This window comes from Calonectris borealis, chromosome 10, assembly GCF_964195595.1.
Source record: "Calonectris borealis chromosome 10, bCalBor7.hap1.2, whole genome shotgun sequence".
NCBI lineage: Eukaryota > Metazoa > Chordata > Aves > Procellariiformes > Procellariidae > Calonectris > Calonectris borealis.
This window is the reverse complement of record NC_134321.1, coordinates 23868084-23929031: the sequence shown is the minus strand read 5'-3', so window position 1 is coordinate 23929031 and position 60948 is coordinate 23868084. Positions and strand designations below refer to the sequence as shown.

The following is a 60948-nucleotide window of genomic DNA, read 5'->3' as shown; positions in this document are numbered from 1 at the left end:
ATCTCGGTTACAGAGCCTTCTTCACCTCCTTCCAGCACCTTCCACGCAACACAACTCGCAGGACACAAAGGTTACGGGAAAAGGAGAAGGTCTAGAGATAAGAACAGCGACAGGCTGCTGGTGAAACAACAGGGATTACAAATTATTTTCTAAATGTACCGGTGACTAGAAAACTCTCACTGCGCTACAATCGGACTGAACATTCAAGCAGACATTTTGTCTTCAATTCCTAGCGTAGTACCCCCCATTATTCCTCGTGCTTTCTCTGGGAAAGTCTTGAATCAGAAAGATGGGGGGAAAGTAACTCTCCTAGCTACTGGACTGAAGCCTGCTGGCTGCGCTCCTAGTTCCTAGCTAGTTGAGAGAGGTTTGCTAAACATAAGAAAATGTTTGTACGTCTGAGACCTGAATGCCAAATCTTCATTCCCATGGAGTAGGAATATCCCAAGGAAGCAGAGCACAGTACCGACCAGCTGTGCCCCAACCAAAGTTGCAGTCATGTCCACAGATCGCTATGGCTGGGCTGGAGATAACAAAAGATGGAACATAATTGCTATGACAACCAGGTATTAACACCCCAAAAGGGCAACGTCTGATCAGCGTGTGTGTGTGCACATGCGCCCTTATCCACCTGTTGATGATTATGCTTGTCCAGTTACCTTGATTTCTTTCAGTCATCAGTCTATTAACTCTCATATATAATATATACACGATATAGTTAACGGTGGATGAGAAATGTCTTCTGTGGTTTCTATATGCCTGTCTAAAAGCAGCGAGCCAAATGCTACTGTCCTGATAAATACACAAGCCTTACTGACAGCAAGGGGTTATGCCTGTCAGAGGCTTCCAACACCGGACACGGAAGCCTTGAATATATTTCAGTACCCGGCAGAAAGCAGTTACTTGAATGTTCCTCGAACAGACGCCATGTTAGCTTTCGACATCGTTGAGTTATTCCCTTCTCCAAAAAGTGCATTTTAAAGATGATAATGATAACAAAAGGAATATCGCTAACAAGGCGTAGGCTGACTTTTTGAAGAAGCTTTCAGCACAAGGTAATGAAAATGTGAATTGAAATGAGTGAACAAAAACAAAAGACACAATTCTAATAAAACAATTTACCACCACAAGGAACTTCCCTTGTGTTGAGATGCAAAACTCTTCTAATTAGAGTAGCAGATGCTGGATTGTTTCAACATCTCTGAGCGTTAATCTCCCAAGAGCGTACGTCCATCGAGACCAATTGAACCGAGGTGTTCCAGCAGAAAGGAGAACGTCCTGGTGGGTGGGATCAGAGATGCAGGAGATCTGTCAGCATCTCGGAGAAGGGAACTGCCGCTGCCACGGAGAGGTTATGACAGATTCTGGGGCCTGTTCTAGAAGTCCGGTGGCAGCGGAGAGGGGCTGCTCTGGCAGCTGTCAAGAAAGGGTCTTCCTCATGTGGTGAACCACCACCATGGAAACCTTGAGACAGACACTCTCATGCCCCGTGTGTCTGGAGCTGTTCACGCCCCCCGTCCTGGTCCTGTCCGGCGCACACAACTTCTGTAAGCAGTGCCTGGAGGAGATCCTGCTACAGCAAAACTGTCACCACATCAACGGGTTTTTCCACTGCCCCCTGTGCAGGAGGGTAAGGAGGAGTGATCCTACGTTCCCTGTGGAAGCTGGGCAGATGCCACATCTCGTAGTTAGGAGGCTTTTGTTTTAATTTGAAGGGGCAGGTATGCCCCGTCTCTTCACTGGAGGACAACAGCTCTCACAAGGAGTAACATGCCACGTCGTATTTGTAGTGAACGGAAGAGGTTATTTGCAATCACTCCCATGTTTTTAGTAGTGTGGCATCTGCATTTCTGGTCCCTGAACACACTGCTGCTGCACTGCAACCTGGCCTCACAATCCTTGGATTCCTGGAGGAGGAAAAATGTGCAAGTGCTAAACGCTCTCTTCTTTAAATTAGGTATTTTCTAGGACTCTGACTAAACAAGATATTTGCTTACCATTGTTTCCCATTTGGACAGGTTGCAGGTTTATTACGTAAGTGAATCAGCAGATTTTCTTGATATTTGGAACATACTTATTTTAATATCCATATTTTACAGACTTTTGGAAATGTCAAGTCCACTGTGAAGGCTTTTCTTAGGGATAGATTCTGCCACCAAATGCTAATACGTAGCATTTTAAAACCTTCTCATAGTCTTTATGGAGGCAAAACCTTAATTCAGTGAAAACTGAAGACATCTATATTCCCTGTCTAGCATGCAAGTAAATTTACTGACTTCAGGGAGTAAAAGGTTCAGGACTGGATTCTCGTAATGCCTTCATGACATGCCTCTGAATATTTAAAAAAAAATACACTTTTTACCTGTTACAGAAACTGTAAGATCTCTCTACTTGATTTGCTAAATTCTGATTTCAGACTAAACAATGCAATTCCCGTTTGTTTAGAATAAACTTCCTACACTCAGAGGCAAAGTATGGGCGAGTGATGCTCACGAGCCTTCAAGTTACAAAATACACGTTTGAGTGAACTGGCTGCCTAGGTACTTCTGCACTATTTCACCACGGTTCAAATCTTATCAATGTAAATATCAACTAAATAAAAATGACATATTTTTTCTACATTACACCACATTATCAGAGAAACAAAGCGTTCCTGTACCACTCAAACTATTTTACTATTTTTTTCCTTTGTAGGTCATTTATTCGAGGGGCAGAGGAATTGTCGGCCTGCTACGAAATAGTTTAGTTGAAAGTATACTGGAGAAATTTAAATATGAGCTTGAAAAAATGTGTACTCAGGAGAAAAGACAGTTGACCCAAATCTGTGAAGAACAAGGAGAAAACATGAATTTGGTATGAATTTTTATCTATCCCTTTTCATTTTAGTAATCTGCACACTTTCTATCCTGTAAGTGCTAAGTCCCTGCTAAGTCCAAAATGTTTTGGAAATCCTAGTGGATGATCAGTACTTCACAAAGTCCTTACATATAGCAAAGTTCTTATAATAACAAATTATATAATATTAAGATACAGAAATTTATTCCAAAATTAAAATAAAAATGAGATAATACTGAATATTGGTAAGGATTTCTTACCCAGAATATTTTTGTCCATCCCACTAATAGGGGATTTTCTGCAGCCACTAGCAAGCAGCTTCATAAACTTCAAAAGAACTGTAACCTTTTTAAAAGTCATGCTCAGCCTTTTAGACTAACGGCAGAACTAAAACTATCCTTACTGAACCTGACCAAGTGGTGTAAGATAAGTATCTTCTTTGCCTTTTCTAAGTACTGTGCTAAAACGACTAAAAAGGACCAGTGTCCCTCCCTTATTCATACTGAATACCCCATTTCCCAAGAATCCACTGATGAAGCTAGCTGCAAAAGGCACAGAAGCACGGCTAGAGGTAAGCACATGAGTAGTCCCACTGAAACCAATCCTCTGAGAGGTCCAAGCTCCCATTCCTCAAGGAGTTCAATCATTCTATTGCCATTCCTACACCAGCACTTACTAGAGAAAGTGACACCGTAAATAATCATAAATAGCTCAAAGGCACAAAAAACCCCTTCGTTCGTTCTATGGACGGGAAGACCCAGTGCCACAGATGGTGACTAGTCATCACTTTTTAGACACATTGTGGATGCATATTGCCCATTTGTCTTTGAAAACTGCATCTCCTCTTTGAATTGTCCCACTGGCTCCCCATTTCACTGCACCTCACTCAAGCCCCTCATTCACACCCTCCGAATTTTTTGTAGGCAAAACTACGTCTGCCTTCTGGTCTGCTCTTCAGTCTTACAATGCCATTTCAGTATCTCCTCCTGTTCCACTAGTGAAGCCATTGCTCATTGCGTCCCACGCAGATGCGTGCCTTCATCATTCAGGCACGAAAAGCATCTCCTGAACTAAGCTGTAAATCAGAGTTCTCTCCATTCTGTAAATCATCTCGGTTTGTGTATGCGTGTGTGACTGTTCTAACATGGAAACAAAATTACAAATATCGGAAAAAAGATGTATTTATCCTTCCTGCAGATATCACTTACCTCCATCATTCATAAGTGTTCTGGGTAAGGACCGTATCTTCACCTGCAGTTGTGCATCAGTTTCCACTCTCCCCCATCACCAGTGGGGTATCTAGCACTACGTATCACCAAGATGCAAAATACATAATCCTGTGTGTGCTGTAAGGTCCAATAACATGGTTTATTGAATGTCAAACTTCCCTATACCATCTGATGTCAAAATTCACATGACATACAGGAAAGGGAGTCCACTTCTTTTTTTCTCAGCAGCTAAAAGGCACGTGGTTTGGCAAAATTTGTGTCATGTACTGCAAATGCCAACAGAACAAACACAGCATAAGAGCAATTTTGGTTTGGAAGACACACACTGCAGCTTCCCCAGCAATACTCAGTTTTGGCACTTCTAACGGTGTCTAACAACAGACAGACCAACAAATTACTTGGATTATTTTGCTTATACATAGATACTAACTCTCCTTGTGTATTTTTTCTCCCTCAGGTGTGTCTGACTGACGATGAGCCAATATGTGCAATCTGTAAACTCTTTGGAAAACAGGAGGACCACAATGTTGCAAAAATACCAGAAGCTTACAATGCAAGGAAAAAAGCATTTATAAAAAAATTACACTTAGTTCATAAGAAATCTGAAGAAGCTAGGAAGGTACAAGTGACTCATTTGAGATGATACTAACAAAATCACATGAACCCTGGATGTTTGATAGAAGATTAGCGAGCTGCATTTTGATTCCAATAGTAGGCAGTCAATTTGTAGATTTTCAAGAGGGGCTTAGGAAGATAAAATGGCTTAGCAGGAAGAGAATAAGAACGTATTTTAATCCTTACTTAGATTGTATTGTAGCCCTGGCCAAACTGGCTCTTCGTCTTTTGTTCACCGAGGTATAACGTGAGTTTTGAATACCAAAACTTTTCTCACATCTTCAAAATTTGTTAATGTTCATTAAGTAGATGAAGAAACATACTAAGATATGTTACTGGATGTGGGCTTGCAGATTTTAACTGCTGTTCTCTGCAAAGAACGTGCAGCACGTGCAATCTGCCATCCCAAATACTTGTCGTAACACGTGTACAGAGCACAAGTATGCCTGTAGAATACCTTACGACCAATGTCTTTACTAGGTAAGTGGGCTTGCAAGGGGGCACTTAAGAGCTGGTGGAAAAAGCTGGCACCTCACTACTCTTTTATCTCCATCCAGAGGTTTCTTGTGTTCGAATAGTTCCTAAGTCTCAAAGTAGACATGCAGAGATCACCCGGAGACGCTCATGTCCTGGTCAGTGCAGTTAACACTCTACTGCGCTCCCACCTCGCTGATCCGCGAGGATCCCATTTTCCCAGAAGTGCTGCTGTCTCTCATGTGACTCCGCTGACGCACTAACCTTGGCAAAGCTGCAGCCGAGCTTTACTCCCAGCTCCCCCAGTGAAAGGGTTACGGAACTACCAGTAGCCTTTTCATTCTCAGTACAGGAAGAGCAGATAGGCTATATCTCGCCTGAAAAAACCGTGCAAACCCACACAATTTATACAGTTTCTCTCAGTGAGCTGACTGCTAGTCCCCTCCTCTGCCCGCCTTGGTGCTACCTCCACAAAGGCTTGAGCACAGTGCACGGTTGCCAAAGCTTCCTAAAGAAAACAAACCACATTCCCCAGAAAAGACGTTTTAAGAGATCCATTTTGCAAAGCACCCTGCAGTTCAGGTAGCTTGCTAACCCAGAGACAAAATAGCAAAACGTTTCAAAATGCATTTACGATTATTTCTATTTTCAATTGGCTTCAAGCACTAACGGCTGCCAAAATTGTAAAGAGTAAGAGCCTATAATGTATATCTACATATCATACTTTTTGAAAGTTAAAAGTGCATTTACCTATTCTGAACACTACTGGAGACGTGGTTATGATGCAGTACATAACTTTTCATTAATTTATTTCACACAGGAAACTGAAAAGCTGATCAATGAGCTAACAGCTGGTGCTACAGACACCAAGGTAATGATTGACGCAGTTGGAACTGGTTTCCTGGAGGACATATGCTACCGAATGGCTGAACTGCAAGCCAAGCTACACCATGACTACTCGACAAAACTGGAGAAACTGCAGGTAATTGCAAACGAGGCCGAAGCTTCGGGACAGCTTTATCAGCAAATGGAAACCCTCCTGGAACAGCACGAAAATTCTGTACAATTTCTACAGGAGGACAAAAAATTCAAGGAAAAGATAGAAAAAGTGCTAGAAGGAAAAGCCTCGTATCAGGACCCACCAAAGCATAAAATTTCCATCAACAGTATTCTGAAGAGCTCATCAGAGAATTAGTATCAAGGATTATCTCCCTACTGCATGCGAGGAGATGCTTTCAAGTACCATTGACATACCGAGACATGTCAATCAGAATGTCCTGCCTTTGCTTTTTCAGATGACAGTCCTGATCAGCACTTCTGCAAAGAAGTACTGCAACAATTTGAGAAGTCAAATGACATCAAGCAAGATAATTTTGAAAATGCAGCCCCCCCCGCACTGCAGCAATAATGCGAACGCTAGCATTAGTGAAAATTTACGGATTTGCTGACAACTTCTGTAAGCAGTGCCTGGAGGAGATCCTGCTACAGCAAAACTGTCACCACATCAACGGGTTTTTCCACTGCCCCCTGTGCAGGAAGGTAAGGAGGAGTGATCCTATGTTCCCTGTGGAAGCTGGGCAGATGCCACATCTCGTAGTTAGGAGGCTTTTGTTTTAATTTGAAGGGGCAGGTATGCCCCGTCTCTTCGCTGGAGGACAACAGCTCTCACAAGGAGTAACACGCCACGTCGTATTTGTAGTGAACGGAACACAGCTGGACTCTTAGGAGTGCTTCAGGCAGCCTTTCAACAGGCTGTTCAAGCAGTGGGGTGGCCACCACTTTGCTACTCCCAAGGCAGTAAAAGCCTCGCTCAGGGAGCCTCTTGAGAGGAGGCTCAGCACCCAGATGGGGAGATACTTTGCAGCACCTCAGTTGGTGATGGCCCATCAGTTAGGGCCCATCAAGGGCCCATTAATTAGCGAGGACCTTTGTTTGGCCTCCAGTACATTTGCTTGTCAGGCTTGTGTCCCTGGAGATGCTCCTGGTGGCTTCCCTCTTTTCCTGGGTATCCCATGTGAGGAGGTCCACGGCCAGAGGATCCCGCTGCAGTAAACGTTCCCTCACCCCATGGGCCCTCACCAGTCCGTGCGACGGGCCGGGTCGGGCTCCCGTCACTGCCGCCCGCACCGTGTGTCCGTCAGGTTGGTGTCGCTGCCTGTTGCTGGCCATGGCCGTGGGCTCCCCCAGCCCCGCAGGGCCCCACCGCTGGTCGGAGGAGCCCCGTGCCCGGTTCCTGCGGGCCGACACCGTGGGCACCCCCGGCTGTGCCGGGCGCGGAGCTCAGGCAGGGCTGGTGTCCCTCGGGGTGTGCTGTAGGTACCACCCGGACGCTTGTGCCACAGCTCTGTCCCTCTTTATTTTGAGAAACAGCTGATCCCGAAGCTGCCGGTGGGGGTTCTGTCGGCGCAACTCCAACCCCTGCCCCGGCGGAGCCACCTCCAGCCCTTGCTGGAGGGCCTGGCCAGGGGGCTCGGGAGGCGCGGGGCCGTTTCGGTTGGGGCCGTGCCTGGAGGGAACTGGGCTGGTTCCAGCGCTGCAGGGCAGGTGGGGGCAGGCTGGGGGGTGGCGGGGGCTGATTTGGCTGGGCCTGGGGGGGACTGGACTGGTTCCAGTGTTGCAGGGCGGCCGGGGACGGGCTCGGGGGACGCGGGGGTTGTGGGGAGGGCGGGCGCGCCATTTTTTTCAGGCACGAACGGCAGCTCCTGGTGTTGGGTACCGCTCTCAGGGGTGCCGGGGCTGCTGGTCCGGCTGTCCGGGCGCGAGGGGTAGCCGCCGGTTTCCCGCTGGGCTCCCTCGGCTGCAGAGAGGCACCTGTGGAGAGAGGAGGCTGCTGAGGCCCTCGGCTGCAGGTGGGGGACAGGGACTCTCCTCCCAGCACGGCCCGGCGCTGGCAAGGCTCACCACCACGGGCTGAGCTGCTGGCACACCGTGGCCAGGGGCACCCTGCACCCCCTGGCAGCGCCGAGCAGGGGGACTCCTGCGGGCAGGCTCACTGCTCAGGAGCGGGCGCTAGTGCGCGTCTGGCTTTCCGGGCAACCTCATTCCCCGCTCTTCCTCGTCCTGACCTGGCTTTGCCTGTGCCCGTCACTTGTCCAGGCAGGGCCAGTTTGAGCTAACGCTGGCTCCAGTCAGAGCGGGCTCCCGAGAAGCAGGCCCAGGAATTAAGAGGCCAATCAAAGCATCTGACAGCAGCAGAAACCTCAGCAGAGTTTTCTGGCCAGCCACTAACTCGCCACTCCACAGCAGCCTGACTAGAAATGCTTCGTGGCTACGAGCAGCCATCGAAGGAAGCAGTGGGGGGGAAATCAAAGACTCACTGTTTTCTCTTCCTCCACCGATGGATGATGACACAGCACGACAATATCATAAGTGCCATGGAGATCACGGCTGCTGCTATGCCTATCACCCAGCTCTTTCGCCCATCTTGGGGACCGAAACCGCTTGCGGGCCTCTGGGGATGGTAGTCCCTTGTGGTTGTCTCGCCGACCGGAGGAGCAGTTGCATCTGGAGGAGCAATTCGGGACGTTAGTCCGTCCTGTGCACCTCTGGTAAGCTTGCAGCACGTCTGACATGGCCAGGAAGTTCTCTGTTTCCCCGCAGCGCTGGTGCCTGCAGGCACGCTCCCACCCTTTGGGACAGCTTGTCCCTCCGAACAAAAGTCAGGCAGCCAGAAGGGGAGCACGGCGGGGAGCGCAGCTGCTGGACCCGTCGCTCCCTCGAGGGACACGGACAAAAACCACCCCAGTGGCAGGGAGTGCCACCCCCAACTCTCCCTCCCCCCCCGGCCAGCTCCCACACCCCGAGGGGACGGAGTGGGGCCCTCTCAGGAGACACCTGAGCCTTGCTCTCCCCTTCTGCCTTTTCTGCAGCACGGGCACCGCTTGCAGGTGCTCCCAGGTTTCGGGACGTGTCTCCCACTTAGGGACCCCAGCAAGACTGCTCAGTACCTGAATCTGCTCGAAAAAATTTCTGTATGTGGCTGTGGTGGTCTTCTCCGGACTTTGAGAGCACTGCCAAAAGGAGAGAGGACAGGAGAAGCCTCAGCACGGCTCAGGCACAGAGGATGCGGGAGGACGGGGAGGTTCCCTCTAAGCCCCTGCTGGATCGGGGAGTCAGGGCATGGCTCTGGACCTCAGCTGACGGGAGGGATCCCGCTCTGTGCTGCTCTTGTGCCTTGGGCCTCGAGGGACTCAGGGCGAGCTCTGGGATGCAGCTACAGCGGGAGGTGCATTCGTGCCAGAGTCACATTTCCCCTCATCTGCGGAACGTGGTCCAGATGCCTCGAACCCAAAACACTTTCAGCTTTGGCTGCTGACATGACATGCAAGAGCGGGCACTGGGGGAAGAGCCTGCTGACACACACTGATCCTGCTGGGTGACACCGCCTGACCACGGGACAGCACTTACCTGCCGTGCCGGTGGCTTGCATCGCCTCCGTTTCTTCGGCAGAGACTGGCAGTGAGCCACTGCTTCCTTCCGGAAACGCCTCTGTCTGCACAGCCTCTCGGTCCATCTCTTGAGAAAGCAAGCGGGACAGTTGGATCAGATCGAACCGTTCCCCATCAGGGAGACGGCATCTTCAGGAGGCAATACTTCCCAAAGACTTGGTAAGGTTTAGAAAAAACGCCTGGGCTTTTGGGGCTGCGCCTGGTCACCACTCCAAACAACAGCCTCGCCTGACCTGCTGGGAGACCAGGAAACTGCACGCGACCTTCTGGTTTGCAATGCACGCAGTGCATTTTTGGCCAACTGCAAGGTGATGCTAAATGCCTCCCCTCAAAGAGGAGGGGAAGAAGCTGCAGCCAGGCCAGCCGGGGAAACAGCCCTGCTGAGAAGGGCTCCTCCGCAAGGCCCTCGTGCCCTTCCCTGTAAGCACCAGCAACAGTCACATTCGTCCCATCCCAGCTCTCGGTCTGCAGACGGGAAATCGAGCACAAGCCAAAAAGCCTGCCGAATCAGCATCTCCGCCCGCCTGCCAGCACTAGGAGAGGGCAGCCAGCGCTGCCTGGGACCTCGCTCCCGCCTGGAACTGGCCCAGTGGGCAAGCAGTGCTGCGCGTGAGGTGAACACAAGTTCAGCACACGCCAGGCCCTCAAATGTGCCTACCGACATCTGCACAAACCAGCTCTGAGCCGTACTGGTGAAACTGGGCAGCAGCTGCCCCTGGCACTCGGCGTGAACCACAACTGGCAGCAGAGGCCCTGCACCGTCTCTGTGGCTCGCCAGTGCCTGCAAGGCACGAACCCCAGCGTCGCTGCTGCGAGGCTCTGATCGATCCCTTCCTGCTGCGCAGGCTACAGCGTGTCCAGACGTGGATCTAAAACCTGCGGTTGCCGAGTCTCACGGCTAAGGCAGAGTGAAATATACCCACCGTGTGCTCTCTCCAGTTCCTCCAGAATATTGCTTAGGACTTCAGATGGCTCCGGGAACTTTTTTCCTCCTTCAGCGTGGTACTGTGCTCTTGGAGGACCTTAACAGAAAGTGTTTGGCTCAATTTCACAGGAATAAAATACGGAAAACCAGTGCACAGCCTGTGAGGTCAGTAAAGACAGACTACTCACCCCTACGACGCAAGCCGGGCTGTAACGCAGGATCCGGCTGAGGAGCCGGAGGAGTCCTCCCGATGGGCCCATCTGTAACTAAACACCAGAGAAGCTTCTGTCACCTATTGTGATGCACATCGGCAGAACTGAATCGCAGAAGCGGTACGGGCATCACGCAAGGAGCGGGCACACACGCAGAGGCGCCCGGCTGGCAGCTCTCAAAGGGAGGAAAAAGCCAGGACGTACCCACGCCATCTCCCGGAGGCTCGGCCCTGGAACCCAGGCGGGAAGCTGGACCACCTTCGCCTGCGGGCACGTCTGCAAAGAAGCGCAGGACAGAACAGCTCCCGTGACATGGCTCAAGATGCTTCTTCAGCTCGGAGTGGCAGTGAGTGCAATCCAAAGACGGGATTACGCCACGGCACTCGTCTCTCCCTTCCGCCCAGGAGCATGGTGCAAAGAGTTACCGCCTGCCTGCAGTGGCACCATGCTGGGACGAAACGAAGCACGCGCGGAGCTGCCGGGAGAAAGGACTCCCCGGAGCTCACACCAGCTCTAAACTCAGCCCCAACGAGCCCGCTGGCTTGGCAGCCAGCACCGGGAGCAGCTCAGGCTCCGAGGGGCCAGCAAAGACAGCTTCGCAAGGCAAAGCGCCCCGAGGCACGTCACTGAGCCCGATCTGTTCCCTCTCTGCTCTTCTCCATATCTGCGCATCGGCCACAGAAGGAGCAACTTGCATTTCACACGGAAAGAAGGTTAAAAGTTAAATGCTCCCTTCTCCCACTTACTTGTGGGATTGCTCTCGGGCTTGAGGACAGTAACAGGCCAAGAAGTCCTGAGAGGATCTTAAGGAAAATTGCACGTGAATAAGCTCTTCCCACATTGTCAATGTTTTTCTTTCAAGGAAAGGGACATTGAGAACTTACCTCCAGGATGCCCCAAGGGCTCCAAACCAGCATCCAGCCAAGAAGCTGGAAAACCATCGCCACCACCCTCATCTAGAAGCAAGCACAGATGAGAAACGTTTCCATTGCGTGTTGGGACCCACTTCTGCCTTAGTGACCTGCAGGCACTGGAATGGGTCAGGTAACAACGTGGGAGCCAGAGGTAGGTGGAGATTGCCAAAGCTGCAGAGGGGCCCGGTGACCCCTTGCCTGGCTCCTTGCAGCTCTCCAAACTCCTTCCAGGCCATGTGCAACAGCCCTCGAGGAGCAGATGGACCAACATAGGGTCCCTCGGGGCTTTCTTACCGGGAGAGCTGTCGCACACAGAGGAAGCCCTCGCTAAAGCGCTGGAGGGAAAACCCACCATCCACGCTTCTCGGGGAGAAGAGCCTGCTGGCCCGTGACAGGCTGCACCAGCGCCGCCCGCTTACCTGCTCCCCGCGTTTGCCACGGAGCGGCCCCAGCAGCCCTGGCATGCAGGGCCACCAGGAGGAGGAGGACGAGGAGAAGGCGGCGGACAGGGGCCATGGACCCCTTGCTTGCACCACACTGCTGCTGCTGCTGCTGCTGCTGCTGCTGCTGCTGCTGCAGTCGGGGCCGGGGGCTGAGCAGTCGGTGCTTATGGCCGGCGCGGCATCACGGGGCTCTGTGACCTCACAGCCCCGCTGTGACCTCACGGCCGGGCCGCGGCTGCTTGGGGACGGCTCTCGAGGCGCTCGTGGAGAGCCGCTGGAGCACAGCCGGGGGGCTGCCCTCCCGGGGAGGGGAGCACGTCCCGTCGGGCAGCTCCGTCCAAGGGCTGGGACACAGTCCCACACGGGGCTGAGCCCACAGCTCTGCCCTGTTTCTGGGCACTGTCACAGGGCAGCGAGGGGCTCACAGTGCCCCAGACCAACAGGAAACCACAGCCAAGGGATTTCTGAGATCCTCGGGTCTGTTAGCAACAACTCGTGAGGCTGAAGAGTGATTTCAGTCTCGAGACAAGTGTAAGACGCCCTCCTGTAGGCAGCTTCCAGGCTGGAGCCCAGTTTGGCGCCTTGATGAACCCCAGGGCTAACGAGTCTCTTTTGTTTTATGGGAAAGATGAAGCCTTTACTTTTCTGTTTCTTCTTCACGTGAAATTTAAGGGAATACTTTGCGTCAGGGAACTCAAAGAGCAAAGTCAATCAATAAAGCAGAAAAAATATTGTCTTAAATTATTTGACGTTCAAAAGGAAACCTCGAGAAGGCACACGGTGGGTATACGCTGCCTGACCAACGTAGTGGCCTTCTGTGATGGAGTGACTACATCAGTGGACAAGGGAAGAGCTATGGGTGTCATCTATCTGGACTTCTGCAGGGCCTTAGACGCGGTCCCCCACAACCTCCTTCTCTCTAAATTGGAGAGTTACGGATCTGATGGATGGACTGTCCGTTGGGTGAGGAATTGGCTGGATTCAGGAGAGAGGTGAACCAAGATCCAGGGCTCCAGCCGTTAAAGCCGTCCTTCGGCTGCATCACCTGGAAAAGGTCTCCAGTCTGTTCCGAGACCTCTTTCATGTTCTTTTGTGCTTCTACTGTGGTGCTGGTTGCGTTGAGTATGTATGGTGAGGCAGCATTCTCCATTGGTGAGATTTAACATTCTACATACCCCCTGCTCTTTTAACAATAACATAGCTGAAGCTAATCGATTTTGCAGAATTATCGATCTTTTTGCTGACTTCAGACATCTTTTGATCAAAGTACTTGGATTATAACTTGGATTATTATGCAGTTAAAGTAATAAGAAAACCACTTTTCGGTACATTATCGCATTTACACTCAAGATGAATAAATTGAGGCCAGTTCATGTAAAATGCCTGCACAATGCCCATAGCAAATCACAACCAAAATGAGGATGGAGCCGAGGTGTCCTGTGCCCGCGGCCTAAGCAGCCAGCGATCCTCCTTCAACCCTGGCTGCATGGCAGCCCCGCTGATCACCAAGAAAAGGGCTCTACTGAGAGTAAACAAACTTACTCTGTATCAACAAACTGATTTAGAGTGCAAAAGATTTAAGGGAATGTCTACACAGTAACATGAAACCAAAAAAGCATTCAGTGTTGGCAGTGACACCGGCTGACTGCAATACGTGTTGAACACAAGACCGTACTTCCCACGCAGGGTTTCCACGCACTCCTGGTGATACTCCTGTTTCCACTCGGGCGCATCCCATCTCGGTTACAGAGCCTTCTTCACCTCCTTCCAGCACCTTCCACGCAACACAACTCGCAGGACACAAAGGTTACGGGAAAAGGAGAAGGACTAGAGATAAGAACAGCGACAGGCTGCTGGTGAAACAACAGGGATTACAAATTATTTTCTAAATGTACCGGTGACTAGAAAACTCTCACTGCGCTACAATCGGACTGAACATTCAAGCAGACACTTTGTCTTCAATTCCTAGCGTAGTACCCCCCATTATTCCTCGTGCTTTCTCTGGGAAAGTCTTGAATCAGAAAGATGGGGGGAAAGTAACTCTCCTAGCTACTGGACTGAAGCCTGCTGGCTGCGCTCCTAGTTCCTAGCTAGTTGAGAGAGGTTTGCTAAACATAAGAAAATGTTTGTACGTCTGAGACCTGAATGCCAAATCTTCATTCCCATGGAGTAGGAATATCCCAAGGAAGCAGAGCACAGTACCGACCAGCTGTGCCCCAACCAAAGTTGCAGTCATGTCCACAGATCGCTATGGCTGGGCTGGAGATAACAAAAGATGGAACATAATTGCTATGACAACCAGGTATTAACACCCCAAACGGGCAACGTCTGATCAGCGTGTGTGTGTGCACATGCGCCCTTATCCACCTGTTGATGATTATGCTTGTCCAGTTACCTTGATTTCTTTCAGTCATCAGTCTATTAACTCTCATATATAATATATACACGACATAGTTAACGGTGGATGAGAAATGTCTTCTGTGGTTTCTATATGCCTGTCTAAAAGCAGCGAGCCAAATGCTACTGTCCTGATAAATACACAAGCCTTACTGACAGCAAGGGGTTATGCCTGTCAGAGGCTTCCAACACCGGACACGGAAGCCTTGAATATATTTCAGTACCCGGCAGAAAGCAGTTACTTGAATGTTCCTCGAACAGACGCCATGTTAGCTTTCGACATCGTTGAGTTATTCCCTTCTCCAAAAAGTGCATTTTAAAGATGATAATGATAACAAAAGGAATATCGCTAACAAGGCGTAGGCTGACTTTTTGAAGAAGCTTTCAGCACAAGGTAATGAAAATGTGAATTGAAATGAGTGAACAAAAACAAAAGACACAATTCTAATAAAACAATTTACCACCACAAGGAACTTCCCTTGTGTTGAGATGCAAAACTCTTCTAATTAGAGTAGCAGATGCTGGATTGTTTCAACATCTCTGAGCGTTAATCTCCCAAGAGCGTACGTCCATCGAGACCAATTGAACCGAGGTGTTCCAGCAGAAAGGAGAACGTCCTGGTGGGTGGGATCAGAGATGCAGGAGATCTGTCAGCATCTCGGAGAAGGGAACTGCCGCTGCCACGGAGAGGTTATGACAGATTCTGGGGCCTGTTCTAGAAGTCCGGTGGCAGCAGAGAGGGGCTGCTCTGGCAGCTGTCAAGAAAGGGTCTTCCTCATGTGGTGAACCACCACCATGGAAACCTTGAGACAGACACTCTCATGCCCCGTGTGTCTGGAGCTGTTCACGCCCCCCGTCCTGGTCCTGTCCGGCGCACACAACTTCTGTAAGCAGTGCCTGGAGGAGATCCTGCTACAGCAAAACTGTCACCACATCAACGGGTTTTTCCACTGCCCCCTGTGCAGGAGGGTAAGGAGGAGTGATCCTACGTTCCCTGTGGAAGCTGGGCAGATGCCACATCTCGTAGTTAGGAGGCTTTTGTTTTAATTTGAAGGGGCAGGTATGCCCCGTCTCTTCACTGGAGGACAACAGCTCTCACAAGGAGTAACACGCCACGTCGTATTTGTAGTGAACGGAACACAGCTGGACTCTTAGGAGTGCTTCAGGCAGCCTTTCAACAGGCTGTTCAAGCAGTGGGGTGGCCACCACTTTGCTACTCCCAAGGCAGTAAAAGCCTCGCTCAGGGAGCCTCTTGAGAGGAGGCTCAGCACCCAGATGGGGAGATACTTTGCAGCACCTCAGTTGGTGATGGCCCATCAGTTAGGGCCCATCAAGGGCCCATTAATTAGCGAGGACCTTTGTTTGGCCTCCAGTACATTTGCTTGTCAGGCTTGTGTCCCTGGAGATGCTCCTGGTGGCTTCCCTCTTTTCCTGGGTATCCCATGTGAGGAGGTCCACGGCCAGAGGATCCCGCTGCAGTCCCTTCCACAGAACCGCCGCGCCACGCCGGTTGCCCGCTCTGGCCGGTAGCGCTGCCCAGGCTTTTTATCGGTGCGGGGGTGGCCCGCCGAGACCCGCCGCTCAGGCCGCGGGCCGGGCCGGCCCCGGAGCGGCTCCCTCTCAGCGACCGGCCTCTCGGTCCCGTTACACCGCGGTTAAACCTCGCGCCGTTGCCCTGGCAACGCCCAGGCCTCCCCGGCGTCTCTCGCGAGAGCTGTCGGCGCCCAGCCGGTCCCTCCGCTGCCCCGGCGTTTCCCGCCTCAGGAGACCCCGCCCTGCGCCGGGACCAGCCGCGCTCTACGCTGCGGGCCGGGCAGGCTCCTACCCGGGATCTCTGGTCCCTATAAGAGAAGGTCAAAAGGCTCCGGGAGGTGCCGGGAGGAGTCTCGAGTGGGTCCCGGAGGAGACAGCTTCCTCCAAGAGAGAAAAATCATCTCGGGCAGCCTTCTCGGAGGAGCCGGGGCCGGGTCGGGCTCCTGTCACTGCCGCCCGCACCGTGTGTCCGTCAGGATGGTGTCGCTGCCTGTTGCTGGCCATGGCCGTGGGCGCCCCCAGCCCCGCGGGGCCCCGCCGCGGTCGGAGGAGCCCCGTGCCCGGCTCCTGCGGGCCGACACCGTGGGCACCCCCGGCTGCGCCCGGGCGCGGAGCTCAGCCAGGGCTGGTGCCCCTCGGGGTGTGCTGTAGGTACCACCCGGACGCTTGTGCCGCAGCTCTGTCCCTCTTTATTTGGAGAAACGGCTGACCCCCCGGTGGGGGTTCTGTTGGCGCACCCCCAACCCCTGCCCCGGCGGGGCCGCCTATCAGCCCTTGCCGGAGGGCCTGGCCAGGGGGCTCGGGGGGCGCGGGGGCCGTTTCGGTTGGGGCCGCGCCTGGGGGGGACTGGGCTGGTGCCAGCGCTGCAGGGCAGGTGGGGGCAGGCTGGGGGGGGGCGGGGGCCGTTTTGGTTGGGGCTGCACCTGGAGGGGACTGGGCTGGTGCCAGCGCTGCAGGGCAGGTGGGGGCAGGCTGGGGGGTGGCGGCGGCTGATTTGGCTGTGTCTGGGGGCGACTCGACTGGTTCCAGCGTTTCAGAGCGGCCGGGGACGGGCTCGGGGGGCGCGGAGGCCGTGGGGAGGGCGGGCGCGGCGGTTTTCCAGACGGGAACGGCAGCTCCTGGTGTTGGGTCCCGCTCTCAGGGGTGCCGGGGCGGCTGGTCCGGCTGTCCGGGCGCGAGGGGTAGCCGCCGGTTTCCCGCTGGGCTCCCTCGGCTGCAGAGAGGCGCCTGTGGAGAGAGGAGGCTGCTGAGGCCCTCGGCTGCAGGTGGGGGACAGGGACTCTCCTCCCAGCACGGCCCGGCGCTGGCAAGGCTCACCACCACGGGCTGAGCTGCTGGCACACCGTGGCCAGGGGCACCCTGCACCCCCTGGCAGCGCCGAGCAGGGGGACTCCTGCGGGCAGGCTCACTGCTCAGGAGCGGGCGCTAGTGCGCGTCTGGCTTTCCGGGCAACCTCATTCCCCGCTCTTCCTCGTCCTGACCTGGCTTTGCCTGTGCCCGTCACTTGTCCAGGCAGGGCCAGTTTGAGCTAACGCTGGCTCCAGTCAGAGCGGGCTCCCGAGAAGCAGGCCCAGGAATTAAGAGGCCAATCAAAGCATCTGACAGCAGAGTTTTCTGGCCAGCCACTAACTCGCCACTCCATGGCAGCCTGACTAGAAATGCTTCGTGGCTACGAGCAGCCATCGAAGGAAGCAGTGGGGAGAAATCAAAGACTCACTGTTTTCTCTTCCTCCGCCGTTGGATGACGACACAGCACAACAGTATCATAAGTGGCAGGGAAATCACAGTTGCTGCTGTGCCTATCATACAGCGCCTTCGCACATCTTGGGGACAGAAACAACTTGCGGGCCTCTGGGGATGGTAGTCCCTTGTGGTTGTCTCGCCGACCGGAGGAGCAGTTGCATCTGGAGGAGCAATTCGGGACGTTAGTCCGTCCTGTGCACCTCTGGTAAGCTTGCAGCACGTCTGACATGGCCAGGAAGTTCTCTGTTTCCCCCCAGCGCTGGTGCCTGCAGGCACGCTCCCACCCTTTGGGACAGCTTGTCCCACCGAACAAAGGTCAGGCAGCCAGAAGGGGAGCACGGCGGGGAGCGCAGCTGCTGGACCCGTCGCTCCCTCGAGGGACACGGACAAAAACCACCCCAGTGGCAGGGAGTGCCACCCCCAACTCTTCCTCCCCCCCGGCCAGCTCCCACACCCCGAGGGGACGGAGTGGGGCCCTCTCAGGAGACACCTGAGCCTTGCTCTCCCCTTCTGCCTTTTCTGCAGCACGGGCACCGCTTGCAGGTGCTCCCAGGCTTCGGGACGTGTCTCCCACTTAGGGACCCCAGCAAGACTGCTCAGTACCTGAATCCGCTCGAAAAAATTTGTGTATGTGGCTGTGGTGGTCTCCTCCGGACTTTGAGAGCACTGCCAAAAGGAGAGAGGACAGGAGAAGCCTCAGCACGGCTCAGGCACAGAGGATGCAGGAGGACGGGGAGGTTCCCTCTAAGCCCCTGCCCGATCGGGGAGTCAGGGCATGGCTCTGGACCTCAGCTGACGGGAGGGATCCCGCTCTGTGCTGCTCTTGTGCCTTGGGCCTCGAGGGACTCAGGGTGAGCTCTGGGATGCAGCTACAGCGGGAGGTGCATTCGTGCCAGAGTCACATTTCCCCTCATCTGCGGAACGTGGTCCAGATGCCTCGAACCCAAAACACTTTCAGCTTTGGCTGCTGACATGACATGCAAGAGCGGGCACTGGGGGAAGAGCCTGCTGACACACACTGATCCTGCTGGGTGACACCGCCTGACCACGGGACAGCACTTACCTGCCGTGCCGGTGGCTTGCATCGCCTCCGTTTCTTCGGCAGAGACTGGCAGTGAGCCACTGCTTCCTTCCGGAAACGCCTCTGCCTGCACAGCCTCTCGGTCCATCTCTTGAGAAAGCAAGCGGGACAGTTGGATCAGATCGAACCGTTCCCCATCAGGGAGACGGCATCTTCAGGAGGCAATACTTCCCAAAGACTTGGTAAGGTTTAGAAAAAACGCCTGGGCTTTTGGGGCTGCGCCTGGTCACCACTCCAAACAACAGCCTCGCCTGACCTGCTGGGAGACCAGGAAACTGCACGCGACCTTCTGGTTTGCAATGCACGCAGTGCATTTTTGGCCAACTGCAAGGTGATGCTAAATGCCTCCCCTCAAAGAGGAGGGGAAGAAGCTGCAGCCAGGCCAGCCGGGGAAACAGCCCTGCTGAGAAGGGCTCCTCCGCAAGGCCCTCGTGCCCTTCCCTGTAAGCACCAGCAACAGTCACATTCGTCCCATCCCAGCTCTCGGTCTGCAGACGGGAAATCGAGCACAAGCCAAAAAGCCTGCCGAATCAGCATCTCCGCCCGCCTGCCAGCACTAGGAGAGGGCAGCCAGCGCTGCCTGGGACCTCGCTCCCGCCTGGAACTGGCCCAGTGGGCAAGCAGTGCTGCGCGTGAGGTGAACACAAGTTCAGCACACGCCAGGCCCTCAAATCTGCCTACCGACGTCTGCACAAACCAGCTCTGAGCCGTACTGGTGAAACTGGGCAGCAGCTGCCCCTGGCACTCGGCGTGAACCACAACTGGCAGCAGAGGCCCTGCACCGTCTCTGTGGCTCGCCAGTGCCTGCAAGGCACGAACCCCAGCGTCGCTGCTGCGAGGCTCTGATCGATCCCTTCCCGCTGCGCAGGCTACAGCGTGTCCAGATGTGGATCTAAAACCTGCGGTTGCCGAGTCTCACGGCTAAGGCAGAGTGAAATATACCCACCGTGTGCTCTCTCCAGTTCCGCCAGAATATTGCTTAGGACTTCAGATGGCTCCGGGAACTTTTTTCCTCCTTCAGCGTGGTACTGTGCTATTGAAGGACCTTAACAGAAAGTGTTTGGCTCAATTTCACATGAATAAAATACGGAAAACCAGTGCACAGCCTGTGAGGTCAGTAAAGACAGACTACTCACCCCTGCGACGCCAGCCGGGCTGTAACGCAGCATCCGGCTGAGGAGCCGGAGGAGTCCTCCCGGCAGGTATGCCCCGTCTCTTCGCTGGAGGACAACAGCTCTCACAAGGAGTAACACGCCACGTCGTATTTGTAGTGAACGGAAGAGGTTATTTGCAATCACTCCCATGTTTTTAGTAGTGTGGCATCTGCATTTCTGGTCCCTGAACACACTGCTGCTGCACTGCAACCTGGCCTCACAATCCTTGGATTCCTGGAGGAGGAAAAATGTGCAAGTGCTAAACGCTCTCTTCTTTAAATTAGGTATTTTCTAGGACTCTGACTAAACAAGATATTTGCTTACCATTGTTTCCCATTTGGACAGGTTGCAGGTTTATTACGTAAGTGAATCAGCAGATTTTCTTGATATTTGGAACATACTTATTTTAATATCCATATTTTACAGACTTTTGGAAATGTCAAGTCCACTGTGAAGGCTTTTCTTAGGGATAGATTCTGCCACCAAATGCTAATACGTAGCATTTTAAAACCTTCTCATAGTCTTTATGGAGGCAAAACCTTAATTCAGTGAAAACTGAAGACATCTATATTCCCTGTCTAGCATGCAAGTAAATTTACTGACTTCAGGGAGTAAAAGGTTCAGGACTGGATTCTCGTAATGCCTTCATGACATGCCTCTGAATATTTAAAAAAAAATACACTTTTTACCTGTTACAGAAACTATAAGATCTCTCTACTTGATTTGCTAAATTCTGATTTCAGACTAAACAATGCAATTCCCGTTTGTTTAGAATAAACTTCCTACACTCAGAGGCAAAGTATGGGCGAGTGATGCTCACGAGCCTTCAAGTTACAAAATACACGTTTGAGTGAACTGGCTGCCTAGGTACTTCTGCACTATTTCACCACGGTTCAAATCTTATCAATGTAAATATCAACTAAATAAAAATGACATATTTTTTCTACATTACACCACATTATCAGAGAAACAAAGCGTTCCTGTACCACTCAAACTATTTTACTATTTTTTTCCTTTGTAGGTCATTTATTCGAGGGGCAGAGGAATTGTCGGCCTGCTACGAAATAGTTTAGTTGAAAGTATACTGGAGAAATTTAAATATGAGCTTGAAAAAATGTGTACTCAGGAGAAAAGACAGTTGACCCAAATCTGTGAAGAACAAGGAGAAAACATGAATTTGGTATGAATTTTTATCTATCCCTTTTCATTTTAGTAATCTGCACACTTTCTATCCTGTAAGTGCTAAGTCCCTGCTAAGTCCAAAATGTTTTTTGGAAATCCTAGTGGATGATCAGTACTTCACAAAGTCCTTACATATAGCAAAGTTCTTATAATAACAAATTATATAATATTAAGATACAGAAATTTATTCCAAAATTAAAATAAAAATGAGATAATACTGAATATTGGTAAGGATTTCTTACCCAGAATATTTTTGTCCATCCCACTAATAGGGGATTTTCTGCAGCCACTAGCAAGCAGCTTCATAAACTTCAAAAGAACTGTAACCTTTTTAAAAGTCATGCTCAGCCTTTTAGACTAACGGCAGAACTAAAACTATCCTTACTGAACCTGACCAAGTGGTGTAAGATAAGTATCTTCTTTGCCTTTTCTAAGTACTGTGCTAAAACGACTAAAAAGGACCAGTGTCCCTCCCTTATTCATACTGAATACCCCATTTCCCAAGAATCCACTGATGAAGCTAGCTGCAAAAGGCACAGAAGCACGGCTAGAGGTAAGCACATGAGTAGTCCCACTGAAACCAATCCTCTGAGAGGTCCAAGCTCCCATTCCTCAAGGAGTTCAATCATTCTATTGCCATTCCTACACCAGCACTTACTAGAGAAAGTGACACCGTAAATAATCATAAATAGCTCAAAGGCACAAAAAACCCCTTCGTTCGTTCTATGGACGGGAAGACCCAGTGCCACAGATGGTGACTAGTCATCACTTTTTAGACACATTGTGGATGCATATTGCCCATTTGTCTTTGAAAACTGCATCTCCTCTTTGAATTGTCCCACTGGCTCCCCATTTCACTGCACCTCACTCAAGCCCCTCATTCACACCCTCCGAATTTTTTGTAGGCAAAACTACGTCTGCCTTCTGGTCTGCTCTTCAGTCTTACAATGCCATTTCAGTATCTCCTCCTGTTCCACTAGTGAAGCCATTGCTCATTGCGTCCCACGCAGATGCGTGCCTTCATCATTCAGGCACGAAAAGCATCTCCTGAACTAAGCTGTAAATCAGAGTTCTCTCCATTCTGTAAATCATCTCGGTTTGTGTATGCGTGTGTGACTGTTCTAACATGGAAACAAAATTACAAATATCGGAAAAAAGATGTATTTATCCTTCCTGCAGATATCACTTACCTCCATCATTCATAAGTGTTCTGGGTAAGGACCGTATCTTCACCTGCAGTTGTGCATCAGTTTCCACTCTCCCCCATCACCAGTGGGGTATCTAGCACTACGTATCACCAAGATGCAAAATACATAATCCTGTGTGTGCTGTAAGGTCCAATAACATGGTTTATTGAATGTCAAACTTCCCTATACCATCTGATGTCAAAATTCACATGACATACAGGAAAGGGAGTCCACTTCTTTTTTTCTCAGCAGCTAAAAGGCACGTGGTTTGGCAAAATTTGTGTCATGTACTGCAAATGCCAACAGAACAAACACAGCATAAGAGCAATTTTGGTTTGGAAGACACACACTGCAGCTTCCCCAGCAATACTCAGTTTTGGCACTTCTAACGGTGTCTAACAACAGACAGACCAACAAATTACTTGGATTATTTTGCTTATACATAGATACTAACTCTCCTTGTGTATTTTTTCTCCCTCAGGTGTGTCTGACTGACGATGAGCCAATATGTGCAATCTGTAAACTCTTTGGAAAACAGGAGGACCACAATGTTGCAAAAATACCAGAAGCTTACAATGCAAGGAAAAAAGCATTTATAAAAAAATTACACTTAGTTCATAAGAAATCTGAAGAAGCTAGGAAGGTACAAGTGACTCATTTGAGATGATACTAACAAAATCACATGAACCCTGGATGTTTGATAGAAGATTAGCGAGCTGCATTTTGATTCCAATAGTAGGCAGTCAATTTGTAGATTTTCAAGAGGGGCTTAGGAAGATAAAATGGCTTAGCAGGAAGAGAATAAGAACGTATTTTAATCCTTACTTAGATTGTATTGTAGCCCTGGCCAAACTGGCTCTTCGTCTTTTGTTCACCGAGGTATAACGTGAGTTTTGAATACCAAAACTTTTCTCACATCTTCAAAATTTGTTAATGTTCATTAAGTAGATGAAGAAACATACTAAGATATGTTACTGGATGTGGGCTTGCAGATTTTAACTGCTGTTCTCTGCAAAGAACGTGCAGCACGTGCAATCTGCCATCCCAAATACTTGTCGTAACACGTGTACAGAGCACAAGTATGCCTGTAGAATACCTTACGACCAATGTCTTTACTAGGTAAGTGGGCTTGCAAGGGGGCACTTAAGAGCTGGTGGAAAAAGCTGGCACCTCACTACTCTTTTATCTCCATCCAGAGGTTTCTTGTGTTCGAATAGTTCCTAAGTCTCAAAGTAGACATGCAGAGATCACCCGGAGACGCTCATGTCCTGGTCAGTGCAGTTAACACTCTACTGCGCTCCCGCCTCGCTGATCCGCGAGGATCCCATTTTCCCAGAAGTGCTGCTGTCTCTCATGTGACTCCGCTGACGCACTAACCTTGGCAAAGCTGCAGCCGAGCTTTACTCCCAGCTCCCCCAGTGAAAGGGTTACGGAACTACCAGTAGCCTTTTCATTCTCAGTACAGGAAGAGCAGATAGGCTATATCTCGCCTGAAAAAACCGTGCAAACCCACACAATTTATACAGTTTCTCTCAGTGAGCTGACTGCTAGTCCCCTCCTCTGCCCGCCTTGGTGCTACCTCCACAAAGGCTTGAGCACAGTGCACGGTTGCCAAAGCTTCCTAAAGAAAACAAACCACATTCCCCAGAAAAGACGTTTTAAGAGATCCATTTTGCAAAGCACCCTGCAGTTCAGGTAGCTTGCTAACCCAGAGACAAAATAGCAAAACGTTTCAAAATGCATTTACGATTATTTCTATTTTCAATTGGCTTCAAGCACTAACGGCTGCCAAAATTGTAAAGAGTAAGAGCCTATAATGTATATCTACATATCATACTTTTTGAAAGTTAAAAGTGCATTTACCTATTCTGAACACTACTGGAGACGTGGTTATGATGCAGTACATAACTTTTCATTAATTTATTTCACACAGGAAACTGAAAAGCTGATCAATGAGCTAACAGCTGGTGCTACAGACACCAAGGTAATGATTGACGCAGTTGGAACGGGTTTGCTGAAGGACATATGCTACCGAATGGCTGAACTGCAAGCCAAGCTACACCATGACTACTCGACAAAACTGGAGAAACTGCAGGTAATTGCAAACGAGGCCGAAGCTTCGGGACAGCTTTATCAGCAAATGGAAACCCTCCTGGAACAGCACGAAAATTCTGTACAATTTCTACAGGAGGACAAAAAATTCAAGGAAAAGATAGAAAAAGTGCTAGAAGGAAAAGCCTCGTATCAGGACCCACCAAAGCATAAAATTTCCATCAACAGTATTCTGAAGAGCTCATCAGAGAATTAGTATCAAGGATTATCTCCCTACTGCATGCGAGGAGATGCTTTCAAGTACCATTGACATACCGAGACATGTCAATCAGAATGTCCTGCCTTTGCTTTTTCAGATGACAGTCCTGATCAGCACTTCTGCAAAGAAGTACTGCAACAATTTGAGAAGTCAAATGACATCAAGCAAGATAATTTTGAAAATGCAGCCCCCCCCGCACTGCAGCAATAATGCGAACGCTAGCATTAGTGAAAATTTACGGATTTGCTGACAACTTCTGTAAGCAGTGCCTGGAGGAGATCCTGCTACAGCAAAACTGTCACCACATCAACGGGTTTTTCCACTGCCCCCTGTGCAGGAAGGTAAGGAGGAGTGATCCTATGTTCCCTGTGGAAGCTGGGCAGATGCCACATCTCGTAGTTAGGAGGCTTTTGTTTTAATTTGAAGGGGCAGGTATGCCCCGTCTCTTCGCTGGAGGACAACAGCTCTCACAAGGAGTAACACGCCACGTCGTATTTGTAGTGAACGGAACACAGCTGGACTCTTAGGAGTGCTTCAGGCAGCCTTTCAACAGGCTGTTCAAGCAGTGGGGTGGCCACCACTTTGCTACTCCCAAGGCAGTAAAAGCCTCGCTCAGGGAGCCTCTTGAGAGGAGGCTCAGCACCCAGATGGGGAGATACTTTGCAGCACCTCAGTTGGTGATGGCCCATCAGTTAGGGCCCATCAAGGGCCCATTAATTAGCGAGGACCTTTGTTTGGCCTCCAGTACATTTGCTTGTCAGGCTTGTGTCCCTGGAGATGCTCCTGGTGGCTTCCCTCTTTTCCTGGGTATCCCATGTGAGGAGGTCCACGGCCAGAGGATCCCGCTGCAGTCCTTTCCACAGAACCGCCGCGCCACGCCGGTTGCCCGCTCTGGCCGGTAGCGCTGCCCAGGCTTTTTATCGGTGCGGGGGTGGCCCGCCGAGACCCGCCGCTCAGGCCGCGGGCCGGGCCGGCCCCGGAGCGGCTCCCTCTCAGCGACCGGCCTCTCGGTCCCGTTACACCGCGGTTAAACCTCGCGCCGTTGCCCTGGCAACGCCCAGGCCTCCCCGGCGTCTCTCGCGAGAGCTGTCGGCGCCCAGCCGGTCCCTCCGCTGCCCCGGCGTTTCCCGCCTCAGGAGACCCCGCCCTGCGCCGGGACCAGCCGCGCTCTACGCTGCGGGCCGGGCAGGCTCCTACCCGGGATCTCTGGTCCCTATAAGAGAAGGTCAAAAGGCTCCGGGAGGTGCCGGGAGGAGTCTCGAGTGGGTCCCGGAGGAGACAGCTTCCTCCAAGAGAGAAAAATCATCTCGGGCAGCCTTCTCGGAGGAGCCGGGGCCGGGTCGGGCTCCTGTCACTGCCGCCCGCACCGTGTGTCCGTCAGGATGGTGTCGCTGCCTGTTGCTGGCCATGGCCGTGGGCGCCCCCAGCCCCGCGGGGCCCCGCCGCGGTCGGAGGAGCCCCGTGCCCGGCTCCTGCGGGCCGACACCGTGGGCACCCCCGGCTGCGCCCGGGCGCGGAGCTCAGCCAGGGCTGGTGCCCCTCGGGGTGTGCTGTAGGTACCACCCGGACGCTTGTGCCGCAGCTCTGTCCCTCTTTATTTGGAGAAACGGCTGACCCCCCGGTGGGGGTTCTGTTGGCGCACCCCCAACCCCTGCCCCGGCGGGGCCGCCTATCAGCCCTTGCCGGAGGGCCTGGCCAGGGGGCTCGGGGGGCGCGGGGGCCGTTTCGGTTGGGGCCGCGCCTGGGGGGGACTGGGCTGGTGCCAGCGCTGCAGGGCAGGTGGGGGCAGGCTGGGGGGGGGCGGGGGCCGTTTTGGTTGGGGCTGCACCTGGAGGGGACTGGGCTGGTGCCAGCGCTGCAGGGCAGGTGGGGGCAGGCTGGGGGGTGGCGGCGGCTGATTTGGCTGTGTCTGGGGGCGACTCGACTGGTTCCAGCGTTTCAGAGCGGCCGGGGACGGGCTCGGGGGGCGCGGAGGCCGTGGGGAGGGCGGGCGCGGCGGTTTTCCAGACGGGAACGGCAGCTCCTGGTGTTGGGTCCCGCTCTCAGGGGTGCCGGGGCGGCTGGTCCGGCTGTCCGGGCGCGAGGGGTAGCCGCCGGTTTCCCGCTGGGCTCCCTCGGCTGCAGAGAGGCGCCTGTGGAGAGAGGAGGCTGCTGAGGCCCTCGGCTGCAGGTGGGGGACAGGGACTCTCCTCCCAGCACGGCCCGGCGCTGGCAAGGCTCACCACCACGGGCTGAGCTGCTGGCACACCGTGGCCAGGGGCACCCTGCACCCCCTGGCAGCGCCGAGCAGGGGGACTCCTGCGGGCAGGCTCACTGCTCAGGAGCGGGCGCTAGTGCGCGTCTGGCTTTCCGGGCAACCTCATTCCCCGCTCTTCCTCGTCCTGACCTGGCTTTGCCTGTGCCCGTCACTTGTCCAGGCAGGGCCAGTTTGAGCTAACGCTGGCTCCAGTCAGAGCGGGCTCCCGAGAAGCAGGCCCAGGAATTAAGAGGCCAATCAAAGCATCTGACAGCAGAGTTTTCTGGCCAGCCACTAACTCGCCACTCCATGGCAGCCTGACTAGAAATGCTTCGTGGCTACGAGCAGCCATCGAAGGAAGCAGTGGGGAGAAATCAAAGACTCACTGTTTTCTCTTCCTCCGCCGTTGGATGACGACACAGCACAACAGTATCATAAGTGGCAGGGAAATCACAGTTGCTGCTGTGCCTATCATACAGCGCCTTCGCACATCTTGGGGACAGAAACAACTTGCGGGCCTCTGGGGATGGTAGTCCCTTGTGGTTGTCTCGCCGATCGGAGGAGCAGTTGCATCTGGAGGAGCAATTCGGGACGTTAGTCCGTCCTGTGCACCTCTGGTAAGCTTGCAGCACGTCTGACATGGCCAGGAAGTTCTCTGTTTCCCCCCAGCGCTGGTGCCTGCAGGCACGCTCCCACCCTTTGGGACAGCTTGTCCCACCGAACAAAGGTCAGGCAGCCAGAAGGGGAGCACGGTGGGGAGCGCAGCTGCTGGACCCGTCGCTCCCTCGAGGGACACGGACAAAAACCACCCCAGTGGCAGGGAGTGCCACCCCCAACTCTTCCTCCCCCCCGGCCAGCTCCCACACCCCGAGGGGACGGAGTGGGGCCCTCTCAGGAGACACCTGAGCCTTGCTCTCCCCTTCTGCCTTTTCTGCAGCACGGGCACCGCTTGCAGGTGCTCCCAGGCTTCGGGACGTGTCTCCCACTTAGGGACCCCAGCAAGACTGCTCAGTACCTGAATCCGCTCGAAAAAATTTGTGTATGTGGCTGTGGTGGTCTTCTCCGGACTTTGAGAGCACTGCCAAAAGGAGAGAGGACAGGAGAAGCCTCAGCACGGCTCAGGCACAGAGGATGCAGGAGGACGGGGAGGTTCCCTCTAAGCCCCTGCTGGATCGGGGAGTCAGGGCATGGCTCTGGACCTCAGCTGACGGGAGGGATCCCGCTCTGTGCTGCTCTTGTGCCTTGGGCCTCGAGGGACTCAGGGCGAGCTCTGGGATGCAGCTACAGCGGGAGGTGCATTCGTGCCAGAGTCACATTTCCCCTCATCTGCGGAACGTGGTCCAGATGCCTCGAACCCAAAACACTTTCAGCTTTGGCTGCTGACATGACATGCAAGAGCGGGCACTGGGGGAAGAGCCTGCTGACACACACTGATCCTGCTGGGTGACACCGCCTGACCACGGGACAGCACTTACCTGCCGTGCCGGTGGCTTGCATCGCCTCCGTTTCTTCGGCAGAGACTGGCAGTGAGCCACTGCTTCCTTCCGGAAACGCCTCTGCCTGCACAGCCTCTCGGTCCATCTCTTGAGAAAGCAAGCGGGACAGTTGGATCAGATCGAACCGTTCCCCATCAGGGAGACGGCATCTTCAGGAGGCAATACTTCCCAAAGACTTGGTAAGGTTTAGAAAAAACGCCTGGGCTTTTGGGGCTGCGCCTGGTCACCACTCCAAACAACAGCCTCGCCTGACCTGCTGGGAGACCAGGAAACTGCACGCGACCTTCTGGTTTGCAATGCACGCAGTGCATTTTTGGCCAACTGCAAGGTGATGCTAAATGCCTCCCCTCAAAGAGGAGGGGAAGAAGCTGCAGCCAGGCCAGCCGGGGAAACAGCCCTGCTGAGAAGGGCTCCTCCGCAAGGCCCTCGTGCCCTTCCCTGTAAGCACCAGCAACAGTCACATTCGTCCCATCCCAGCTCTCGGTCTGCAGACGGGAAATCGAGCACAAGCCAAAAAGCCTGCCGAATCAGCATCTCCGCCCGCCTGCCAGCACTAGGAGAGGGCAGCCAGCGCTGCCTGGGACCTCGCTCCCGCCTGGAACTGGCCCAGTGGGCAAGCAGTGCTGCGCGTGAGGTGAACACAAGTTCAGCACACGCCAGGCCCTCAAATCTGCCTACCGACGTCTGCACAAACCAGCTCTGAGCCGTACTGGTGAAACTGGGCAGCAGCTGCCCCTGGCACTCGGCGTGAACCACAACTGGCAGCAGAGGCCCTGCACCGTCTCTGTGGCTCGCCAGTGCCTGCAAGGCACGAACCCCAGCGTCGCTGCTGCGAGGCTCTGATCGATCCCTTCCCGCTGCGCAGGCTACAGCGTGTCCAGATGTGGATCTAAAACCTGCGGTTGCCGAGTCTCACGGCTAAGGCAGAGTGAAATATACCCACCGTGTGCTCTCTCCAGTTCCGCCAGAATATTGCTTAGGACTTCAGATGGCTCCGGGAACTTTTTTCCTCCTTCAGCGTGGTACTGTGCTATTGAAGGACCTTAACAGAAAGTGTTTGGCTCAATTTCACATGAATAAAATACGGAAAACCAGTGCACAGCCTGTGAGGTCAGTAAAGACAGACTACTCACCCCTGCGACGCCAGCCGGGCTGTAACGCAGCATCCGGCTGAGGAGCCGGAGGAGTCCTCCCGGCAGGTATGCCCCGTCTCTTCGCTGGAGGACAACAGCTCTCACAAGGAGTAACACGCCACGTCGTATTTGTAGTGAACGGAAGAGGTTATTTGCAATCACTCCCATGTTTTTAGTAGTGTGGCATCTGCATTTCTGGTCCCTGAACACACTGCTGCTGCACTGCAACCTGGCCTCACAATCCTTGGATTCCTGGAGGAGGAAAAATGTGCAAGTGCTAAACGCTCTCTTCTTTAAATTAGGTATTTTCTAGGACTCTGACTAAACAAGATATTTGCTTACCATTGTTTCCCATTTGGACAGGTTGCAGGTTTATTACGTAAGTGAATCAGCAGATTTTCTTGATATTTGGAACATACTTATTTTAATATCCATATTTTACAGACTTTTGGAAATGTCAAGTCCACTGTGAAGGCTTTTCTTAGGGATAGATTCTGCCACCAAATGCTAATACGTAGCATTTTAAAACCTTCTCATAGTCTTTATGGAGGCAAAACCTTAATTCAGTGAAAACTGAAGACATCTATATTCCCTGTCTAGCATGCAAGTAAATTTACTGACTTCAGGGAGTAAAAGGTTCAGGACTGGATTCTCGTAATGCCTTCATGACATGCCTCTGAATATTTAAAAAAAAATACACTTTTTACCTGTTACAGAAACTATAAGATCTCTCTACTTGATTTGCTAAATTCTGATTTCAGACTAAACAATGCAATTCCCGTTTGTTTAGAATAAACTTCCTACACTCAGAGGCAAAGTATGGGCGAGTGATGCTCACGAGCCTTCAAGTTACAAAATACACGTTTGAGTGAACTGGCTGCCTAGGTACTTCTGCACTATTTCACCACGGTTCAAATCTTATCAATGTAAATATCAACTAAATAAAAATGACATATTTTTTCTACATTACACCACATTATCAGAGAAACAAAGCGTTCCTGTACCACTCAAACTATTTTACTATTTTTTTCCTTTGTAGGTCATTTATTCGAGGGGCAGAGGAATTGTCGGCCTGCTACGAAATAGTTTAGTTGAAAGTATACTGGAGAAATTTAAATATGAGCTTGAAAAAATGTGTACTCAGGAGAAAAGACAGTTGACCCAAATCTGTGAAGAACAAGAAGAAAACATGAATTTGGTATGAATTTTTATCTATCCCTTTTCATTTTAGTAATCTGCACACTTTCTATCCTGTAAGTGCTAAGTCCCTGCTAAGTCCAAAATGTTTTTTGGAAATCCTAGTGGATGATCAGTACTTCACAAAGTCCTTACATATAGCAAAGTTCTTATAATAACAAATTATATAATATTAAGATACAGAAATTTATTCCAAAATTAAAATAAAAATGAGATAATACTGAATATTGGTAAGGATTTCTTACCCAGAATATTTTTGTCCATCCCACTAATAGGGGATTTTCTGCAGCCACTAGCAAGCAGCTTCATAAACTTCAAAAGAACTGTAACCTTTTTAAAAGTCATGCTCAGCCTTTTAGACTAACGGCAGAACTAAAACTATCCTTACTGAACCTGACCAAGTGGTGTAAGATAAGTATCTTCTTTGCCTTTTCTAAGTACTGTGCTAAAACGACTAAAAAGGACCAGTGTCCCTCCCTTATTCATACTGAATACCCCATTTCCCAAGAATCCACTGATGAAGCTAGCTGCAAAAGGCACAGAAGCACGGCTAGAGGTAAGCACATGAGTAGTCCCACTGAAACCAATCCTCTGAGAGGTCCAAGCTCCCATTCCTCAAGGAGTTCAATCATTCTATTGCCATTCCTACACCAGCACTTACTAGAGAAAGTGACACCGTAAATAATCATAAATAGCTCAAAGGCACAAAAAACCCCTTCGTTCGTTCTATGGACGGGAAGACCCAGTGCCACAGATGGTGACTAGTCATCACTTTTTAGACACATTGTGGATGCATATTGCCCATTTGTCTTTGAAAACTGCATCTCCTCTTTGAATTGTCCCACTGGCTCCCCATTTCACTGCACCTCACTCAAGCCCCTCATTCACACCCTCCGAATTTTTTGTAGGCAAAACTACGTCTGCCTTCTGGTCTGCTCTTCAGTCTTACAATGCCATTTCAGTATCTCCTCCTGTTCCACTAGTGAAGCCATTGCTCATTGCGTCCCACGCAGATGCGTGCCTTCATCATTCAGGCACGAAAAGCATCTCCTGAACTAAGCTGTAAATCAGAGTTCTCTCCATTCTGTAAATCATCTCGGTTTGTGTATGCGTGTGTGACTGTTCTAACATGGAAACAAAATTACAAATATCGGAAAAAAGATGTATTTATCCTTCCTGCAGATATCACTTACCTCCATCATTCATAAGTGTTCTGGGTAAGGACCGTATCTTCACCTGCAGTTGTGCATCAGTTTCCACTCTCCCCCATCACCAGTGGGGTATCTAGCACTACGTATCACCAAGATGCAAAATACATAATCCTGTGTGTGCTGTAAGGTCCAATAACATGGTTTATTGAATGTCAAACTTCCCTATACCATCTGATGTCAAAATTCACATGACATACAGGAAAGGGAGTCCACTTCTTTTTTTCTCAGCAGCTAAAAGGCACGTGGTTTGGCAAAATTTGTGTCATGTACTGCAAATGCCAACAGAACAAACACAGCATAAGAGCAATTTTGGTTTGGAAGACACACACTGCAGCTTCCCCAGCAATACTCAGTTTTGGCACTTCTAACGGTGTCTAACAACAGACAGACCAACAAATTACTTGGATTATTTTGCTTATACATAGATACTAACTCTCCTTGTGTATTTTTTCTCCCTCAGGTGTGTCTGACTGACGATGAGCCAATATGTGCAATCTGTAAACTCTTTGGAAAACAGGAGGACCACAATGTTGCAAAAATACCAGAAGCTTACAATGCAAGGAAAAAAGCATTTATAAAAAAATTACACTTAGTTCATAAGAAATCTGAAGAAGCTAGGAAGGTACAAGTGACTCATTTGAGATGATACTAACAAAATCACATGAACCCTGGATGTTTGATAGAAGATTAGCGAGCTGCATTTTGATTCCAATAGTAGGCAGTCAATTTGTAGATTTTCAAGAGGGGCTTAGGAAGATAAAATGGCTTAGCAGGAAGAGAATAAGAACGTATTTTAATCCTTACTTAGATTGTATTGTAGCCCTGGCCAAACTGGCTCTTCGTCTTTTGTTCACCGAGGTATAACGTGAGTTTTGAATACCAAAACTTTTCTCACATCTTCAAAATTTGTTAATGTTCATTAAGTAGATGAAGAAACATACTAAGATATGTTACTGGATGTGGGCTTGCAGATTTTAACTGCTGTTCTCTGCAAAGAACGTGCAGCACGTGCAATCTGCCATCCCAAATACTTGTCGTAACACGTGTACAGAGCACAAGTATGCCTGTAGAATACCTTACGACCAATGTCTTTACTAGGTAAGTGGGCTTGCAAGGGGGCACTTAAGAGCTGGTGGAAAAAGCTGGCACCTCACTACTCTTTTATCTCCATCCAGAGGTTTCTTGTGTTCGAATAGTTCCTAAGTCTCAAAGTAGACATGCAGAGATCACCCGGAGACGCTCATGTCCTGGTCAGTGCAGTTAACACTCTACTGCGCTCCCGCCTCGCTGATCCGCGAGGATCCCATTTTCCCAGAAGTGCTGCTGTCTCTCATGTGACTCCGCTGACGCACTAACCTTGGCAAAGCTGCAGCCGAGCTTTACTCCCAGCTCCCCCAGTGAAAGGGTTACGGAACTACCAGTAGCCTTTTCATTCTCAGTACAGGAAGAGCAGATAGGCTATATCTCGCCTGAAAAAACCGTGCAAACCCACACAATTTATACAGTTTCTCTCAGTGAGCTGACTGCTAGTCCCCTCCTCTGCCCGCCTTGGTGCTACCTCCACAAAGGCTTGAGCACAGTGCACGGTTGCCAAAGCTTCCTAAAGAAAACAAACCACATTCCCCAGAAAAGACGTTTTAAGAGATCCATTTTGCAAAGCACCCTGCAGTTCAGGTAGCTTGCTAACCCAGAGACAAAATAGCAAAACGTTTCAAAATGCATTTACGATTATTTCTATTTTCAATTGGCTTCAAGCACTAACGGCTGCCAAAATTGTAAAGAGTAAGAGCCTATAATGTATATCTACATATCATACTTTTTGAAAGTTAAAAGTGCATTTACCTATTCTGAACACTACTGGAGACGTGGTTATGATGCAGTACATAACTTTTCATTAATTTATTTCACACAGGAAACTGAAAAGCTGATCAATGAGCTAACAGCTGGTGCTACAGACACCAAGGTAATGATTGACGCAGTTGGAACGGGTTTGCTGAAGGACATATGCTACCGAATGGCTGAACTGCAAGCCAAGCTACACCATGACTACTCGACAAAACTGGAGAAACTGCAGGTAATTGCAAACGAGGCCGAAGCTTCGGGACAGCTTTATCAGCAAATGGAAACCCTCCTGGAACAGCACGAAAATTCTGTACAATTTCTACAGGAGGACAAAAAATTCAAGGAAAAGATAGAAAAAGTGCTAGAAGGAAAAGCCTCGTATCAGGACCCACCAAAGCATAAAATTTCCATCAACAGTATTCTGAAGAGCTCATCAGAGAATTAGTATCAAGGATTATCTCCCTACTGCATGCGAGGAGATGCTTTCAAGTACCATTGACATACCGAGACATGTCAATCAGAATGTCCTGCCTTTGCTTTTTCAGATGACAGTCCTGATCAGCACTTCTGCAAAGAAGTACTGCAACAATTTGAGAAGTCAAATGACATCAAGCAAGATAATTTTGAAAATGCAGCCCCCCCCGCACTGCAGCAATAATGCGAACGCTAGCATTAGTGAAAATTTACGGATTTGCTGACAACTTCTGTAAGCAGTGCCTGGAGGAGATCCTGCTACAGCAAAACTGTCACCACATCAACGGGTTTTTCCACTGCCCCCTGTGCAGGAAGGTAAGGAGGAGTGATCCTATGTTCCCTGTGGAAGCTGGGCAGATGCCACATCTCGTAGTTAGGAGGCTTTTGTTTTAATTTGAAGGGGCAGGTATGCCCCGTCTCTTCGCTGGAGGACAACAGCTCTCACAAGGAGTAACACGCCACGTCGTATTTGTAGTGAACGGAACACAGCTGGACTCTTAGGAGTGCTTCAGGCAGCCTTTCAACAGGCTGTTCAAGCAGTGGGGTGGCCACCACTTTGCTACTCCCAAGGCAGTAAAAGCCTCGCTCAGGGAGCCTCTTGAGAGGAGGCTCAGCACCCAGATGGGGAGATACTTTGCAGCACCTCAGTTGGTGATGGCCCATCAGTTAGGGCCCATCAAGGGCCCATTAATTAGCGAGGACCTTTGTTTGGCCTCCAGTACATTTGCTTGTCAGGCTTGTGTCCCTGGAGATGCTCCTGGTGGCTTCCCTCTTTTCCTGGGTATCCCGTGTGAGGAGGTCCACGGCCAGAGGATCCCGCTGCAGTCCTTTCCACAGAACCGCCGCGCCACGCCGGTTGCCCGCTCTGGCCGGTAGCGCTGCCCAGGCTTTTTATCGGTGCGGGGGTGGCCCGCCGAGACCCGCCGCTCAGGCCGCGGGCCGGGCCGGCCCCGGAGCGGCTCCCTCTCAGCGACCGGCCTCTCGGTCCCGTTACACCGCGGTTAAACCTCGCGCCGTTGCCCTGGCAACGCCCAGGCCTCCCCGGCGTCTCTCGCGAGAGCTGTCGGCGCCCAGCCGGTCCCTCCGCTGCCCCGGCGTTTCCCGCCTCAGGAGACCCCGCCCTGCGCCGGGACCAGCCGCGCTCTACGCTGCGGGCCGGGCAGGCTCCTACCCGGGATCTCTGGTCCCTATAAGAGAAGGTCAAAAGGCTCCGGGAGGTGCCGGGAGGAGTCTCGAGTGGGTCCCGGAGGAGACAGCTTCCTCCAAGAGAGAAAAATCATCTCGGGCAGCCTTCTCGGAGGAGCCGGGGCCGGGTCGGGCTCCTGTCACTGCCGCCCGCACCGTGTGTCCGTCAGGATGGTGTCGCTGCCTGTTGCTGGCCATGGCCGTGGGCGCCCCCAGCCCCGCGGGGCCCCGCCGCGGTCGGAGGAGCCCCGTGCCCGGCTCCTGCGGGCCGACACCGTGGGCACCCCCGGCTGCGCCCGGGCGCGGAGCTCAGCCAGGGCTGGTGCCCCTCGGGGTGTGCTGTAGGTACCACCCGGACGCTTGTGCCGCAGCTCTGTCCCTCTTTATTTGGAGAAACGGCTGACCCCCCGGTGGGGGTTCTGTTGGCGCACCCCCAACCCCTGCCCCGGCGGGGCCGCCTATCAGCCCTTGCCGGAGGGCCTGGCCAGGGGGCTCGGGGGGCGCGGGGGCCGTTTCGGTTGGGGCCGCGCCTGGGGGGGACTGGGCTGGTGCCAGCGCTGCAGGGCAGGTGGGGGCAGGCTGGGGGGGGGCGGGGGCCGTTTTGGTTGGGGCTGCACCTGGAGGGGACTGGGCTGGTGCCAGCGCTGCAGGGCAGGTGGGGGCAGGCTGGGGGGTGGCGGCGGCTGATTTGGCTGTGTCTGGGGGCGACTCGACTGGTTCCAGCGTTTCAGAGCGGCCGGGGACGGGCTCGGGGGGCGCGGAGGCCGTGGGGAGGGCGGGCGCGGCGGTTTTCCAGACGGGAACGGCAGCTCCTGGTGTTGGGTCCCGCTCTCAGGGGTGCCGGGGCGGCTGGTCCGGCTGTCCGGGCGCGAGGGGTAGCCGCCGGTTTCCCGCTGGGCTCCCTCGGCTGCAGAGAGGCGCCTGTGGAGAGAGGAGGCTGCTGAGGCCCTCGGCTGCAGGTGGGGGACAGGGACTCTCCTCCCAGCACGGCCCGGCGCTGGCAAGGCTCACCACCACGGGCTGAGCTGCTGGCACACCGTGGCCAGGGGCACCCTGCACCCCCTGGCAGCGCCGAGCAGGGGGACTCCTGCGGGCAGGCTCACTGCTCAGGAGCGGGCGCTAGTGCGCGTCTGGCTTTCCGGGCAACCTCATTCCCCGCTCTTCCTCGTCCTGACCTGGCTTTGCCTGTGCCCGTCACTTGTCCAGGCAGGGCCAGTTTGAGCTAACGCTGGCTCCAGTCAGAGCGGGCTCCCGAGAAGCAGGCCCAGGAATTAAGAGGCCAATCAAAGCATCTGACAGCAGAGTTTTCTGGCCAGCCACTAACTCGCCACTCCATGGCAGCCTGACTAGAAATGCTTCGTGGCTACGAGCAGCCATCGAAGGAAGCAGTGGGGAGAAATCAAAGACTCACTGTTTTCTCTTCCTCCGCCGTTGGATGACGACACAGCACAACAGTATCATAAGTGGCAGGGAAATCACAGTTGCTGCTGTGCCTATCATACAGCGCCTTCGCACATCTTGGGGACAGAAACAACTTGCGGGCCTCTGGGGATGGTAGTCCCTTGTGGTTGTCTCGCCGACCGGAGGAGCAGTTGCATCTGGAGGAGCAATTCGGGACGTTAGTCCGTCCTGTGCACCTCTGGTAAGCTTGCAGCACGTCTGACATGGCCAGGAAGTTCTCTGTTTCCCCCCAGCGCTGGTGCCTGCAGGCACGCTCCCACCCTTTGGGACAGCTTGTCCCACCGAACAAAGGTCAGGCAGCCAGAAGGGGAGCACGGCGGGGAGCGCAGCTGCTGGACCCGTCGCTCCCTCGAGGGACACGGACAAAAACCACCCCAGTGGCAGGGAGTGCCACCCCCAACTCTTCCTCCCCCCCGGCCAGCTCCCACACCCCGAGGGGACGGAGTGGGGCCCTCTCAGGAGACACCTGAGCCTTGCTCTCCCCTTCTGCCTTTTCTGCAGCACGGGCACCGCTTGCAGGTGCTCCCAGGCTTCGGGACGTGTCTCCCACTTAGGGACCCCAGCAAGACTGCTCAGTACCTGAATCCGCTCGAAAAAATTTGTGTATGTGGCTGTGGTGGTCTTCTCCGGACTTTGAGAGCACTGCCAAAAGGAGAGAGGACAGGAGAAGCCTCAGCACGGCTCAGGCACAGAGGATGCAGGAGGACGGGGAGGTTCCCTCTAAGCCCCTGCCCGATCGGGGAGTCAGGGCATGGCTCTGGACCTCAGCTGACGGGAGGGATCCCGCTCTGTGCTGCTCTTGTGCCTTGGGCCTCGAGGGACTCAGGGCGAGCTCTGGGATGCAGCTACAGCGGGAGGTGCATTCGTGCCAGAGTCACATTTCCCCTCATCTGCGGAACGTGGTCCAGATGCCTCGAACCCAAAACACTTTCAGCTTTGGCTGCTGACATGACATGCAAGAGCGGGCACTGGGGGAAGAGCCTGCTGACACACACTGATCCTGCTGGGTGACACCGCCTGACCACGGGACAGCACTTACCTGCCGTGCCGGTGGCTTGCATCGCCTCCGTTTCTTCGGCAGAGACTGGCAGTGAGCCACTGCTTCCTTCCGGAAACGCCTCTGCCTGCACAGCCTCTCGGTCCATCTCTTGAGAAAGCAAGCGGGACAGTTGGATCAGATCGAACCGTTCCCCATCAGGGAGACGGCATCTTCAGGAGGCAATACTTCCCAAAGACTTGGTAAGGTTTAGAAAAAACGCCTGGGCTTTTGGGGCTGCGCCTGGTCACCACTCCAAACAACAGCCTCGCCTGACCTGCTGGGAGACCAGGAAACTGCACGCGACCTTCTGGTTTGCAATGCACGCAGTGCATTTTTGGCCAACTGCAAGGTGATGCTAAATGCCTCCCCTCAAAGAGGAGGGGAAGAAGCTGCAGCCAGGCCAGCCGGGGAAACAGCCCTGCTGAGAAGGGCTCCTCCGCAAGGCCCTCGTGCCCTTCCCTGTAAGCACCAGCAACAGTCACATTCGTCCCATCCCAGCTCTCGGTCTGCAGACGGGAAATCGAGCACAAGCCAAAAAGCCTGCCGAATCAGCATCTCCGCCCGCCTGCCAGCACTAGGAGAGGGCAGCCAGCGCTGCCTGGGACCTCGCTCCCGCCTGGAACTGGCCCAGTGGGCAAGCAGTGCTGCGCGTGAGGTGAACACAAGTTCAGCACACGCCAGGCCCTCAAATGTGCCTACCGACATCTGCACAAACCAGCTCTGAGCCGTACTGGTGAAACTGGGCAGCAGCTGCCCCTGGCACTCGGCGTGAACCACAACTGGCAGCAGAGGCCCTGCACCGTCTCTGTGGCTCGCCAGTGCCTGCAAGGCACGAACCCCAGCGTCGCTGCTGCGAGGCTCTGATCGATCCCTTCCCGCTGCGCAGGCTACAGCGTGTCCAGACGTGGATCTAAAACCTGCGGTTGCCGAGTCTCACGGCTAAGGCAGAGTGAAATATACCCACCGTGTGCTCTCTCCAGTTCCGCCAGAATATTGCTTAGGACTTCAGATGGCTCCGGGAACTTTTTTCCTCCTTCAGCGTGGTACTGTGCTATTGAAGGACCTTAACAGAAAGTGTTTGGCTCAATTTCACATGAATAAAATACGGAAAACCAGTGCACAGCCTGTGAGGTCAGTAAAGACAGACTACTCACCCCTGCGACGCCAGCCGGGCTGTAACGCAGCATCCGGCTGAGGAGCCGGAGGAGTCCTCCCGGCAGGTATGCCCCGTCTCTTCGCTGGAGGACAACAGCTCTCACAAGGAGTAACACGCCACGTCGTATTTGTAGTGAACGGAAGAGGTTATTTGCAATCACTCCCATGTTTTTAGTAGTGTGGCATCTGCATTTCTGGTCCCTGAACACACTGCTGCTGCACTGCAACCTGGCCTCACAATCCTTGGATTCCTGGAGGAGGAAAAATGTGCAAGTGCTAAACGCTCTCTTCTTTAAATTAGGTATTTTCTAGGACTCTGACTAAACAAGATATTTGCTTACCATTGTTTCCCATTTGGACAGGTTGCAGGTTTATTACGTAAGTGAATCAGCAGATTTTCTTGATATTTGGAACGTACTTATTTTAATATCCATATTTTACAGACTTTTGGAAATGTCAAGTCCACTGTGAAGGCTTTTCTTAGGGATAGATTCTGCCACCAAATGCTAATACGTAGCATTTTAAAACCTTCTCATAGTCTTTATGGAGGCAAAACCTTAATTCAGTGAAAACTGAAGACATCTATATTCCCTGTCTAGCATGCAAGTAAATTTACTGACTTCAGGGAGTAAAAGGTTCAGGACTGGATTCTCGTAATGCCTTCATGACATGCCTCTGAATATTTAAAAAAAAATACACTTTTTACCTGTTACAGAAACGATAAGATCTCTCTACTTGATTTGCTAAATTCTGATTTCAGACTAAACAATGCAATTCCCGTTTGTTTAGAATAAACTTCCTACACTCAGAGGCAAAGTATGGGCGAGTGATGCTCACGAGCCTTCAAGTTACAAAATACACGTTTGAGTGAACTGGCTGCGTAGGTACTTCTGCACTATTTCACCACGGTTCAAATCTTATCAATGTAAATATCAACTAAATAAAAATGACATATTTTTTCTACATTACACCACATTATCAGAGAAACAAAGCGTTCCTGTACCACTCAAACTATTTTACTATTTTTTTCCTTTGTAGGTCATTTATTCGAGGGGCAGAGGAATTGTCGGCCTGCTACGAAATAGTTTAGTTGAAAGTATACTGGAGAAATTTAAATATGAGCTTGAAAAAATGTGTACTCAGGAGAAAAGACAGTTGACCCAAATCTGTGAAGAACAAGGAGAAAACATGAATTTGGTATGAATTTTTATCTATCCCTTTTCATTTTAGTAATCTGCACACTTTCTATCCTGTAAGTGCTAAGTCCCTGCTAAGTCCAAAATGTTTTGGAAATCCTAGTGGATGATCAGTACTTCACAAAGTCCTTACATATAGCAAAGTTCTTATAATAACAAATTATATAATATTAAGATACAGAAATTTATTCCAAAATTAAAATAAAAATGAGATAATACTGAATATTGGTAAGGATTTCTTACCCAGAATATTTTTGTCCATCCCACTAATAGGGGATTTTCTGCAGCCACTAGCAAGCAGCTTCATAAACTTCAAAAGAACTGTAACCTTTTTAAAAGTCATGCTCAGCCTTTTAGACTAACGGCAGAACTAAAACTATCCTTACTGAACCTGACCAAGTGGTGTAAGATAAGTATCTTCTTTGCCTTTTCTAAGTACTGTGCTAAAACGACTAAAAAGGACCAGTGTCCCTCCCTTATTCATACTGAATACCCCATTTCCCAAGAATCCACTGATGAAGCTAGCTGCAAAAGGCACAGAAGCACGGCTAGAGGTAAGCACATGAGTAGTCCCACTGAAACCAATCCTCTGAGAGGTCCAAGCTCCCATTCCTCAAGGAGTTCAATCATTCTATTGCCATTCCTACACCAGCACTTACTAGAGAAAGTGACACCGTAAATAATCATAAATAGCTCAAAGACACAAAAAACCCCTTCGTTCGTTCTATGGACGGGAAGACCCAGTGCCACAGATGGTGACTAGTCATCACTTTTTAGACACATTGTGGATGCATATTGCCCATTTGTCTTTGAAAACTGCATCTCCTCTTTGAATTGTCCCACTGGCTCCCCATTTCACTGCACCTCACTCAAGCCCCTCATTCACACCCTCCGAATTTTTTGTAGGCAAAACTACGTCTGCCTTCTGGTCTGCTCTTCAGTCTTGCAATGCCATTTCAGTATCTCCTCCTGTTCCACTAGTGAAGCCATTGCTCATTGCGTCCCACGCAGATGCGTGCCTTCATCATTCAGGCACGAAAAGCATCTCCTGAACTAAGCTGTAAATCAGAGTTCTCTCCATTCTGTAAATCATCTCGGTTTGTGTGTGCGTGTGTGACTGTTCTAACATGGAAACAAAATTACAAATATCGGAAAAAAGATGTATTTATCCTTCCTGCAGATATCACTTACCTCCATCATTCATAAGTGTTCTGGGTAAGGACCGTATCTTCACCTGCAGTTGTGCATCAGTTTCCACTCTCCCCCATCACCAGTGGGGTATCTAGCACTACGTATCACCAAGATGCAAAATACATAATCCTGTGTGTGCTGTAAGGTCCAATAACATGGTTTATTGAATGTCAAACTTCCCTATACCATCTGATGTCAAAATTCACATGACATACAGGAAAGGGAGTCCACTTCTTTTTTTCTCAGCAGCTAAAAGGCACGTGGTTTGGCAAAATTTGTGTCATGTACTGCAAATGCCAACAGAACAAACACAGCATAAGAGCAATTTTGGTTTGGAAGACACACACTGCAGCTTCCCCAGCAATACTCAGTTTTGGCACTTCTAACGGTGTCTAACAACAGACAGACCAACAAATTACTTGGATTATTTTGCTTATACATAGATACTAACTCTCCTTGTGTATTTTTTCTCCCTCAGGTGTGTCTGACTGACGATGAGCCAATATGTGCAATCTGTAAACTCTTTGGAAAACAGGAGGACCACAATGTTGCAAAAATACCAGAAGCTTACAATGCAAGGAAAAAAGCATTTATAAAAAAATTACACTTAGTTCATAAGAAATCTGAAGAAGCTAGGAAGGTACAAGTGACTCATTTGAGATGATACTAACAAAATCACATGAACCCTGGATGTTTGATAGAAGATTAGCGAGCTGCATTTTGATTCCAATAGTAGGCAGTCAATTTGTAGATTTTCAAGAGGGGCTTAGGAAGATAAAATGGCTTAGCAGGAAGAGAATAAGAACGTATTTTAATCCTTACTTAGATTGTATTGTAGCCCTGGCCAAACTGGCTCTTCGTCTTTTGTTCACCGAGGTATAACGTGAGTTTTGAATACCAAAACTTTTCTCACATCTTCAAAATTTGTTAATGTTCATTAAGTAGATGAAGAAACATACTAAGATATGTTACTGGATGTGGGCTTGCAGATTTTAACTGCTGTTCTCTGCAAAGAACGTGCAGCACGTGCAATCTGCCATCCCAAATACTTGTCGTAACACGTGTACAGAGCACAAGTATGCCTGTAGAATACCTTACGACCAATGTCTTTACTAGGTAAGTGGGCTTGCAAGGGGGCACTTAAGAGCTGGTGGAAAAAGCTGGCACCTCACTACTCTTTTATCTCCATCCAGAGGTTTCTTGTGTTCGAATAGTTCCTAAGTCTCAAAGTAGACATGCAGAGATCACCCGGAGACGCTCATGTCCTGGTCAGTGCAGTTAACACTCTACTGCGCTCCCGCCTCGCTGATCCGCGAGGACAACAGCTCTCACAAGGAGTAACACGCCACGTCGTATTTGTAGTGAACGGAACACAGCTGGACTCTTAGGAGTGCTTCAGGCAGCCTTTCAACAGGCTGTTCAAGCAGTGGGGTGGCCACCACTTTGCTACTCCCAAGGCAGTAAAAGCCTCGCTCAGGGAGCCTCTTGAGAGGAGGCTCAGCACCCAGATGGGGAGATACTTTGCAGCACCTCAACTGGTGATGGCCCATCAGTTAGGGCCCATCAAGGGCCCATTAATTAGCGAGGACCTTTGTTTGGCCTCCAGTACATTTGCTTGTCAGGCTTGTGTCCCTGGAGATGCTCCTGGTGGCTTCCCTCTTTTCCTGGGTATCCCATGTGAGGAGGTCCATGGCCAGAGGATCCCGCTGCAGTAAACGTTCCCTCACCCCACAGGCCCTCACCAGTCCGTGCGACGGGCCAGGTCGGGCTCCCGTCACTGCCGCCCGCACCGTGTGTCCGTCAGGTTGGTGTCGCTGCCTGTTGCTGGCCATGGCCGTGGGCTCCCCTAGCCCCGCGGGGCCCCACCGCTGGTCGGAGGAGCCCCGTGCCCGGCTCCTGCGGGCCGACACCGTGGGCACCCCCGGCTGCGCCCGGGCGCGGAGCTGAGCCAGCGCTGGTGCCCCTCGGGGTGTGCTGTAGGTACCACCCGGACGCTTGTGCCGCAGCTCTGTCCCTCTTTATTTGGAGAAACAGCTGACCCCGAAGCTGTCGGTGGGGGTTCTGTCGGCGCAACCTCAACCCCTGCCCCAGCGGGGCCACCTCCAGCCTTTGCCGGAGGGCCTGGCCAGCCGGCTTGGGGGGCGTGGGGCCGTTTTGGTTGGGGCCGTGCCTGGAGGGGACTGGGCTGGTGCCAGCGCTGCAGGGCAGGTGGGGGCAGGCTGGGGGGTGGCGGGGGCTGATTTGGCTGGGCCTGGGGGGGACTGGACTGGTTCCAGTGTTGCAGGGCGGCCGGGGACGGGCTCGGGGGACGCGGGGGTTGTGGGGAGGGCGGGCGCGCCATTTTTTTCAGGCACGAACGGCAGCTCCTGGTGTTGGGTCCCGCTCTCAGGGGTGCGGGGGCGGCTGGTCCGGCTGTCCGGGCGCGAGGGGTAGCCGCCGGTTTCCCGCTGGGCTCCCTCGGCTGCAGAGAGGCGCCTGTGGAGAGAGGAGGCTGCTGAGGCCCTCGGCTGCAGGTGGGGGACAGGGACTCTCCTCCCAGCACGGCCCGGCGCTGGCAAGGCTCACCACCACGGCCTGAGCTGCTGGCACACCGTGGCCAGGGGCACCCTGCACCCCCTGGCAGCGCCGAGCAGGGGGACTCCTGCGGGCAGGCTCACTGCTCAGGAGCGGGCGCTAGTGCGCGTCTGGCTTTCCGGGCAACCTCATTCCCCGCTCTTCCTCGTCCTGACCTGGCTTTGCCTGTGCCCGTCACTTGTCCAGGCAGGGCCAGTTTGAGCTAACGCTGGCTCCAGTCAGAGCGGGCTCCCGAGAAGCAGGCCCAGGAATTAAGAGGCCAATCAAAGCATCTGACAGCAGCAGAAACCTCAGCAGAGTTTTCTGGCCAGCCACTAACTCGCCACTCCACAGCAGCCTGACTAGAAATGCTTCGTGGCTACGAGCAGCCATCGAAGGAAGCAGTGGGGGGGAAATCAAAGACTCACTGTTTTCTCTTCCTCCGGTAATGGATGACGGCACAGCACGACAATATCATAAGTGCCATGGAGATCACGGCTGCTGCTGTGCCTATCACCCAGCTCTTTCGCCCATCTTGGGGACCAAAAACACTTGGGGGCATCTGGGGATAGTAGTCCCTTGTGGTTGTCTCGTCGACCGGAGGAGCAGTTGCATCTGGAGGAGCAATTCGGGACGTTAGTCCGTCCTGTGCACCTCTGGTAAGCTTGCAGCACGTCTGACATGGCCAGGAAGTTCTCTGTTTCCCCCCAGCGCTGGTGCCTGCAGGCACGCTCCCACCCTTTGGGACAGCTTGTCCCACCGAACAAAGGTCAGGCAGCCAGAAGGGGAGCACGGCGGGGAGCGCAGCTGCTGGACCCGTCGCTCCCTCGAGGGACACGGACAAAAACCACCCCAGTGGCAGGGAGTGCCACCCCCAACTCTTCCTCCCCCCCGGCCAGCTCCCACACCCCGAGGGGACGGAGTGGGGCCCTCTCAGGAGACACCTGAGCCTTGCTCTCCCCTTCTGCCTTTTCTGCAGCACGGGCACCGCTTGCAGGTGCTCCCAGGCTTCGGGACGTGTCTCCCACTTAGGGACCCCAGCAAGACTGCTCAGTACCTGAATCCGCTCGAAAAAATTTGTGTATGTGGCTGTGGTGGTCTTCTCCGGACTTTGAGAGCACTGCCAAAAGGAGAGAGGACAGGAGAAGCCTCAGCACGGCTCAGGCACAGAGGATGCAGGAGGACGGGGAGGTTCCCTCTAAGCCCCTGCCCGATCGGGGAGTCAGGGCATGGCTCTGGACCTCAGCTGACGGGAGGGATCCCGCTCTGTGCTGCTCTTGTGCCTTGGGCCTCGAGGGACTCAGGGCGAGCTCTGGGATGCAGCTACAGCGGGAGGTGCATTCGTGCCAGAGTCACATTTCCCCTCATCTGCGGAACGTGGTCCAGATGCCTCGAACCCAAAACACTTTCAGCTTTGGCTGCTGACATGACATGCAAGAGCGGGCACTGGGGGAAGAGCCTGCTGACACACACTGATCCTGCTGGGTGACACCGCCTGACCACGGGACAGCACTTACCTGCCGTGCCGGTGGCTTGCATCGCCTCCGTTTCTTCGGCAGAGACTGGCAGTGAGCCACTGCTTCCTTCCGGAAACGCCTCTGCCTGCACAGCCTCTCGGTCCATCTCTTGAGAAAGCAAGCGGGACAGTTGGATCAGATCGAACCGTTCCCCATCAGGGAGACGGCATCTTCAGGAGGCAATACTTCCCAAAGACTTGGTAAGGTTTAGAAAAAACGCCTGGGCTTTTGGGGCTGCGCCTGGTCACCACTCCAAACAACAGCCTCGCCTGACCTGCTGGGAGACCAGGAAACTGCACGCGACCTTCTGGTTTGCAATGCACGCAGTGCATTTTTGGCCAACTGCAAGGTGATGCTAAATGCCTCCCCTCAAAGAGGAGGGGAAGAAGCTGCAGCCAGGCCAGCCGGGGAAACAGCCCTGCTGAGAAGGGCTCCTCCGCAAGGCCCTCGTGCCCTTCCCTGTAAGCACCAGCAACAGTCACATTCGTCCCATCCCAGCTCTCGGTCTGCAGACGGGAAATCGAGCACAAGCCAAAAAGCCTGCCGAATCAGCATCTCCGCCCGCCTGCCAGCACTAGGAGAGGGCAGCCAGCGCTGCCTGGGACCTCGCTCCCGCCTGGAACTGGCCCAGTGGGCAAGCAGTGCTGCGCGTGAGGTGAACACAAGTTCAGCACACGCCAGACCCTCAAATCTGCCTACCGACATCTGCACAAGCCAGCTGTGAGCCGTACTGGTGAAACTGGGCAGCAGCTGCCCCTGGCACTCGGCGTGAACCACAACTGGCAGCAGAGGCCCTGCACCGTCTCTGTGGCTCGCCAGTGCCTGCAAGGCACGAACCCCAGCGTCGCTGCTGCGAGGCTCTGATCGATCCCTTCCTGCTGCGCAGGCTACAGCGTGTCCAGACGTGGATCTAAAACCTGCGGTTGCCGAGTCTCACGGCTAAGGCAGAGTGAAATATACCCACCGTGTCCTCTCCCCAGTTCCTCCAGAATATTGCTTAGGACTTGAGATGGCTCCGGGGACTTTTTTCCTCCTTCAGCGTGGTACTGTGCTCTTGGAGGACCTTAACAGAAAGTGTTTGGCTCAATTTCACAGGAATAAAATACGGAAAACCAGTGCACAGCCTGTGAGGTCAGTAAAGACAGACTACTCACCCCTGCGACGCCAGCCGGGCTGTAACGCAGCATCCGGCTGAGGAGCTGGAAGAGTCCTCCCGACGGGCCCATCTGTAACTAAACACCAGAGAAGCTTCTGTCACCTATTGTGATCCACATCGGCAGAACTGAATCGCAGAAGCGGTAAGGGCATCACGCAAGGAGCGGGCACACACGCAGAGGCGCCCGGCTGGCAGCTCTCAAAGGGAGGAAAAAGCCAGGACGTACCCACGCCATCTCCCAGAGGCTCGGCCCTGGAACCCATCCGGGAAGCTGGACCACCTTCGCCTGCAGGCACGTCTGCAAAGAAGCGCAGGACAGAACAGCTCCCTGACACGGCTCAAGATACTTCTTCAGCTCGGAGTGGCAGTGAGTGCAATCCAAAGACGGGATTACGCCACGGCACTCGTCTCTCCCTTCCGCCCAGGAGCATGGTGCAAAGAGTTACCGCCTGCCTGCAGTGGCACCATGCTGGGACGAAACGAAGCACGTGCGGAGCTGCCGGGAGAAAGGACTCCCCGGAGCTCACACCAGCTCTAAACTCAGCCCCAACGAGCCCGCTGGCTTGGCAGCCAGCACCGGGAGCAGCTCAGGCTCCGAGGGGCCGGCAAAGACAGCTTCGCAAGGCAAAGCGCCCCGAGGCACGTCACTGAGCCCGACCTGTTCCCTCTCTGCTCTTCTCCATATCTGCGCATCAGCCACAGGAAGAGCAACTTGCATTTCACACGGAAAGAAGATTAAAAGGTAAATGCTCCTTCCTCCCACTGACTTACCTGTGGGATTGCTCTCGGGCTCGAGGACAGGAACAGGCCAAGAAGTCGGGAAGCCGTCAACCATGAGAGGATCTTAAGGAAAATTGCATGTGAATAAGCTCTTGCCAATGTCATGTCGATTGTTTCTTCTTCATTTTAAATCTTTTTTGTTTCAAGAAAAAGGACATTGAGAACTTACATCCAGGATGCCCCAAGGGCTCCAAACCAGCATCCAGCCGAGAAGCTGGGTAACCATTGCCACCACCCTCATCTAGAAGCAAGCACAGATGAGAAACGTTTCCATTGTGTGTTGGGACCCACTTCTGCCTTAGTGACCTGCAGGCACTGGAATGGGTCAGGTAACAACGTGGGAGCCAGAGGTAGGTGGAGATTGCCAAAGCTGCAGAGGGGCCCGGTGACCCCTTGGCTGGCTCCTTGCAGCTCTCCAAACTCCTTCCAGGCCATGTGCAACAGCCCTCGAGGAGCGGATGGACCAACATAGGGCCCCTCGGGGCTTTCTTACTGGGAGAGCTGTCGCACACAGAGGAAGCCCTCGCTAAAGCGCTGGAGGGAAAACCCACCATCCGCGCTTCTTGGGGAGAAGAGCCCGCTGGCCCGTGAAAGGCTGCACCATCGCCACCTGCTTACCTGCTCCCCGCACTCGCCACGGAGCGGCCCCGGCAGCCCTGGCATGCAGGGCCACCAGGAGGAGGAGGACGAGGAGAAGGCGGCGGACAGGGACCATGGCCCCCTGTGCTCGCACCACGCTGCTGCTGCTGCTGCTGCTGCTGCTGCTGCTGCTGCTGCTGCTGCTGCAGTCGGGGCCGGGGGCTGAGCAGTCGGTTCTTATGGCCGGTGCGGCACCACGGGGCTCTGTGACCTCACAGCCCCACTTGTGACCTCACGGCCGGGCCGCAGCTGCGTGGGGACGGCTCTCGGGGCGCTCGTGGAGAGCCGCTGGAGCACAGCCGGGGGGCTGCCCTCCTGGGGAGGGGAGCACGTCCCGTCGGGCAGCTCCGTCCAAGGGCTGGGACACAGTCCCACACGGGGCTGAGCCCACAGCTCTGCCCTGTTTTCTGGGCACTGTCACAGGGCAGCGAGGGGCTCACAGTGCCCCAGACCAACAGGAAACCACAGCCAAGGGATTTCTGAGATCCTCGGGTCTGTTAGCAACAACTCGTGAGGCTGAAGAGTGATTTCAGTCTCAAGACAAGAGCAAGATCCCCTCCTGTAGGCAGCTCCCAGGCTGGAGCCCAGTTTGGCGCCTTGGGGTACCCCAGGGCTAACGAGTCTCTTTCGTTTTACGGGAAGGATGAAGCCTTTACTTTTCCGTTTCTTCTTCATGTGAAATTTAAGGGAATACTTTGTGTCAGTGTCCTCAAAAAGTAAAGTCAATTAATGAAACAGAGAAATTAAATTATTTGACGTGCAAAAGGAAACCTCGAGAAGGCACACGGTGGGTATACGCTGCCTGACCAACGTAGTGGCCTTCTGTGATGGAGTGACTACATCAGTGGACAAGGGAAGAGCTATGGGTGTCATCTATCTGGACTTCTGCAGGGCCTTAGACGCGGTCCCCCACAACCTCCTTCTCTCTAAATTGGAGAGATATGGATCTGAGGGATGGACTGTCCGGTGGGTGAGGAATTGGTTGGATGGACACATCCAGAGGGCTCAGAGGTCAATGGCTCCATGTCCAGATGGAGATCAGTGACGAGTGGTGTCCCGCAGGGGTCCGTATTGGGACCGGTACTGTTTAATATCTTCATCAATGACATAGACAGTGGGATCGAGTGCACCCTCAGCCAGTCTGCAGATGACACCAAGCTGAGTGGTGTGGTCGACACGCCTGAGGGACGAGATGCCATCCAGAGGGACCTGGACAAGCTTGAGAAGAGGGCCCGTGTGAACCTCATGAGGTTCAACAAGGCCAAGTGCAAGGTCCTGCATCTGGGTCGGGGCAACCCCCGGTATCAGCACAGGCTGGGGGATGAAGGGATTGAGAGCAGCCCTGCCGAGAAGGACTTAGAGTCATGGAATCATAGAATCATTAAGGTTGGAAAAGACCTCTAAGATCATCGTGTCCAACCGTCAACCCACACCACCATGCCCATTAAACCATGTCCCTAAGCGCCTCATCTACACGTCTTTTAAATACCTCCAGGGATGGTGACTCCACCACTTCCCTGGGCAGCCTGTTCCAAGGCCTGACCACTCTTTCAGTAAAGAAATTTCTCCTAATGTCCAGTCTAAACCTCCCTTGGCGCAACTTGAGGCCATTTCCTCTCATCCTATCGCTGTTACTTGGCAGAAGAGACCAACCCCCACCTCACTACAACCTCCTTTCAGGTCGTTGTAGAGCACAATGAGGTCTCCCCTCAGCCTCCCCTTCTCCAGACCAAAGAGTCCCAGTTCCCTCAGCCACTCCTCATAAGACTTGTGCTCCAGGCCCTTCACCAGCTTCGTTGCCCTCCTCTGGACACGCTCCAGCACCTCCATGTCCTTCTTGTAGTGAGGGGCCCAAAACTGAACACAGGATTCGAGGTGCGGCCTCACCAGTGCCCAGTACAGGGGCACGATCACCTCTCTGCTCCTGCTGGCCACACTAGTTCTGATACAGGCCAGGGTGCCGTTGGCCTTCTTGGCCACCTGAGCACACTGCCGGCTCATGTTCAGCCGGCTGTCAACCAGCACCCCCAGGTCCTTTTCCTCCGGGCACTTTCCAGCCACTCTTCCCCAAGCCTGTAGCGTTGTCTGGGGTTGTTGTGGCCGAAGTGCAGGACCCGGCACTTGGCCTTGTTGAAGCTCATACATTGGCCTCGGCCCATCGATCCAGCCTGTCCAGGTCCCTCTGCAGAGCCTTCCTACCCTCCAGCAGATCAACACTCCCGCCCAACTTGGTGTCCTCTGCAAACTGACTGAGGGAGCACTCGATCCCCTCATCCAGATCGTTGATAAAGATATTGAACAAGACCGGTCCCAGCACTGAGCCCTGGGGAACACCGCTCGTGACCGGCCGCCAACTGGATTTAACCCCATTCACCACAACTCCCTGGGCCCGGCCATCCAGCCAGTTTTTTACCCAGCGAAGAGTGTACCTGTCTAGGCCGCGAGCCGCCAGCTTCTCTAGGAGAATGCTGTGGGAGACAGTGTCAAAGGCTTTACTGAAGTCCAGGCAGACCACATCCACAGCCTTTCCCTCCTCCACCAGGCGGGTCACCTGGTCATAGAAGGAGATCAGGTTGGTCAAGCAGGACCTGCCTTCCATGAACCCGTGCTGGCTGGGCCTGATCCCCTGGTTGTCCCCGACATGGCTTGTGAGTGCCCTCAAGACGAATGGCTCCATAATCTTCCCCAGCACTGAGGTCAGACTGACCAGCCTGTAGTTGCCCGGATCCTCCTTCCGGCCCTTCTTGTAGATGGGCGTCACATTGGCAAGCCTCCAGTTGTCCGCGACCTCCCCTGTTAACCAGGACTGCTGGTAAATGATGGAGAGTGGCTTGGCAAGCTGCTCCGCCAGCTCCCTCAGTACCCTCGGGTGGATCCCATCTGGCCCCAGAGACTTGTGTGTGTCAAGGGTGACTTGGGGGTACTGGTGGATGAAAAGCTGGACATGAGCCGGCAATGTGCGCTCGCAGCCCAGAAGGCCAACCGTATCCTGGGCTGCATCAAAAGCAGCGTGGCCAGCAGGTCGAGGGAGGGGATTCTGCCCCTCCGCTCTGCTCTGGTGAGACCCGCCCTGCAGTGCTGCGTCCAGCTCTGGAGCCCTCAGCACAAGACAGACATGGACCTGTTGGAGCAGGTCCAGAGGAGGCCACGAAAACGATCAGGGGGATGGAAAACCTCTCCTGTGAAGAAAGGCTGAGAGAGTTGGGGTTGTTCAGCCTGGAGGAGAGAAGGCTCCGGGGAGACCTTATTGCGGCCTTTCAGTACTTCAAGGGGGCTTATAAGAACGATGGGGACAAACTTTTTAGCAAGGGCCTGTTGCGATAGGACAAGGGGGAATGGTTTTAAACTAAAAGAGGGTAGATTCAGATTAGATACAAGGAAGACACTTTTTACGATGAGGGTGGTGAAACCCTGGCACAGGTTGCCCAGAGAGGTGGTAGATGCCCCATCCCTGGAAACGTTCAAGGTCAGGTTGGACGGGGCTCTGAGCAACCTGATCTAGTTGAAGATGTCCCTGCCCACGGCAGGGGGGTTGGACTACATGACCTTTAAAGGTCCCTTCCAACCCAAACCGTTCTAAGATTCTATGATTCTGTATTTCCCTCTGCCTTAGCCGTGAGACTCCGGAGGTTTTAGATGCACGTCTGGACGCGCTGTAGCCTGCACAGCAGGAAGGGATCGATCAGAGCCTCGCTGCAGCGACTCCGGGTTTCACACCTTTTGTCATGGTAATGTTAATGGTTGTAGCTCTATAGCCAGTGGAGCATGAGCAATGGTGGGACCATGTTTAAAACCCTGTGGTAAGCCAGTCAATGTAAATGGCAGTCCCTGCCAGGTGAAAGCAAATCTCTCCCTGTCTGTCCCTGTCATGGGGAGCCTAAAAAACATACCCTTCCCATCTACTGTTGCCATGCACGGCAAGGCTTGTTCGCGGAGGCAGCGGACTGTATCCATCAGACCGGGAGCAGCCGCAGTGAGCAGTTCAGTAGCGGTGTTCAGGGCTCTGTCATCTACCACCAGTCACCGCTTGCCATGAGGTTTCTCTGCTGGCCATGCAGGAGAATTGTAGCGGGAAGGAGACTTGACCATGCTTCCCCGTTCCTCCCCTTCCCCGCTCTTTCATCAATTCAGGAACAGCCTGGATGGCATCAGAAGGTGAGTGGTATTGTGGGATAAAGGGGCAGGACCTGGACCTCGTGCTAATGACCTGTTTGCAAGAGGTTCACAGTCAGGGGTGCGTTGATGCCAGGTAAACTGTGGGGCAGAGCACGTGGTGCCCCTATTTCCCACTTTCCCCACGAGTCCACCCACGACTGACCCTTCAACGCATCCATACCTAACCTATTTCGGGGACCTAGAAGTAAGGCCGGACTGTCCGACCATTAGATAGAGTTAATTTAGCCCCGACCAGCGTGGGTGGGAGGTGATTTGCCATTACCACCTACAAGAGAAACTATTTGCTTGCTAAGTGGAGGCTGTCCTTTGTTAAGTGTCCTTACCTACCTTTGATATTTGGGCTCCTGTGCCAATGAGGAATGTTGTAAAGCAGCCATCCCTAACTGCCGCCATCAGCTCAGGACTGGGAGCCTGAGCAGCGGGGGCAGCGGCCCCAAGGATCAAGCTCTGACCCCGGTTTCCTGCATATTGGCAGTCTAGGTTCAGCGCTGATGGATTCGGGCATCTGCCCGGGCTCACAGCCCTAAGATCCGCTGGCTCCCATGTCCTACGGTATCACTCCATCTTCACGGACCCCGGAGGACAATCCTGAGGAATTCATGAGGGAAACCCGACCAATTGCCGTAAAACGGGAGTTGGCAGCCCATTTAACGGACGCGCAGAGAGCCCTTTGTCTAACCACGTCTTCCGTCACCTCTCATGCTCAGTGGTGACTGAGGGTGCTCCCCACTTTCCCCTTTCTGCTTTCGTCCTTTGCACAGAGGCAGGCCGGGTCTTTTCTGTTGCATTGACTTTAGCCGGGGTTCTCCCCTGGTTTTTATCCCGTGGAGTGTACAGTGGTAAACAGCATAAGAAAGACACGGACCTGCTTGAGCGGGTCCAGAGCAGGGCCACAAAGACGGTGAGGGGGCTGGAGCAGGTGGCAGTAGCTCAGGTGTCTGAAGTCAGGTCACCTGCATGCTATCAACGAGCCTGTGACAAATGGGGGGAAAGACAGACTCCAGTCCTGCTGTTCTCTCAACAGGAGGGTTGCGTCAAACCGAAGGTCGGTCTAGCCTAGGGTCCCTTGCCTGTGGGTGAGGCCCAGGGTGGCACGTAAGAACAAGGCAAGCGTGTGATAATTGCCCTGTGTGCTCTCCCTGCGATCTACAGCACCAATTTTGTGAGCAGCAGAGGGGCCCGGTGACCCCTTGGCTGGCTCCTTGCAGCTCTCCAAACTCCTTCCAGGCCATGTGCAACAGCCCTCGAGGAGCGGATGGACCAACATACGGCCCCTCGGGGCTTTCTTACCGGGAGAGCTGTCGCACACAGAGGAAGCCCTCGCTAAAGCGCTGGAGGGAAAACCCACCATCCGCGCTTCCCGGGGAGAAGCGTTAAAATCCTCTCCCTCTCAACACTTCTACACCTTGCTGGCAATAGCAGCTGCGATCTAAGCCAAGGCCTCAGAACTAACGACAGAACTAACGTTTGGTCTAAAACGCCATGTGCTTACTGTTGTACCCCCCAAAACTGCCTTATCTGCACTAAGGAGCGGCCTTGGTTGTAAAAGTGTGGTTTGCTTCGGTGTCCTCCGAACGGCGGCCACAGCCTTAGCAGCACAGCTGGACTCTTAGGAGTGCTTCAGGCAGCCTTTCAACAGGCTGTTCAAGCAGTGGGGTGGCCACCACTTTGCTACTCCCAAGGCAGTAAAAGCCTCGCTCAGGGAGCCTCTTGACAGGAGGCTCAGCACCCAGATGGGGAGATACTTTGCAGCACCTCAACTGGTGATGGCCCATCAGTTAGGGCCCATCAAGGGCCCATTAATTAGCGAGGACCTTTGTTTGGCCTCCAGTACATTTGCTTGTCAGGCTTGTGTCCCTGGAGATGCTCCTGGTGGCTTCCCTCTTTTCCTGGGTATCCCATGTGAGGAGGTCCATGGCCAGAGGATCCCGCTGCAGCAAACGATCCCTCACCAGTCCGTGCGACGGGCCAGGTCGGGCTCCCGTCACTGCCGCCCGCACCGTGTGTCCGTCAGGTTGGTGTCGCTGCCTGTTGCTGGCCATGGCCGTGGGCGCCCCCAACCCCGCGGGGCCCCGCCGCTGGTCGGAGGAGCCCCGTGCCCGGCTCCTGCGGGCCGACACCGTGGGCACCCCCGGCTGCGCCCGGGCGTGGAGCTCAGCCAGCGCTGGTGCCCCTCGGGGTGTGCTGTAGGTACCACCCGGACGCTTGTGCCGCAGCTCTGTCCCTCTTTATTTTGAGAAAGGGCTGACCCCGAAGCTGTCGGTGGGGGTTCTGTCGGCGCAACCTCAACCCCTGCCCCAGCGGGGCCACCTCCAGCCCTTGCCGGAGGGCCTGGCCAGCCGGCTTGGGGGGCGTGGGGCCGTTTTGGTTGGGGCCGCGCCTGGAGGGGACTGGGCTGGTGCCAGCACTGCAGGGCGGCCAGGGACGGACTTGGGGGCCCTGGGGGCCGTTTCAATTGGGGCTGCACCTGGAGGGGACTGGGCTGGTTCCAGCGCTGCAGGGCAGGTGGGGGCAGGCTGGGGGGGGGCGGGGGCTGATTCGGCTGGGCCTGGGGGCGACTGGACTGGTTCCAGTGCTGCAGGGCGGCCGGGGACGAGCTCAGGGGGTGCGGGGGCCATGGGGAGGTCAGGTGCGCCGGTTTTTTCAGGCACGAACGGCAGCTCCTGGCGTTGGGTGCCGCTCTCAGGGGTGCGGGGGCGGCTGGTCCGGCTGTCCGGGTGCGAGGGGTAGCCGCCGGTTTCCCGCTGGGCTCCCTCGGCTGAAGAGCGGCGCCTGTGGAGAGAGGAGGCTGCTGAGGCCCTCGGCTGCAGGTGGGGGACAGGGACTCTCCTCCCAGCACGGCCCGGCGCTGGCAAGGCTCACCACCACGGCCTGAGCTGCTGGCACACCGTGGCCAGGGGCACCCTGCACCCCCTGGCAGCGCCGAGCAGGGGGACTCCTGCGGGCAGGCTCACTGCTCAGGAGCGGGCGCTAGTGCGCGTCTGGCTTTCCGGGCAACCTCATTCCCCGCTCTTCCTCGTCCTGACCTGGCTTTGCCTGTGCCCGTCACTTGTCCAGGCAGGGCCAGTTTGAGCTAACGCTGGCTCCAGTCAGAGCGGGCTCCCGAGAAGCAGGCCCAGGAATTAAGAGGCCAATCAAAGCATCTGACAGCAGCAGAAACCTCAGCAGAGTTTTCTGGCCAGCCACTAACTCGCCACTCCACAGCAGCCTGACTAGAAATGCTTCGTGGCTACGAGCAGCCATCGAAGGAAGCAGTGGGGGGGAAATCAAAGACTCACTGTTTTCTCTTCCTCCACCGATGGATGACGACACAGCACGACAGTATCGTAAGTGCCATGGAGATCACGGCTGCTGCTGTGCCTAACACCCAGCTCTTTCGCCCATCTTGGGGACAGAAACCGCTTGCGGGCCTCTGGGGATGGCAGTCCCTTATGGTTGTCTCGTCGACCGGAGGAGCAGTTGCATCTGGAGGAGCAATTCGGGACGTTAGTCCGTCCTGTGCACCTCTGGTAAGCTTGCAGCACGTCTGACATGGCCAGGAAGTTCTCTGTTTCCCCCCAGCGCTGGTGCCTGCAGGCACGCTCCCACCCTTTGGGACAGCTTGTCCCACCGAACAAAGGTCAGGCAGCCAGAAGGGGAGCACGGCGGGGAGCGCAGCTGCTGGACCCGTCGCTCCCTCGAGGGACACGGACAAAAACCACCCCTGCGGCAGGGAGTGCCACCCCCAACTCTTCCTCCCCCCCGGCCAGCTCCCACACCCCGAGGGGACGGAGTGGGGCCCTCTCAGGAGACACCTGAGCCTTGCTCTCCCCTTCTGCCTTTTCTGCAGCACGGGCACCGCTTGCAGGTGCTCCCAGGCTTCGGGACGTGTCTCCCACTTAGGGACCCCAGCAAGACTGCTCAGTACCTGAATCCGCTCGAAAAAAATCATGCACATTGCCGTGGTCTTCTCCGGAATTTGAGAGCACTGCCAAAAGGAGAGAGGACAGGAGAAGCCTCAGCACGGCTCAGGCACAGAGGATGCGGGAGGACGGGGAGGTTCCCTCTAAGCCCCTGCTGGATCGGGGAGTCAGGGCATGGCTCTGGACCTCAGCTGACGGGAGGGATCCCGCTCTGTGCTGCTCTTGTGCCTTGGGCCTCGAGGGACTCAGGGCGAGCTCTGGGATGCAGCTACAGCGGGAGGTGCATTTGTGCCAGAGTCACATTTCCCCTCATCTGCGGAACGTGGTCCAGATGCCTCGAACCCAAAACACTTTCAGCTTTGGCTGCTGACATGACATGCAAGAGCGGGCACTGGGGGAAGAGCCTGCTGACACACACTGATCCTGCTGGGTGACACCGCCTGACCACGGGACAGCACTTACCTGCCGTGCCGGTGGCTTGCATCGCCTCCGTTTCTTCGGCAGAGACTGGCAGTGAGCCACTGCTTCCTTCCGGAAACGCCTCTGCCTGCACAGCCTCTCGGTCCATCTCTTGAGAAAGCAAGCGGGACAGTTGGATCAGATCGAACCGTTCCCCATCAGGGAGACGGCATCTTCAGGAGGCAATACTTCCCAAAGACTTGGTAAGGTTTAGAAAAAACGCCTGGGCTTTTGGGGCTGCGCCTGGTCACCACTCCAAACAACAGCCTCGCCTGACCTGCTGGGAGACCAGGAAACTGCACGCGACCTTCTGGTTTGCAATGCACGCAGTGCATTTTTGGCCAACTGCAAGGTGATGCTAAATGCCTCCCCTCAAAGAGGAGGGGAAGAAGCTGCAGCCAGGCCAGCCGGGGAAACAGCCCTGCTGAGAAGGGCTCCTCCGCAAGGCCCTCGTGCCCTTCCCTGTAAGCACCAGCAACAGTCACATTCGTCCCATCCCAGCTCTCGGTCTGCAGACGGGAAATCGAGCACAAGCCAAAAAGCCTGCCGAATCAGCATCTCCGCCCGCCTGCCAGCACTAGGAGAGGGCAGCCAGCGCTGCCTGGGACCTCGCTCCCGCCTGGAACTGGCCCAGTGGGCAAGCAGTGCTGCGCGTGAGGTGAACACAAGTTCAGCACACGCCAGGCCCTCAAATCTGCCTACCGACGTCTGCACAAACCAGCTCTGAGCCGTACTGGTGAAACTGGGCAGCAGCTGCCCCTGGCACTCGGCGTGAACCACAACTGGCAGCAGAGGCCCTGCACCGTCTCTGTGGCTCGCCAGTGCCTGCAAGGCACGAACCCCAGCGTCGCTGCTGCGAGGCTCTGATCGATCCCTTCCCGCTGCGCAGGCTACAGCGTGTCCAGACGTGGATCTAAAACCTGCGGTTGCCGAGTCTCACGGCTAAGGCAGAGTGAAATATACCCACCGTGTCCTCTCTCCACGTCCAACAGTATTTGCCTTAGGACTTCAGATGGCTCTGGGGACTTTTTTCCTCCTTCAGCGTGGTACTGTGCTCTTGGAGGACCTTAACAGAAAGTGTTTGGCTCAATTTCACAGGAATAAAATACGGAAAACCAGTGCACAGCCTGTGAGGTCAGTAAAGACAGACTACTCACCCCTGCGACGCCAGCCGGGCTGTAACGCAGCATCCGGCTGAGGAGCTGCAAGAGTCCTCCTGACGGGCTCATCTGTAACTAAACACCAGAGAAGCTTCTGTCACCTATTGTGATGCACATCGGCAGAACTGAATCGCAGAAGCGGTAAGGGCATCACGCAAGGAGCGGGCACACACGCAGAGGCGCCCGGCTGGCAGCTCTCAAAGGGAGGAAAAAGCCAGGACGTACCCACGCCATCTCCCGGAGGCTCGGCCCTGGAACCCAGCCGGGAAGCTGGACCACCTTCGCCTGCAGGCACGTCTGCAAAGAAGCGCAGGACAGAACAGCTCCCGTGACACGGCTCAAGATACTTCTTCAGCTCGGAGTGGCAGTGAGTGCAATCCAAAGACGGGATTACGCCACGGCACTCGTCTCTCCCTTCCGCCCAGGAGCATGGTGCAAAGAGTTACCGCCTGCCTGCAGTGGCACCATGCTGGGACGAAACGAAGCACGTGCGGAGCTGCCAGGAGAAAGGACTCCCCGGAGCTCACACCAGCTCTAAACTCAGCCCCAACGAGCCCGCTGGCTTGGCAGCCAGCACCGGGAGCAGCTCAGGCTCCGAGGGGCCGGCAAAGACAGCTTCGCAAGGCAAAGCGCCCCGAGGCACGTCACTGAGCCCGACCTGTTCCCTCTCTGCTCTTCTCCATATCTGCGCATCAGCCACAGGAAGAGCAACTTGCATTTCACACGGAAAGAAGATTAAAAGGTAAATGCTCCCTCCTCCCACTGACTTACCTGTGGGATTGCTCTCGGGCTCGAGGACAGGAACAGGCCAAGAAGTCAGGAAGCCATCAACCGTGAGAGGATCTTAAGGAAAATTGCACGTGAATAAGCTCTTCCCACATTGTCAATGTTTTTTCTTTCAAGGAAAGGGACATTGAGAACTTACCTCCAGGATGCCCCAAGGGCTCCAAACCAGCATCCAGCCGAGAAGCTGGATAACCATTGCCACCACCCTCATCTAGAAGCAAGCACAGATGAGAAACGTTTCCATTGCGTGTTGGGACCCACTTATGCCTTAGTGAACTGCAGGCACTGGAATGGGTCAGGTAACAACGTGGGAGCCAGAGGTAGGTGGAGATTGCCAAAGCTGCAGAGGGGCCCGGTGACCCCTTGGCTGGCTCCTTGCAGCTCTCCAAACTCCTTCCAGGCCATGTGCAACAGCCCTCGAGGAGCGGATGGACCAACATAGGGCCCCTTGGGGCTTTCTTACCGGGAGAGCTGTCGCCCACAGAGGAAGCCCTCGCTAAAGCGCTGGAGGGAAAAACCACCATCCGCACTTCCCGGGGAGAAGAGCCCGCTGGCCCGTGACAGGCTGCACCATCGCCACCTGCTTACCTGCACCACGTGCTCGCCACGGAGCGGCCCCGGCAGCCCTGGCATGCAGGGCCACCAGGAGGAGGAGGACGAGGAGAAGGCGGCGGACAGGGACCATGGCCCCCTGTGCTCGCACCACACTGCTGCTGCTGCTGCTGCTGCTGCTGCTGCTGCTGCTGCTGCTGCTGCTGCTGCAGTCGGGGCCGGGGGCTGAGCAGTCGGTTCTTATGGCCAGTGCGGCACCACGGGGCTCTGTGACCTCACAGCCCCACTTGTGACCTCACGGCCGGGCCGCAGCTGCGTGGGGACGGCTCTCGGGGCACTCGTGGAGAGCCGCTGGAGCACAGCCGGAGGGCTGCCCTCCCGGGGAGGGGAGCACGTCCCGTCGGGCAGCTCCATCCAAGGGCTGGGACACAGTCCCACACGGGGCTGAGCCCACAGCTCTGCCCTGTTTTCTGGGCACTGTCACAGGGCAGCGAGGGGCTCACAGTGCCCCAGAACCACAGGAAACCACAGCCAAGGGATTTCTGAGATCCTCGGGTCTGTTAGCAACAACTCCTGAGGCTGAAGAGTGATTTCAGTCTCGAGACAAGTGCAAGATCCCCTCCTGTAGGCAGCTTCCAGGCTGGAGCCCAGTTTGGCGCCTTCGGGGACCGCAGGGCTAACGAGTCTCTTTCGTTTTACGGGAAGGATGAAGCCTTTACTTTTCCGTTTCTTCTTCATGTGAAATTTAAGGGAATACTTTGTGTCAGGGTCCTCAAAAAGTAAAGTCAATTAATGAAACAGAGAAATTAAATTATTTGACGTTCAAAAGGAAACCTCGAGAAGGCACACGGTGGGTATACGCTGCCTGACCAACGTAGTGGCCTTCTGTGATGGAGTGACTACATCAGTGGACAAGGGAAGAGCTATGGGTGTCATCTATCTGGACTTCTGCAAGGCCTCAGACAGGGTCCCCCACAACCTCCTTCTCTCTAAATTGGAGAGATATGGATCTGAGGGATGGACTGTCCGGTGGGTGAGGAATTGGTTGGATGGACACATCCAGAGGGCTCAGACGTCAACGGCTCCATGTCCAGATGGAGATCAGTGACGAGTGGTGTCCCGCAGGGGTCCGTATTGGGACTGGTACTGTTTAATATCTTCATCAATGACATAGACAGTGGGATCGAGTGCACCCTCAGCCAGTCTGCAGATGACACCAAGCTGAGTGGTGTGGTCGACACGCCTGAGGGACGAGATGCCATCCAGAGGGACCTGGACAAGCTTGAGAAGAGGGCCCGTGTGAACCTCATGAGGTTCAACAAGGCCAAGTGCAAGGTCCTGCATCTGGGTCGGGGCAACCCCCGGTATCAACATAGGCTGGGGGATGAAGGGATTGAGAGCAGCCCTGCCGAGAAGGACTTAGAGTCATGGAATCATAGAATCATTAAGCTTGGAAAAGACCTCTAAGATCATCGAGTCCAACCGTCAACCCAACACCACCATGCCCACTACACCATGTCCCTAAGCGCCACATCTACTCGTCTTTTAAATACCTCCAGGGATGGTGACTCAACCACTTCCCTGGGCAGCCTGTTCCAAGGCCTGACCACTCTTTCAGTAAAGAAATTTCTCCTAATGTCCGATCTAAACCTCCCTTGGCGCAACTTGAGGCCATTTCCTCTCATCCTATCGCTTGTTACTTGGCAGAAGAGACCAACCCCCACCTCACTACAACCTCCTTTCAGGTCGTTGTAGAGCACAATGAGGTC

At 53.7% G+C, this 60948-nt stretch overlaps 2 protein-coding genes across 3 annotated transcripts; one reads left to right on the top strand and one right to left on the bottom strand.

Annotated features, from left to right (window-relative positions):
- Nucleotides 1-774: 774 nt before the first annotated feature.
- LOC142086401 (uncharacterized) lies at nucleotides 775-42140 on the top strand. 2 transcript variants are annotated; one of them, XM_075159439.1, is made up of 13 exons: nucleotides 775-1630; nucleotides 2695-2853; nucleotides 4522-4683; nucleotides 5974-6692; nucleotides 21025-21183; nucleotides 22854-23015; nucleotides 24306-25024; nucleotides 30588-30746; nucleotides 32417-32578; nucleotides 33869-34030; nucleotides 34344-34587; nucleotides 40151-40309; nucleotides 41978-42140. In XM_075159439.1, exons 7-11 carry the CDS (start codon nucleotides 24893-24895, stop codon nucleotides 34494-34496), a joined length of 768 nt encoding a protein of 255 aa, XP_075015540.1. In that variant the 5' UTR covers nucleotides 775-1630; nucleotides 2695-2853; nucleotides 4522-4683; nucleotides 5974-6692; nucleotides 21025-21183; nucleotides 22854-23015; nucleotides 24306-24892; the 3' UTR covers nucleotides 34497-34587; nucleotides 40151-40309; nucleotides 41978-42140. The 2 variants fall into 2 exon arrangements, with proteins under 2 accessions (XP_075015540.1, XP_075015541.1); XM_075159440.1 differs by lacking the exons at nucleotides 775-1630; nucleotides 2695-2853; nucleotides 4522-4683; ... (2 more) ...; nucleotides 22854-23015; nucleotides 24306-25024 and adding an exon at nucleotides 25844-26068.
- LOC142086402 (uncharacterized) lies at nucleotides 35823-59063 on the bottom strand. The gene is made up of 8 exons (XM_075159441.1): nucleotides 58767-59063; nucleotides 58067-58138; nucleotides 46724-46801; nucleotides 38922-39020; nucleotides 37958-38065; nucleotides 37498-37560; nucleotides 36869-37055; nucleotides 35823-36378 (listed from the first exon to the last, which is right to left on the bottom strand). Exons 5-8 carry the CDS (start codon nucleotides 38061-38063, stop codon nucleotides 35919-35921), a joined length of 816 nt encoding a protein of 271 aa, XP_075015542.1. The 5' UTR covers nucleotides 38064-38065; nucleotides 38922-39020; nucleotides 46724-46801; nucleotides 58067-58138; nucleotides 58767-59063; the 3' UTR covers nucleotides 35823-35918.
- Nucleotides 59064-60948: the final 1885 nt, after the last annotated feature.

Bases quoted from the DNA above. Each gene is read 5' to 3' on its own strand.
- LOC142086401 (XM_075159439.1), top strand. From the start codon at position 24,893: ATGCGAACGCTAGCATTAGTGAAAATTTACGGATTTGCTGACAACTTC. The intron at 25,025-30,587 runs GTAAGGAGGAGT...TTTCCTTTGTAG, and splicing joins ACTGCCCCCTGTGCAGGAAG to GTCATTTATTCGAGGGGCAG. The intron at 32,579-33,868 runs GTACAAGTGACT...TATTTCACACAG, and splicing joins AATCTGAAGAAGCTAGGAAG to GAAACTGAAAAGCTGATCAA.
- LOC142086402 (XM_075159441.1), bottom strand. From the start codon at position 38,063: ATGGACCGAGAGGCTGTGCAGGCAGAGGCGTTTCCGGAAGGAAGCAGT. The intron at 37,561-37,957 runs GTAAGTGCTGTC...TCCTTTTGGCAG, and splicing joins GCAAGCCACCGGCACGGCAG to TGCTCTCAAAGTCCGGAGAA. The intron at 37,056-37,497 runs GTACTGAGCAGT...TTGCTCCTCCAG, and splicing joins ATTTTTTCGAGCGGATTCAG to ATGCAACTGCTCCTCCGGTC.